Source organism: Gossypium raimondii, chromosome 5 (assembly GCF_025698545.1).
Source record: "Gossypium raimondii isolate GPD5lz chromosome 5, ASM2569854v1, whole genome shotgun sequence".
NCBI classification, from domain to species: domain Eukaryota; kingdom Viridiplantae; phylum Streptophyta; class Magnoliopsida; order Malvales; family Malvaceae; genus Gossypium; species Gossypium raimondii.
The window spans coordinates 36742553-36814641 of record NC_068569.1 but is presented as its reverse complement, the minus strand read 5'-3'; the positions used below and the strand labels follow the sequence as shown (position 1 = coordinate 36814641).

Here is a 72089-nt window from a genome sequence, read left to right as displayed (position 1 = left end):
GACCATACTTCTTGTGGAGTCTTTTTCTCAATGGTAATGGACTAAGATTAGTTAATTAAAAACACGTTGTAGAGGCGAACATTCGACAACATGCATCGAACCTTTTCCATGATTGTTATATTCATTCGTTCTGCAACATCGTTTTTTTCTGGAGTATGGCGAACTGTTAAGTGTCTCATGATCCCTTCTTATTTGCAGAATTCATTAAACTCATCAGAATAGAATTCCAAACCATAATTTATTCGGAGGTGATTTATCTATTTTCTTGTCTGCTTCTCGATCATAGTCTTTCAATTCTTAAACGTGGGCAACATATCACTTTTCTGCTTTAAGAAGAATACCTAAAATTTTCTAAAAAATTTGTCAATGATTGCCAGCATATAATTAGCTCCACCCCTCGAAGACACTCTAGATGGTCCCAAAGATTAGAATGAATATAATCCATCATTCCTTTCGTGTTATGGATTCCTCAGGTGAAAACTCTCTTTTGCTTCCCAAAAACGCAGTGTGCACAGAACTTCAGTTTACTTATGTCTTGTCCATCAAGAAGTCCTCTTTTGCTCAATTCTACCATGTCGTTCTCACTCATATGCGCTAGATGCCTATGTCAAAGTCTAGTAACATCATCATCTGACAAGGAAGAGAAAGCGACGACTGCATCACCAGTAACAGTTGAACCTTGCTACAGATATAACTTGGCAGTCTTTCTCTACCCTTTCATCACAACGAGGGAACCCTTGCTAATCTTTAGACTTTCAAAAGAATAGTGATATAAATGCTTAGCAAATACATTCAAATAGTCATTTGAAAAGCTAGTATTCAAGATTGAAAACATAGAATATGAGAAAGTATGTGATGTTTTCATGAGGGGAGTAAATACGCGTTGTACTCTTTTTCCCTTAATCGAGGTTTTTTTTGTAAGGTTTTTAATGAGGCAACATATTATGTATATTATAGATATGTGTACTCTTTTTACTTCACTAAGAACTTTTTTTCCATAGGGTTTTTATATTAGTAAGGTTTTAATGAGGCACATTATCTCCCAATGGACATCCAAGAATGAGTGTTATGAATATCTTATTAAGTGAATGCCCCTCAAGATCAAGATAAGTTTTGATGTACTTTAAATTCTAATAGTGATTAAAAGTAGATTGCTACTTTATTTATACTCCTTATGCCTATGAATAGAGACTTTGGAGAAGCTTTATAAATATCCCCATTGATCAATAGAAATATGCTCTCTCTTTTGCTTTCCTATTTTCTTTATTCTTTACTCTCTGTCTTTTATTTTATAACAGTTAATTAACTTTTCTCATATATTTGATATAATTATTGAATAAATTTATTAAGTCTAAACTAAATGAATTAAAGTAAATTCAAGAAATTAGAAAAAAAACTATGAGACCTCAAAACTTAGGGGTGTTGAAATCGCAAGACTAGAAGTGTAATTGAGCCGAGTCAAGCCCGAACACAGTCAAGCTCAAGCTCAACTCGAAATCCGAAGCGCGATACTCAGCTCAAGCTCGATCAAACATCTATTTTTAAGCTCGAGCTTGGCTCAATAATGAAGTTTAAGGTTAATAATATATATATATATATATTTAGAGCAAAAATATAATTTAATAGTATAAAAAATATGAAAAGCTTGATAAGGCTCATGAGCCACTCGAGTCTAAGTATTATCAAACTCAAATTTAACTCGATAATTACGTATTTAAATTTAATTTTTTTTCAAATCAAACTAAAATAACTTACTAGTATTAACATCTTATTTATCACTACCAAAAACTATGATACTTCATTAGTATTTGTCAGGATAATTGAAGGCATAAAATTTATGAGAAATTAAAAACCCACAAACCGTAGGTATGGACAACAAATATAAAAAGTTATAATCATTTAACAAGAAATTTCGCTTTCAACATTGAAGGTTCCCCAATAAATGGGTCTTGGGGATATGATCCAGATATCTAGTAAAAGGTTGAAGTATTTGAAATATGATAGCACTCGTAAGAAAGCAATTTGATTAGTTATCAATTTCTTTGGATACTTGCTTCAAAATATAATATCTCTTCTTCGTGGAAAAGCCAAATACCAATTGAAAGAAGTGCACAAATCTATAAACTATTAGCACTCCCACTTTCTTTTTTCTTTTTAAATAAATCAATCAAATCACATTGTTTAGTTTAGTCACCAACAGGGGTCTTTACTAGACCTGTCCATGGGTCAGGCCGGGCTCGAAATATGGGCATAAAATTTTGCCCAGGCCCAGCCCGAAAAAAATATCATAATCCTGAGCTCAGCCCGGCCCGGCCCATTTTTAAAATAAACATTAAAAATTATTTTAAAAATAAAAAAATAAAAAAAAGTTTATTTTAAAAGTATTTTAAAATTAAAAAATAAAAATAAAAAATATATATTTATTATATTCGGGCCGGGCCGGGCCAAAAAGTGGTGCCTGTGGCCCGGCCCGTTTTTTAAACAGGTCTCGTTTTTTTGCCCAAGCCCATATTTTGGGCCTATATTTTTACCCGAACCCTCCCATATTTCGGGCGGACCGTCGGGCCGGGCCGCCCGACCCATGGACAGGTCTAGTCTTTACCAACATACTATCATACTAATCACTTTTATTTTGAGTTTAAATTTTAAATATATATTTATATATAAGTAAATATATTTATATGGAAATAAGTGATTATATTTTATTTTAAATATAATAATAAATATATCAATACTAATATGTTTTGGTGTACCATTTTGAGTTTATTAATATTTTTAAATATTTTCATATATGTTATACATAGGTAATTATATCTCAATTACATACATTTAAATATATTTATATGAAAATATTAATTTTAAAAGTATTAATTATGTTTAATAAATTACTTAAATGGTTATATTTTATTTTTAAATATAATAATAAAATATTAAAATCTTGTACAAATTGATACGGGTCAATATGCACTAGTACAAGTTGAAATGGACTAAAATGCACCGATATTGATAGGAATTTATACCAAAATAGTAACTAGAATTTTTGTTCTGATTTACTATCAAAATGAGATATTTCAGCTGTCAACATCAAAATTTTGAAAAATCCATTTTAGTATAATTTAAATTGATTGTCTTAAAATAAATTTATTTTATGTATTAGAAATTGAAGAAACGTTAAAACTATACAGCCATTTCCCATTTTCATTTTACCCATCAATAATATTTATAACTTCTTCAAATTAATTAGTTGGTCGTAAATTTATTTCATTATCATGTAAAACTAAATAATCTTTTCAAAATATTAACTCCATCCTTTTCTTAACCACTTTAAAACTACAAAAAGAAAAACATTTCTAAATAATTATAACTAAAATCAAATAAATATAAATTGAAAGTCAAAATATATTTGGATATATTTACACGTAATAATATTTAAATTAAGAATAAAATCTAAACATATGTGATTAAACTCAAATATGAAATATCAAAAGTTTTAACTTTATCTACAACTTTAAATTAAATATAAACTACATATAATACTTGGGTTAGTGTGTTAGTGATTCATTATATCTGTGCCAAATTTAATAAAATGTGTAAATATTAAAAATTAAGTGGATTAAAATATGATTCTTTGTTAATGATTTATCGAAGGACAACCGAAACAGAAATGCATGATAATGTTAATATTGAAAATAAAAGTTTTTATAATTTACTAAAAATTGAGTGTCTTATTATGGAATTTAGCCTAAAATAAAATAGTAGAAGGGTCACCAGCTATGGCCTAGAGTTGAATGGACGGAATTAGTGGGAGTAGTTTTACCCGCTACTTCGTGCTAAAATAAGTCGTCTACCGTTCAACATTCTAGACTTTTGCAAACGTCCAATGTTAGCTTCGCCTTTTGTAGAATTTCTGCTATTTCCTCTAATATAAATTATACACCATGTTTAAGGCGTTGTTGAAATTAATTAATTTATTTTCCTCATGGAACAATTAATAATAATTATTATTAATTGAATGCATCTTGATAAAATTAAGACAAAGCTTCAAAATTCAAATGATGCTTAGGGTGTTGATTATTCTCAGCTTTTAATTTTATTGAAGTCATTTTAATTTTATTAATCATGTGTAAAATAATTTTTTTAATGTTTCCAACAAAATTTTGTCCAAATCCGATTCGGATAAAAATGTTAAAACTTAAACTTGATTTAGTCTGTCTGTCTTAATTTTTATACTATTTAAAAAAATTATAGTACATCAAAAATATTAAAAATATTAAAATAAATGTTTCCTAACAAATTGAAAATAAATTTAAAAATATATATATTTAAACAACATAAAGATATGTGCAACTTAACTAGCAAATACCTCTAAAATAGTAACAAAATTAACAATAAAATAAGAGTTATACAATATCCAAATAGTAACAATAAAATAGTAACAACATAATAATGAAATTGTAGCAAAATAGTGAGAAAACAACAAGAAAATAGCAACAAAATAGTAAAAAACAACAAAAGAAAACAACATTTTTTTTACAAATTCGGGCTCGACCAGGCAAGGCTTGGGCAAAAAAAGTCTTACCTGAGGCTCGACCTTTTCTCTAAATAGACCTTATTTTTTTATTCTAGCCCATTTTTTGGGCCTATATTTTTACCCAAACTCTCTTATTTTTCGTGCGAGCCTTCGAACCAGGCCATGAATAGTTCTACTAAAGTGAAAACATTACAGAATTTCAAACTTGACCAACTTATATTGAGGTATCCTTTTAATGCTTTAACCCATCTTCATCATATTCATCTTCTTGTATATATAATTTTATGCAATTTGGATTTTATATATTTTTCTAAATTTTTATATATTTAATTATTATATATATAAATTAGAGTTTATATAAACTTTTTTATACTTTCTTTCCATTTTAATTGTAGGGCCCAATTTTTGACTCGGGGCCCAATTACAAACCCAATACCCAAAACCCAGAACCCAATTACAACCCAAACCCAAGCCCAATCAGGCCCAATACCCAAATTCCCAATAGTCAAACTAGGGCTTCAGTTTTCTGAAACCCTAGCCTAGCGCCGCACGTCCACTTGCCCTGCCCTCTGACATTGTCGCCGCCTGTCACCGTCGCCCACCTGCTCCATCAACATCAGTTACCTGCAAACAATAAAAGAAAGCAAACCGCAGCACAAAGGGGGGGATAGGATTTTGTTTTTTTATTTTCGGTATAAAAACCGATTCAAAACCGATTGTAAAGGGGGAAATCGGTTTTAAAGAGACCGATCTTTGCATCTGTAAAGGGGAGATTTTGGAAAAAAGAAAAAATTAAAAAAAGAAATAAAAAGCAGAAGTTTTTAAGGTGGTTTTTTGGCTTTTATTTTCTTTTTTTTTTAATTTCAAAATAATAAGAAAAGGGAGGAGTTTACCTCTATTCGCCGTCACCGGAGTGTTCGGAGGCCCCAAGAAGTGCGTCGGAAGAAAAATGGAGGCTTTTTAGCTTTCCGGCCGCCGTGTATGGTGGCACCGATGACCGGCGGCCGACGACCGATTCCTTGGCCGGACCTTGGCCGATTTCTGGAGTGGGGGAGAGTGTTTTTTGAATTTTTTTTTTCTAAAAAGTGGGAAGAATGAAATTTTTGAAAAAATTATAGAATGAAATTTTTGAAAAAATTTTAGCTTAAATAGGCTTCCAAAACGATGTCGTTTTGGGTAGCCTTTTCAAGCACCAAAACGGCGCCGTTTTGACCTGACCCGTTGGCCGACCTAACCGGCTCCAGGGGGATTCGCGTGTTTTCAAGGGATGGGCTAATTGCACTTTTAGCCCTTCCGCTTTTTAATGGTTTTATAATCAAGTCTTTTAGTTTTTTTTTAATTTTTCCCTACGATTTTTTTCGTTTTTTAATTTAGTCCCTTCTGAAACCACGTCGTTTTAAAGGAGAAGGGCAAATTCCTTTTTAGACCCTCCATGTCTCGCGCGTGTTCAGAATAGTCCTTTCCCCTTATATATTTGTAGATTTAAACCCCGACTTTCATTTTAAAGTTTAATTTAGTCCTTTTGGTTATTTGTTTACTTTCTTAATAAATTTCATATTATTACTGTTATTATTAATTATTGTTATTGTTATTTGCTCATTTATATTTTTAAATTTGAAATTTTCATTATATATACATACATGTGTTTTATATAATATATATAATATGCATATTTTATAATCTATCTATTTATACATATACGTACCTATATATATTTTTATATTTCATAATTTTATACATATCTATATACATGTCTATATATGTATTTTATTTTCATAAATATATATATACTTATATATTCTTCATATTTTTAAATATGTATTTTATATATTTTTCTTTATATTTTATGATTCATATATATACACCTATATATATACTTTTTATATTTTATGATAGTTACATAGGTATATATGTATATGCTTACTTATATATATATTTTATATAATAATTTTAAAATATGTACATACATATATTTTCATATTTCCATAATTTTATGTATATACACATATATATATCTTTTATATTTTTATAGTTTTATACATTTTCTTTGTTTATTTCATTATTTACATTTTCATTATTTGTTTTGAAAGAATGTTTTAATTTTATTGCTTATATGCTTGCGATTGTGTACTATATTAGTTTGTCTTTGTCTTTATTTTATTTTGTAGCCCTTGCTTGTATTATTTTGCTTACATCATCATAATTGTCATTCCATTACGTCAATTTTACCTGATTCAAAAATAAAAAAGAAATTTTAAAAATATAAGTAATACTTGATATTTGGGATCTTTGAGATAATCGAGCCCTAACGTATTGGGTTCTGATTTTCTTCGTTAAATCTAAATAATCGAGATTACTCTTTTAAAAATATATATAATAAAAAACTCATTATTGGGAATTCAATACGCTGTGTCCTAACGCATTGGATATGACACGTTGTTTTCCCGAGATGAGGATTTTTTCTAAAAAAAAATAATAAAGGCAATATTTTACATTTAGATTTGAGAAAGTTGCGCCCTAACTTACTGAGTTTTGATTTTCACAATAAATCTAAATACGTGAATATTTTCAAACTCAAGTTTTAAACGATCTCGGGAATTAAAAAAATCGTGTCCTAACTTACTGGTCGTGATCCCATTTTTTCCGAGATAGCTAAATATCTTTGAAATAAGTAAATTTTGACATTCATTCGCGTATCGAGAATTCGAGACATTGTGTCCTAACTTACTGGATATGATGTTTTTTTCTCGATTAACGTGAAATATGCTTCTTTTCCCAAAAATTTTCAACATTTTAATATAAGGATCGTATTTTTAAAATTCTTCAAAGTTTTCAATTCTCGACATCAAGACATTAACTAATCAACTAGGTACCAATTTTTTGGGCGTTACGAGGGTGCTAATCCTTCCTCGTACTTAACCGACTCCCGAATCTGTTTTTTCTGAATTTCGTAAACCAAAATCGTAGTTTTAATAAGATCAAATCATTTATTGAAAACAACCACTTTTCGAGGTGATCCGATCACACCTCATCAAAAAGGATCAGTGGCGACTCCCATTTTAATTTTCGTTTTCAAAATCCAGGTCGACCTCGTTTTATCAAAAAAATGGTGTCAACAACTTGGCGACTCCGCTGGGGACCCAAAATAAGATAGTCAAGCCACGAGTTGATTATTTCTTGTCTTTTTGTCAAAAGTTGATAATATGGTTTAAATTTATGGTCCTCTCATTGCATTTCATTTGTTTTGAATTATAGTTTTCATCATGTTTTGTATTTTAATTTTTTGGTATCTTTCTAGACATTGCATTGCATGACCTTTGGTCACACCTTTTTAAGTGGGAGTGAGAAGCTACTCCTTCGTGAGGTTTTCACCTCCGTGTAGGATAGTGGATCGCTTTCGGGATACATCTGTACTTATGTCTTCGTGAGATTTTCATCTCCGTGAAGCAATAGGGAAATGTATTCCCCTGAACCGAACTCGGTCCATATGAGCCTATAATGGGTAAGAATCGAGGAATCTGTTGGTTCGGGTACCTTTGCTTTAGAACCAAACCACATGTAGAAGACCTTAAGAGCCCACCCTAGGTAGAACCACTTCAAACCCCTAGTAGTCACCCGAATAGGTGTTCTATTTATTCTTGCTTGCTTTTGCTTTGTATTAACTTGTTTTCTTTTTTGTTATGATTGCATTGCATTTTCATCATAAAAAAAGAGGTGTTGATTCACGTTCAGTTGTTAAATAGAGAGCTTGTCATAAGAAAATAGGGTTCTTGATAAAGTGAATGATAATACGGTTGTCCAAATATGGTCCAAGAAAACGTGATAGTTTAATGGATGACTACACGACTATTGCTCCATTGCCCGAGGATTCAAGATGACAAAGATTATTCGAGAGTCGCTGAACTTTCTTAAAGAGAAGCCAATAAGCATCACAAGGATGAGTGAGTAACGAGTCACGGCCCGGATCAAGCAAAAAGAAGATAGAAGAGACGTCCCTTTTGAAGAGTTCGTGAGATTTATCTTAACGCTCGAATGAAGAAGGGGATTGAATGTCTCCGCCTATGAGGGTAAAGCCATATATATATCCGCTTTATGTAAAGAGATTTGTTTTCTAAAGTTGTTCTAATAGAATTGAACCAAGAATCAACGTCTCTTTTTGCATTTATTTCATGCATTTGCATTACATGACAACATATGCATTAACGACCATTAAAAGACCCTAATTGAATAAAATTATTTCAGTTAACCTGGAAAACCAACACCCTTACGATACTTGGGCAAAATCGAAAAACATGGATCAAAGAATGGAAAGGCTCGAACAGCTCCAAAAAGAGATGCAAGACCAAATGCAAGAGCGGCTAGAAAAAATTTAGCAAGATATAACAGAAAAGATGCTAGAGTCCCAGAATAACATGATGGCTCGGTTAACGCAGCTGTTGGCCGGGGGAAACGACAAGGGAAAGGACCCTGTGGTTAATGCTAAAGAAGGAAATAATGATGGACCCCTCTACCCTCTAGGGTTTACCCCTCCGCATGTGCAAACTTAAGCTGAGATGTACCCACACAAATCCTCCGTTACAATCAGACCTCAGCAGTTTCAAACTGGCACCTCAATGCCAATAAACTTCCAAACCAGAATAGGTTCTAACCCAGGAGAGAACCCTACCAATCTCATCGTCCCCGATTTCGATGAAATGGCTGAAAAAGAGAAAACAAATGAATAATTGCCAAAACAACTGGAGGAATAATGTAAATGGCTCGAAGAAAAGTTCAGGGCTATAGAAAGTATGGAGAATTATCAGGGGATTGATACTAAAGATTTGAGTTTGGTCCCGGATTTGGTACTCCCCCACAAGTTCAAAATGCCGAAATTCGAGAAATACAACGGGACCAGTTGCCCTGAAGCTCATATCACCATGTTCTGTAGGCGTATGACTGGATATATTAATAATGATCAACTACTCATACACTGCTTTCAAGATAGCCTCACAGGGGCAGCGTCTAAGTGGTACAATCAATTGAGCCATGCTCAGATTAGTTCTTGGAGGGATTTAGCACAAATATTTATAAAGCAGTACTGTCATGTGGCAGATATGGTCCCTGATAGAATCACCCTACAAAATTTGGAAAAGAAACCGAATGAAAGTTTTAGGCAATACGCACAAAGGTTGAGGGAGATTGCCATCCAAGTTCAGCCACCACTCCTAGAAAGAGAAATGACAGTGCTCTTTATGAATACACTGAAAGCTCCGTTCGTCACACATATGTTAGGAAGTGCCACAAAAAGTTTTTCTGACATAGTCATGAATGGTGAGATGATCGAAAGTGCCATAAGGAGCGGAAAGATTGATGCTGAGGAGAATAACAAAAGGTCAACCTGGAAGAAAAAGAAAAATGAGGTGAACAACACGAGTACATATAACAAGGGTTATTCAAAATCGATTACGATGAATCAACCAAGAAAAATGGTCGCTAACCAACAAGTTTCATCAAGACAAGAATCCGGAACAAGACAAAATACTGAGAAGCTTCAGTTCACGCCAATTCCGATGTCGTATAATGAGCTATATCAAAGCTTATTCGATGCGCATGTTGTTGCCCCTTTCTACTCAAAACCCTCACAACCTTCGTACCCCAAATGGTACGACGCGAATGCACACTGTGATTATCATGTGGGAATTACGGGGCATTCCATAGAAAATTGCATTGCCTTTAAAAAAGTGGTTGAAAGGCTTATCAGTATGGGTGTTGTCAAATTTGATGATCCATCCAGTGTAGAAAATCCACTACCCAGTCATAATGGGGTGAATGCGATGTAGGAAGAAGTGTTGGGAAGCTTTCACATAAGTGTCGTACATGAAGACAATTGAAAGGGGACCTTGTTAGATATCCGCCTTTATAAACCCGGGAGTGTTCTAAATAGTTGGACTGCAGAAGAAATCCCTATAATATTTAGAGCCTACTTAGAGTAATATTCAAAACAAACTTGTTGTTTTTAGCCTAGAGACAATAAGAACTCTTTTGTGAAATAGACTTATATCTGAACGTCGTTATTTTAATGAAATGCATCTTTGCGATCATTTTTGAGTCAATATTCTTTTATTCTTTACGAATAATTATTGTTGATTCTTTCATTCTTTTAGATTCCTTCCAAATCATTATTGCATTCATTCATAATCATATTGTACATAATTTCATATATATATTTTTGTACCTACAATAGGTCCCTGAATATCAACGACATGAGTGACGCTGCTACAGACTCAGAATCTCCTTTTGAGCGAGACATGTGTTTAGAGGGATCTCATGATTTTAAAGATGACATATATTGTAGCCTATTTCCGGACTTGTTGTGGATGGTAAAACAGGAAGAGAAACAAATTTTACCTCATGAAGAGACAATGGAGATTGTGACCTTGGAGAAGGGAAAAATAGTAAAAATTAGAACATGCATAACCGAAGGAACGAAGAAAGACCTCATTGAGTTACTTTAAGAGTTCAAAGATATCTTTGTATGGTCATGCCTGGGTTAAGCACCGACATTGTAACCGAAACAACAGCACGGCATCAAAAGTTTACGGGCTATTCAAAATCAACACTATGTTGCCCCAAAGTGAACAGAGCATTGGAGGCAAAAAAAAACTCTTCCGGGGCAATGCTGTTCTCTTGGGCCTATCATAATTTTGCTTATTGAAGATGAGATTCTTTCTCTCTGAGTTTTTGGATCCAATCCTAATTGAAGAGGAATATTCAAAGTTATCAATCATGGTCAAATGCGCCAAAAGCAAATAATACGAGCTCATAAAAAAGTTCGCCCTAGAGAATTCCATGAAAAGGACTTGGTATTGAAGAAGATCCTTCCCATACAAAAAGAGCTTCATGCCAAGCTGGGAAGAACCTTATGTAAAAGGCCTTATCTGGAAAAGCGCCAATCTTGATCAGAAGGGATAACAAGGACATGCCTAATCCTATGAGTTCAAATTCAATAAAAAAATATAAAAAATAGAGAAAAAAGAAAAAAAGGAAAAATAAAGAAAAATAAAGAAAAAGAAGAAAAAAGAAAGAAAAAGAGAAAAGAAAAAAAGAAAAAAAGAAAAAGGAGAGGCCAAGGTAAAAACCCGCAAAGGGCGCTTCGAGACCAAAGGGGATTTGAGTTGAAAACCCTAAAAGGGCGGCTCAAATTTTGGATCAAATTGGGGCATGATGTGATCAGAGCAGCTCAAATTTTGATCAGATCGGGGCATATGATGATCTTGCTATACCTGAATCAACAGGAAAGGGTAGGCAACATCTTGGGGCATCGACAAAGTCCAGTAGATCTCCTAAACACATGTCAAACTCAGAAAGGTCTTCAGAAAGTTTGTACAAAGAAGTTCAAGCTGCGATATCTGGGGCACATAACCTTCATACTATTTATTGAATTTATTGTTTTTGGAACACTTCTTTCTCAAGATACATGTTCTCAGTCAATTCCTCTTTTATTCTTGATAATTTGTTCATTTCGAGCTGTGCTTCCAAATCAATTTTATTTTTATCCATGGTTATGATCCTTTTGCAAGCATGTTGCATTGGAATAATGATTAATGGACTAATAATACTTTCACAATGGAAGTTTTGCATATTTACTCTAGAAGTTTTTAAATGATATAGGAACCTGAAACATGACTATTGTTTAGAATACACCAAGTTCAAATGTTGAAATGTCTAAGAAGGAAAAGTCTAAATTCAGACTATCCTTTCGGATTTTGTTGTCCAAACATTGAGGAACAAAATGACAAGATATCGTGTCGGTGACAAAGCTTCAATAAACAAACAAGCAGTAATCACTGAGTGGGAGGAAGATTGTGTCCTAAAATTATAGTGGACTTAACCTTGAAGATTATAGCGGATAGAACTCTAGAGATTACAGTGGGGGTAATCCGATTAAGTAAGAAATGAGTGTTACCAGCCGAGCAAGATAGCATTCTGACGTGTTGGTAATGAAACCTTGATGACGAACGAGGAATAACAACTCAAACATTAAGGAATCATCTTCATGACATTCTGCATTCATTCAAATGTCATTTATATACATCTAGTTAGGAGCAGTTGATTCATTCTGATCATGTCATCCTAATCACTAGGCACAATTAGGTTCATAAAATAGAACATACAGGTCATGTTCCCCAGAGAACAAATCAATGAAGTTGCAGATCTTGCCTTCCTGTACTGGCAGCGAAGTGATCGAAGATACCAGCCTTGCCTTCCTGTACTGACAGCGGAGCAGACTGAAGATAACATATCTTGTTTTCCTGTATTGGCAGCGAAGTAGATCGAAGATAGCAGATCTTGTCTTCTTGTATTGGCAGCGAAGTAGATCGAAGATAGCAGATATTGCTTTCCTGTACTGACAGTGAAGCAGATCGAAGACACCATAGTTTGCAGTAAAGTAGACTGAAGATAGCAGATCTTGCCTTCCTGTACTGACAACGAAGCAGATTGAAGACATCAGCCTTGCCTTCCTGTACTGACAGCGGAGCAGACTGAAGATAGCAAATCTTGCCTTCCTGTACTGGCAGCGAAGCAGATCGAAGACACTAGCCTTGCCTTCCTATATTGACAGCGGAGCAGACTGAAGATAGCAGATCATGCCTTCATGTACCGGCAGCGAAACAGATCGAAGACACCAGCCTTGCCTTACTGTACTGACAGCGGAGCAGACTGAAGATAGCATATCTTGCCTTCCTGTATTGACAGTGAAGCAGATTAAAGACACCATAGTTTGCAGCAAAACAAACTGAAGATAGCAGATCTTGCCTTCCTGTACTGGCAGCGAAGTAGATCGAAAAACAACGAATCTTATCTCCCTAGCGTTAAGACTGAAAGCATCAGATCTTGTCTTCCTGTATTGGCAGCAAAGTAGATCGAATATGACAAATCTTATCTCCCTAAAGTTGCAGTGGAGAAGATTAAAGCCAACAAATCTTATCTCCCTGAAGTTGCAGTAGAGCAGATTGAAGTTACTAGTCCTATCTCCCTGAAGTTGCAGTGGAGTGGATTAAAACCACAGATCTTATCTCTCTGAAATTGCAGTAGAGCAGATCGCATCCAATCTTATCTCCCTGAAGTTGCAGTGGATTAGATTAAAGTTACTAGTCCTATCTCTCTGAAGTTGCAGTGGAGTGGATTAAAACCACAGATCTTATCTATCTGAAGTTACAGTAGAGCAGATCGCATCCAATCTTATCTCCCTAAAGTTGCAGTGAAGCGGATTAAAATGACAGATCTTATCTCTCTAAAGTTGCAGTAGAGTGGATCACACCATGACAAGTCTTATCTCCCTGAAGTTGTAGTGGAGCAGACTGAAGATAACAAACCTTATCTACCTGAATTTGCAATGGAGTAGATTTAAGCTATTAATCCTATCTCCCTGAAGTTGCAGTGGAGTGGATTAAAATGATAAATCCTATACCTCTGAAGTTGTAGTAGGTCAGATTAAATCTATCATAGCAAGTCTTATCTCCCTGATGTTGCAGTGGAATAGACTAAAACCACGAATCTCGTCCCCCAGAAGTTGCTGTGAAGAAGATTGAAGCTACAAGTCAGATCTCTCTGAAGTGCAGTGGAGTGGATTGAAGCAACACGACACAGTGGACTGGAGTAAAACTACTTGAGGAAGAGAAGCGCTAGAAGAAGTCAAGATTCAGCAACACCGGGCAAAAAATGGTTCCTTTTGATGTCTTTGCTCTATTCTCGTTACACGACAATGAGCAAAGAGGGGCAGATGTAGGGCCCAATTTTTGACCCAGGGCCAATAACAAACCCAATACCCAAAACCCAGAACCCAATTACAATACCCAAACCCAAGCCCAACCAGGCCCAATACCCAAATTCCCAATAGTCAAACTAGGGTTTCAATTTTCTGAAACCCTAGCCTAGCGCTGCACGTCCACTTGCCCTGCCCTCTGACATTGCCGCCGCCTGTCACCGTCACCCACCTGCTCCATCAACATCAATTACCTGCAAACAATAAAAGAAAGCAAACCGCAGCACAAAGGGTATAAAAACCGATTGAAAACCGATTGTAAAGGGGGGAAATCAGTTTTAAAGAGACCGATCTTTGCATCTGTAAAGGGGAGATTTTGGAAAAAAGAAAAAATTAAAAAAGAAATAAAAAGCCAAAGTTTTTAAGGTGATTTTTTAGCTTTTATTTTCTTTTTTTTTATTTCGAAATAATAAGAAAAGCGAGGAGTTTACCTCTATTCGCCGTCACTGGAGTGTTCGGAGGCCCCAAGGAGTGCGTCGAAAGAAAAATGGAGGCTTTTTAGCTTTCCGGCCGCCGTGTATGGCGGCGTCGGTGACCGACGACCGACTACCGACTACCGATTCCTTGGCCGGACCTTGGCCGATTTCTGGAGTGGGGGAGAGTTTTTTTTGAATTTTTTTTCTAAAAAGTGGGAAGAATGAAATTTTTGAAAAATTTTTAGCTTAAATAGGCTTCCAAAATAATGTCGTTTTGGGCAGCCTTCTCAGGCACCAAAACGGTGCCGTTTTGAGCTGACCCATTGGCCGACCCGACCCGCTTCAAGGGGATCCGCGTGTTTTCAAGGGATGAGCTAATTGCACTTTTAGCCCTTCCGCTTTTTAATGGTTTTATAATCAAGTCTTTTAGTTTTTTTTTTTAATTTTTCCCTACGATTTTTTTCATTTTTTAATTTAGTCCCTTTTGAAACCACGTCATTTTAAAGGAGAAGGACAAATTCTTTTTTAGTCCCTCCATGTCTCGCGCGTGTTCAGAATAGTCCTTTCCCCTTATTTATTTGTATATTAAACCCCGACTTTCGTTTTAAAGTTTAATTTAGTCCTTTTGGTTATTTGTTTACTTTCTTAATAAATTTCATATTATTACTATTATTATTAATTATTGTTATTGTTATTTGCTCATTTATATTTTTTAAATTTGAAATTTTCGTTATATATACATACATGTGTTTTTATATAATATATATATAATATGCATATTTTTATAATCTATCTATATATACATATACGTACCTATATATATTTTTATATTTCATAATTTTTATACATATCTATATACATGTCTATATATGTATTTTGTTTTCATAAATATATATATACTTACATATTCTTCATATTTTTAAATATGTATTTTATATATTTTCTTTATATTTGATGATTCATATATATACCTATATATATACTTTTTATATTTTATGATAGTTACATACGTATATATGTATATGCTTACTTATATATATATATGTTATATAATAATTTTAAAATATGTACATACATATATTTTTCATATTTCCATAATTTTATGTATATACACATATATATATCTTTTATATTTTTATAGTTTTATACATTTTCTTTGTTTATTTCATTATTTACATTTTCATTATTTGTTTTGAAAGAATGTTTTAATTTTATTGCTTATGATACGAGTCACAAAGGCCTTAGATGCGTACACGAAAGAAAGAGAAAATCAAGATTCACTTTCTTATTTTCAAGAAAATCAAGAAATCGAATCTTGGCCCAATTTTGCTGTTTGGAGCGATTTCAAGAATCAAGAAAATCAAGATTTCAAATCTTGGAAATCTCGGTCCAAGAAACTGAATCTTGCAGCCAAAGCGCATTGGATCTCTGTTATGAGCATCAACGAGCCAATTTCGGTAGGAGATGGACTACAAGCCCAAGTTCTTGAAGGCAAGGCCCAATAAGAGGATTCTAAGCCCAACTAAAAAGTCAAACCATACTTAGTTGAAAATTAGGTCAAATTGTTAAAGTGGCCCAATTTGTAAAAATTTTAATTGTTTAATTTAATTTTTAGACTTTAGGAGTATTATATATAAAAATTCGGCCCAAGCAGCCCATTAAAATGACTTGGCCGAATTTCCCTCTTAAATTGTTAATTACGTTTTTTTTTTAAGTTTTCCTAATGAGATTAGGAAATAGTTATAAGGCTTATTTATAGGCATGGCCGGCCAGCCTTGTTACACACAATACAATTACATTGAAAATTTCAGATTTGTTTTGAGCGAAAATTCTTTTTGAGTTCTTCAAGAATTTTCTCTTGAGTTTTCTTTAGAAGTAGTTTTAACAATATTTTTGATTGTGGGAGCCATCTTCAGCCTTCTTGCCATTGTTCTTCATTGGAGGGGAGATTAGAGCCGTTTGAAGGGAGTTGTGAAATCTTTATCGATTTCAAGGCTTCTTAGGACTTTTCTTTATTCTTTTGATGTTCATTCTTCTTTATTAAATTCTGCTTGTGCCGTTTTGTTGAATAATTTGGGATTAATTGTTCTTGTTTCGTTTTAGCCATTCAAAACTTTAAGATCTGATTCGGCACTTCCTTGGACATAAAGAAACGTTTTTTATTCACAAAAATCCCCCTTTTCTTGCCGTCCAATCCCTAGAACTAGTGTCCATTGATTTCGCAATCTGTTTTTAATTTAGTTGCTGTTTTGTGTTCTTTGATAGTTTCGGCTGATTGGAAGTTAATCTTGGGGCTTAATTTCATGTTCTTGGCTTCCAAGAACATCTATTCATAAGTGTTTTGATTCTTGGTTGTTCTTTATTGATTTGAGAATTTTTAGTTTCCAGATCTAATTGATTCTAATTAAGTTTTGTTGTTTCGTTTCAGATCCAAACGTTTAGAGTTTTTGTAGGAGTTTCCCGTGACTTGACAACTCGATCTTGGTCCGTGCGCAACCCTCTATCAGCTTATATGCTTGCGATTGTGTACTATATTAGTTTGTCTTTGTCTTTATTTTATTTTGTAGGCCTTGCTTGTATTATTTTGCTTACATCATCATAATTGTCATTCCATTACGTCAATTTTTGCCCAGATTCAAAATAAAAAATTTAAAAAATATAAGTAATACTCGATATTTGGGATCTTCGAGAGAATCGAACCCTAATGTATTGAGTTCCGATTTTCTTCGTTGAATCTAAATAATCGAGATTACTCTTTTAAAAATATATATAATAAAAAACTCATTATCGGGAATTCAATACGTTGTGTCCTAACGCATTGGATATGACACGTTGTTTTCCCTAGATGAGGTTTTTTTCTAAAAAAAATAATAAAGGCAGTATTTTGCATTTAGATTTGAGAAAGTCGTGCCCTAACTTACTGGGTTTCGATTTTCACAATAAATCTAAATACGTGAATATTTTCAAACTCAAGTTTTAAACGATCTCGGGAATTAAAAAAATCGTGTCCTAACTTACTGGTCGTGATCCCTTTTTTTTCCGAGATAGCTAAATATCTTTTAAATAATTAAAATTTGACATTCATTCGCGTATTGGGAATTCGAGACATTGTGTCCTAACTTACTCGATATGATGCTTTTTTCTCGATTAACGTGAAATATGCTTCTTTTCCCAAAAATTTTTAACATTTTAATACAAGGATCATATTTTTAAAATTCTTCAAAGTTTTCAATTCTTGACATCAAGACATTAACTAATCAACTAGGTACCAATTTTTTGGGCGTTACGAGGGTGCTAATCCTTCCTCGTACGTAACCGACTCCCGAACCCGTTTTTCTAAATTTCGTGGACCAAAATCGTTGTTTTAATAAGATCAAATTGTTTATTAAAAACAACTACTTTTCGAGGTGATCCGATCACACCTCATAAAAAAGGATCGGTGACAACTCCCATTTTAATTTTCATTTTCAAAATCCAGGTCGACCCCGTTTTATCAAAAAAAATGGTGTCAACATTAATAATTTATATGTATATGAGTAGATTTTATATATTTTTTGATTTTTTATATATATTTAATTATTTCACATATATTTTTCAGATTATTTATATATATTATTTCTTTCCATTTTTATAATTTTAATAATTGACATATATATTTTAGATTGTATATATTTTTTTCTAAATTTTTATATTTTATTTTCATTTTTTTTACAATTTTTTATAATTTATACATATTTTATCAAAGAAAAATGATATATTTTATAAAGGAATGCCGAGTGGTACTTTTTTATTGGCCACAACATGTTAAATGATGCTTTTTCATTCGCCAAATTTACCCAACGTTTTTTCAACATCTATTAAAAGAGGGCCCATGAACTTAACTTTGGCGCTTAGGCATCATCTATGAACCAAATGATAACACATCATTAAAAATGAAGTTAAAAGAATTTAGTTATAAAATTTTACGACGATGTGTTATAATTTGGTTAACATATGGTGCAAATTATATAGATAAGTACTGTTGAGGCAAGTTGTGCTGATTGAAGTTGAGTGGCTACTGCAGGCTGTCACTTAGGCAATTTAATTATTTACCTTATTTGAATTGGCAATTTAATGAAGAAAAATTTTGGACTAGTTAATGTGCTGTTACACTGAAGGTACTATGGTCCATCTATGGAAATAATCCTTGACTTTTGAAGTTTAGATTGGATTCGAGTGAATTAATTCAACCCTTGGAATGTGAAGATTCAATCAAAATTGAGTTGCTTATTTTGGAGATCATACTTTAAAATTTTTACATAATTTGGTTCGTATCCATTTATAATGTCATTAGTTGGTCTAAAGAGTTGATATCGTAAACGATTTCTTCATTTTTTTTCTTAAGGACAACATTCCAACATAAAAATATTTTATCATGATGAATTCGAATAAGTGTTTTTTATTTTAAGAAAAATCCACATCCATATTTTTAATGTTATTATTATTATATTGTTTGGCCCAAAAATACCAATTGGGTGAATTAGTATTTTAAAAATTTCTAAAAAATATTCCAAAATAAAAGAGAAAGGGAGAATAGCTGGGAGAAATTGATTTATAGTGGGTCGGCCCTAATTGCCTATCTCCACTACTTTTGGTATACCTCAAACAATGATTTTCCAATGTACTGTAAGAATTGAAACCTTTCAGGGAGAAGGTATAACCTTTACAATACTATATTTTTCTTAAGACTTAGATAGAATCTTTTCTCCTAGATTTTATGTTTAAACTAAAACCTTTCCTAGTTTATGTGGCTCAACTAAAATCCTCCTAATTACAATTGATGATATGAAAGAAAGTACAAAAAAAAAAAAAACCATCTACAAGGTATGAGTTTGCAAAAATTAAGCTCAAATCGAAATGAAGTGAGAGTGATAAAAGATATTACAATAAGCTACTAAGATATTTGTACAAGAGAAAAGAAAGAATGAAGAACTTGAAGATTTTCTCTTGACTTTGATTGTTGGATGTTCAACTCTTGAATATTGACTTGTTCTTAATGAGTAATTATATTAGGAAAGTGATTTGTAGTCATTTATAATTATTAGGGATGTTTTAGAGTCGTTCAAAGCATTAATTTGAAGCTCAAGTATGTATCGATACATTTCATAAAAAAATGGCTATAAGAAAATTGTTGTACAAGGAAAACCTATGTTCCAAAACATGATGTATAGGAACATATATACGTTTCAATACCCTTTTAAAGTCAATGGCTTATTAACTCTTTATATCCCGATAAATTAAAATATGTATCGAAATCTAGTTCTAGACTTATATAAAATTAATTTAAACTTTTTAAAACACTTTGACATTGATTTTAAAAATATTAAGATAAGTTAAAACATATTTGAAATATGTTTTTGAGTGTTTTGCAAGTCTTTGAAAACATTTTTAAAATGTTTGAATTTTCGCTATCTTTTTACTAAATAATTTAGGGAATATAATATAAATAAAATTTATTTTAAATATTGTTATATCAAAATTTTGGGACATTAAAGCAAACATATATGATTATCAAGTGATTTTTTTATTTCAAAATGTCACACTCATGAATTTAATATAAGAATTTTAACTATGATTGTTAAAAATAAAAGTAGAAGGACTAAATTCCAAATCTAAAAGTATATAAAACTTACAACATATTTAACCTTGAAATTTTTATTTAAAATTTGACAAAAACAAATAATAAACTTAATGGAAAGCATAGATTCGACCCTTTGTGTGCCTAAATCCATTGGTACTGTTTTTGGGTGTTGAAAAGAAATCAATAAATTGATAAAATAATTATTTAAAAAAACAAGCGATTAATGAAACAAATCTTTTTACTAGGATTGTCTAATATGGTTAAGCAAAAAGTAGAAATTTTTATTTATTTATAAGTTAAAAATCATAGTTACTTCTATCGAATTAAATTTTATTTTTATTTAAGTTATAATTAATTTTACTTTTATGATGTAAAATATTTTATATTTAAAACAATAAAACAATTTAAAATATCATATACACACTACACCAAAATAGGCTTTTAGCGGTGTTTGGACAAAAAACGCCACTAAAAATCAAGCATTAGCGGCGCTTTTACAAAAACGCCGCTAAAGATCGAGCATTAGCGGCGCATTTTGGAAAAAGCCGCTAAAAAAAAGCATTAGCGGCGTTTTTCAGAAAGCGCCACAAAAAACCTAAGCCCAACGATGCCGTTTTCAGCATTTTTGGGTCTATAGTGGCGTTTTTGAAAAAGCGCCGCTAATGCTCGTACCTTTAGCGGCGTTTTTGAAGAAGCGCCGCTAATAATAAAGTCTAAAACTATTTCAATTATCTCATTCTTTGATATATTCTCAAGTAATGTTTCAATTATATTTTTTTATTATAAGTTGAAAAAATTAATATTTCATTGTATTTATTATATATTGGTCAAATTTACATTTAAATGATAACAAATAATATTGTTTAATACAAAATGTTTTTATTAAAGAGAAGTCCTAACTCCTAACTATTTATTATGATTTTTCAATCACAGTTTATTTAAACTACTTTACTAGAAAAATATATTAAATTATGAGTAAAATAAAATATCATAAAACTTAAATTGTTGTTACTTGGTCTAATACCCACTAGAAATTAATACTAGGTTTTTTAGGCTGAGAAAGGGTTATAGGAAAATATTATAAATATTGAAATTCGAATAAAATTTATTAAATATTGAATTTTAGAAAATAATTAAGTGAAGTTGTGATTCAATTTATCTAGTAGAGTCGGTGGGGTTAGTTGGACGATTTGCTCCCGAAAAGAAAAAGCTATTTGTTTTTTTTTATAACAAAAAGTGTTAGCTGGGTCTCGAGTCTAGAGCCGAATGCTGCTTCAGGCAGTATAGTGGTAGTGGTGGACAAGTAGGTCTAATTTATCTGAATAGCCCAATTGCAAAAGAAATTGCAAATATCTTATATTTGCAATCATTAATCGAATTACGTTGGGTACTTCGTTAGGGTGGGTGAGTGGCGAGTGCTGAGGTCCAGGGTTGGGAAAACAAAATGAGCAGAGTAGGGTAGGGTAGGGTTTGCATTTGGATTTGGGTTGGGTTAGTGGATAATGATGAATAAATATCACCATAATGTTTATTATTTTCGGATTATAGTTTTGAGTTCAGGGTTTAGGGTTTAGGTTTAGGGCTTGGTGATTGGAGTTTAAGGTTTAGAGTTTACATTTTAGTGTTAATATGAGGTTAGTGTTTACGGCTTATAAGATAATGATCAAATTTACTGTTTTAGGGCTTGATGTTTATGGTTTACGGTTTAGCGTTAATGATTTGACTGTTACAATGCATGGTTTAGAGTTTAAGGTTTAAGTATTACCATTTTAAGGTTTATGGATTAGGTGTTACGAATGCCCAATTTTAAAAACTTTTCCAACTTCAAGCTCGTTTTACTCGAATCACCCATTTCATTGTTTAAAAACAATAAAAAAAATATAAATCTAAGCCTAACCATATTTTGGACTAGGTGGGTTGTATGGGTAGTGAACATTTCTAATTATCATTTAAAGAGTAAATAACATATTTTTTTTAAAATTTTGAAAGGTTTTATATTTTTCGTGATTTAAAATTTTAAAATGAATTTTAAAAGATTTTAAATTTTTTAAAAATTTTAAAAGATTTTAAACTTTTATTTTATAATATTTATATACTTTTAAAGAAAAGACCAAATTAATAAAAATTACAAACATTAAAGACTATAAAATTATTTTATCATTTTCTAATTGCTACATTGATAATTTTAACCGTAAAATTAGATGTTTAAATTAAAAAAAGAATTTAACTGATTTAAAATGAAATAATTTTTTGGGGCATTTTTATGAAAAATGCCGCAAAAGGTAAGTAATAGCGGCGTTTTTATAAAAAACGCCACAAAAAATAATTTTACTTTAAAATAATTTTTTGCAGAAAAAATATAAGATTTTTAGCATAGAAAAACGGCGTCGTTTTGTACAAAATGAAATAATTTTTTTGCGGCGATTTTATAAAAAATACCGTAAAAGGTAAGCAATAGCGTCGTTTTTATAAAAAACGCCGCAAAAAATATTCAAAATCCCGCTCACTCCCAACAAAAAAAATTTTGGTTACCCGCTCGTTACTCCCTCTTCTTCTCATCTCCATCGCGCGCCCTAAATACCCCAAATAAAGGTTTGTACTTAATTCTTTTTCCCTTTTAATCTCAAAATTCCATGAGTTCCTTTGCCCTAACATCTCGTAATACCGTTCAAATCCCTAAACCTTTTCTTTTTCTCTCCATGAGGTTTACAATTTAGTTTTTAAGCTTTGTGGGGTTCTGTTTGTTGTTGTTCTTTATTCCATTTTTGTGTGTGTTTTTGCAGGGAATGGAAGAAAATTACAGGAGGTTGAAGGAGATAAACAAGAAGTTGAGAAGGGAGATTTAATGGAAATTATTTCCCTTTCCCAACTATGAATTTGTTATTATTTTGTTTCATTTTATTGGTTGATTAGAATGGGGGAGATAAAGGACAACGACGCCTACGAGGAAGAGCTTCTCGACTACGAAGAAGAAGATGAAAAAGCCCTTGACTCTGCCTCCATTAAGGCTGCTGATTCTGCTAAGAAGTTAGTCATTTTAACTTATACATATTTTTAAGGAAAACAATGTTCTAATATAATCTGCTAGTTTTTGTGTAAAGCAATTTGATTTTAATTTGTTTCATTTCTTTTTATGTGGTGTAGGGGGTATGTTGGAATTCATAGTTCGGGATTCAGGGGCTTTCTGCTGAAACCAGAGCTGCTTCGATCTATTGTGGATTCTAGTTTTGAACATCCTTCCGAAGGAAAAGTTTTAAACTCATGTCTGATGTTAACATTCGTGAATTCCGTGAATTAAGTCATTTTTGTTTTTCTTGCTTTTAGTGACTTATAATGGTGGGCAGTATACAAGTTTGGTGCTTTATTATTTTGATTTACTGTTTTAGATGAAGCATTTGTTGTTACAGGATATGCTTTGTAGTAATCTTTGAAATACTTTGCCTTGAAATTATATTTTTTCAACTTAATTTATCTAGGCATGAAAGTCTTCAAAATTATCATAGCTTTTCTTTTCTGTTGATTCAAACTGTTCATTTAAACTCTTTTTTTTGTTTATATATATATATATATATATATACTGTTTTCAATAAAATTTTTAATAATTCATTCATTCTAAGTTAATTGGACTTGCCTACGGCTGAACATACAGTTTATATATGAATATGCTTCATCTGCATTGCTTGATTCACTTGATCTGGTTTGGTTGTTCTTTGATTCTGACTTGTTCAAGCTTGTATTATTCAGGTAATCACGATTCAGGTAATCACTATAATGGACAATTTTGATGACTCTGATATCGAATTGCAGTCACAGTTATAAGAGTTCTCATTCATAGTCCTAAAAGCAAAGCAAATGTTGATACTATTATTGAAAGGTATGTCTCATTTCCTTTTTTCTCTTTCCCCCCTTTATTTAGATATTAAAGAATCAGAATGAAGTTTATCTTCTCACTCTTTTACTGTACCAGCAATATGTATAATCAAATTCGTGATTCAGGTGGTCCAGAGAGCAAAATGATGGATTACTGTACTGAGTTTATTTCTTTATTTTCTTTTCTTTCTGGACTCAGTTGAACGTGCCGACCTTTTGCTTCTTTAATTTTTTTCATTTCAAGGCTTTTATTTTGTTTCATATTTTAGGCAACCAGTTTTTTATCCTTGCCCTTTGCCATTTAACATTCCAGTTATTGGCTTTTTAACCCTTAAATGGTGCTGAGTTTGTTCTGTTTCTTTGTGAAGGTGTGCTGGTGCAGGGCATTTACGAGATGATATCCTATATTATAGTAAGGAACCAGCTGAATACTTGCTTAGTGACCTGCCAAGCTCTTATGGCGAAGGTGCAACCAACAGCTCAATGGGGTATGATAGCATTAATAATAAAATCATATTTGAACTTGAAGGTGCACACTGATTATATAATTAGACTTTTGCAGGAGAATAATTGTGTTAAGTTTCAGCAGCAGATGAAGTGTAATCTGTATGCGTGGTTTATGACAAAAGCGCCGCTAAAGGCCATGGTCTATAGCGGCGTTTGTGGGAAAAGCGCCGCTAAAGTCCATGGTCTATAGCGGCGTTTGTGACAAAAGCGCCGCTAAAGGTCATGGTCTATAGTGGCGTTTGTGAGGACAGCGCCGCTAAAGGTCCTGGTCTTTAGTGGCATTTGTGGGAAAAGTGCCGCTAAAGGTCATGACCTTTAGCGGCGTTTATTTCTAAAAACGCCGCAAAAGTTAGCGACGTGTGCCGCAAATACTTTTAGTGGTGCTAAAAAGTGCTGCTAAAGGCCTAAAAAAGCGCCGCTAAAAGCCTGTTTTGGTGTAGTGACAATTTATTTTTTTCGAAAAGATTATATAAAAGTTATTGATTATTTTTATTTACTTAAATGAAAAAAACTTTCCTACCTTATCAAATAATATTAAAAATTTATAAAATAAAATTGAAAAACACATAATTAGTCAAAGGAAACTAAGTATGAAAATTGAAGGTGCAACCAGACGGAATCGAACTCAGCGCAATTGTCTAACAATCTGTTGTTCGGCTTTAATTCAGATAATATTTGAATGCTTAATTATTTTTAAAATCATATTTTATGCTCAAATTTATGTTAAACACGAATATCAAATATGGATATTTCATGAATAATAAAGATTCCAGTAATATAAATCAACAATATTTTTCATTGTAAGTTACAGAACAGTGTTGTCTCGCTTAGCCATTCTCATCTGAAATGGAATTAGCTTGCTTAGGTAATTTTAATATCATATTGCATTTATAATAATTTATTCTACCTAGTGGGATCATTTTGAAGGTTTAATTTCCCCCAATATACTCTTTCACTTGCGTCTGATCTGACTTTAAAAATCATCTAGGGTAAAAAGAACTATGGGTGATAGTGGCAATCGAATCAGTACCGGCTGCATTAATGGGATGCCATTCGTTCTCACTGCGGTCGTTGAATTCCATGGTATTTTCATCCATAAAAGGAGGAGGAGTTGGTGCAGGGAGTTCTTCATCTTTCCTTTTTAGCATCTCTAGTACCTTCCACATTGATGGTCTTAGTGATCGACTCTCTTGTGTGCAAAGTAGTCCTATATGCACTACTCTCGAAACCTCATTCTTCACACTCTTGTTGCTTCGGTTATCGTCACTTAACATTAAATTTGGGTCATAAATCTCCTCCATTGTCCCTAATTGAAAGTGTTTCCATGCCTGTTTCCACACATGAAAACACGAAAATATCAAGGAACCTTTAGTTTTTTTTCTCACAAAGTGGTGCTTTGTGTAGGAAAAAAGTTTATGTTTGAAGCTTACTATGGCAACCACGCTGTATGAGTAATCTGTGTATTGACCCTTGTTGTTTTGCGTCCCGGTAACAATCTCTAGTAAAAGAACTCCAAAACTATAAATATCCGCCTTCTCCGTTAACCGCCCATTGGCTAAGTATTCAGGAGCCATATATCCCCTGTAGATGGTCGAACAAAAGTTATTTTTTGTGCTAAATAATAAATCATTCCTAGAACAAATAGAAAGAAAAAAAAAACAATGGTGATGCTTTTGCTTACAATGTTCCAGCAATGGCAGTGCTAATGTGACTCTGATCTTCCTCAAAACTCCTCGCCAAGCCGAAGTCAGCGATTTTGGCTCGGAACTTTAAATCCAATAGAATATTGCTGGCTTTTATATCTCTATGAATGATTTTGTTCGTGGGGTTGCCATGAAGATGAACTAAACCTTCTACGGTCCCCATGATGATTTTGAATCTCTTTTCCCAGTTAAGTTCTTTACCTCTGCTGTGATCTATTTATGTTTTGAAAGGGAGAAATAACTTACAGTGACTTGGATGATGACACGTTATCAAAAGTATCCGACATGAATAAAATTTACCGAAGATGAAGTGATCGAGACTCTTGTTAGGGAGGAACTCATAAACGAGAAGACTTTCAGGTCCGCAACAACTACATCCCAACAATCTCACTAGGTTTTTATGCTCCACACTGCTTATGATGTTGACTTCATTGTAGAAATCTGCTGCTCGGTGTCGATTGTTAATGAAAAGTCTCTTGACAGCAATCTCTCTTCCATCAGACAGAGCTCCCTACAGGTGATAGATAAATGATTAACCATAAAATACCCGTTAAATGTAGAAGCAAAGCACATCAACTACCTTATAAACGGTCCCGAATCCTCCTTGCCCAAGCTTGTTTGCCTCGTCAAATGAACCGGTAGCCTTCTCGAGGGTAGAGTACTTGAAATTCAAGTTACTATCACGAAGGACTTTCACCCACTTTTCTGCATCATTTGAACCTGGAATTCAGAAATAGTTTAGCAACAAAGACGAGGCTCACCACTATTCCAGATAGCAATATTGTAATAATTCAATGGAGTTGAATAATTTAGATAACATTGGCTAACATTCCTTTATTCTTTTGAGGTGACTGCATGATCAAACTGAGCTAAACATTTGATTCAGTAAATAAGCCTTTTACCTCTTTTCTTTTGTATGTATCTGCGTTTCCTGATATAAACTCCAATAGCTACACCAACAGCTAAAACAACAAGCGAACTGACAGTAGAAATTACTATAGTTATAACGGTTCCTGCAAATTCATGAATACATATCAAGTTAGCTTATGAATTTTGTCACATATAGTTCCAGCAAAATAACTCAAACCTATCAGACTTCTGATTCGATTATATATTCTTTTACCTTCTGAAATTCCATCTGCAAGTTCTTTATTGAGGAAATCTATGTTCGAGTATCTCATGAAGCAACCAGTATAGAGTGCCCGTCCCTCAGACCATGGCAAGCACCTTAACATCTCCGCCGATGCATTCTCGAAACATGCTTTACAAGAACTTCGGTTCAACGTCCGCCAGCAATCGACCAGAACATTGACTGTCTCATTTGTTCCCGAAACCGGAACCTGTGCTTTACCATAGCCTTTGTTTTTCAGTGCAGTAGCCACCGCATGTGACACTGCTTCTTTTACCGATGTCTGGAAACTCAATCCCTTGCGGCTTGCATTCCCACAGACTACCATGTCGTTAGGTCCCAGGTACTCATCATAGTAGCTATAATTCCCGGATCTCATAAAGCACCCATCAAGGAAAACTCGGGCACCATTGAACGGAAAGCATTGAGGAAGAATCGAACGACCCGCAGCATAGCACAATGTACAGTCGACCAATGATAGATCCCCATAACATTGAGCTAGGCCATGGGTAGTGTCAAACCCTGAACCAGAAACTGCTATTCCAAAACCTGATTCACGCATCTGTTCACTGAGTTTCTGCATCACAGCAATGAAACTTGAAACCAACGAAGTTTTGTTATACTCCACTACGTTGGTACATGTCATATTCACTATTTCGGCTCTCGATAATCCTCCAACTCTTTTATGTAATGAGAGAGATTCCATCACAAGAAGAACCACAAAAATGTGTTGAATTATTTTATTATCCATTTTCTTCAACTTCTATTAAGGCTCAAGAAATTGGTGCCATCAATTGTGAATTTTTTCAATGAACCTGGAAAACATCCGTATTTATGCCACACATAAATAGAGGAGAGAAACAAAAATCTTATGTTAATTGGACTTGAATATAAGTATTAGATATCAATCTGTAATTAAATAAGCCCAATGTTATTTCGAGTGCCATTTCGATTATTTTCTCTTTACATGTTGTGGTCATCAAAAACTTGGTTCTCATTTTGTATAATATATAATTTATAAGGGTTAAAGTTGCTTCCAACAGCCTAAAACATATTCCCAAGTCTCGAGACATACATTGCATTGATAATTTTTAAGCCTAAAATTTGCTTCCAACAATTAGGATTCATCCCCAATAACTATAAAATCTACAAACTTGTTCCTTAATATAAATACATTTCAAGAACACTTCAAGACTCAAGAAAGAGATATCCAAGCATCAAGATCAAGAGAAAAGTCTTCAAATCTTTATTCTTTCATTTCTCTTGTGAATATTCTCTAGGAGTTTATTGTTAGATCTTTTATCACTCTCATTTCATTTCTATGGGAGCTTAATTTTTGTAAACACATGCTTTGTAGAGGTCACTTTGTTTACTCTCTTTCACATCACCAATTGTTCTATTTTGGCCATAAAAATTAGGGGAAAAGGTTCTATCTAAGCCTTGTGAAAAAAATAGAGATTGTAAAGGTTATACATTTTCCTTGAAAGGTAACAGTTCAAGTATAGTGAATTGGAAAATCTTTAATTGAGATATATCAAGGTAGTGAGTGGAGGCAGGCAATTGAGGTCGAACCACTATAAATCAAATTGTTTAAGCTTTTTATTCTTTTCCTTATCATTCAGAAAAGTATACAAAAAATTTTAAAATACCAATTTACACCCTTAGTATTTTTGGGCCTAACAAAATGACTATGCTATTGGTGTAGCACTTACTACACCATATGTTCAAAATTACTTTAAGAGGACATTCGGTGTAAGAAATGTAAGATTACCTCTTATAATGCCTCAAAAATTTTAGTGTTGAAATACATGATGTTTCGGAATTTAAACAAAGAGGTTTCCAATAATTAATATCGTATTATTCCATGAAAGTGAACTTTCACCGAGACTTATTATTAAATTGGTTGGAGGTAAAAAATTTTTGAAAGAAAAGTCAAATTGTCTAGTAACAAATCTAAGGTTTAGATTTTATTAAGGAAAGAAGATTGAGGGGTTTATGTGGGAATTATACCTAAGGGCTATTTTAGTTATATTTTTTCGAAGGAAAATAGAAGTGAAAGTTTGTTTTCATGTTCTCTTTCACGCCGAACCAAGAAAAGAACAAGGGAAGAAAATTTTTCTCAACATTTCTTCAATCTTTGAGCCAAAATCTATCAATTAAAGAAGATAAAGGAGAATATTCATGTTTTGTCGACGATTACAAGAGAACTTTTACATGGTTGAGTGAAATCTTTGTCATTTTCTTCCTATTCCCGGGAAGAAAATGATTTTTGGTGTTTCTTGATGAATTTTGGAGAGGAATTAGGTGTTTAATGAGAATTAAATCAGAATTAAATCTTTAAAAATAAATTTTAGTGAAGATTAGGTTGAGTCTTGATGGGGTTTTGGAAAGCGAGAGGTTTCATTGTATCCAATTTAATTGATTACATTTTTCGATATAATCTTATTAATTTGATATGAAGAAACGGCAAAAGTTGTGGAGTGATTGTTTCTAGGCATTGAACCTTTGGAATAACGGCTTGTATTTTTCGCTAATTTACGTGCTTAAAGGAGTGAAACGAATAAGCTAATAGTTGATTTACGATTTGATTATAGGTTGATAATAAAATTTTTAATATGTTGATTGGAATAAAAGTTGTTTAAATGATAATGACTAAAAGGATTTATTTATTAAATTATAATCCTTGAAAACTTTGTTTGGAAAGTTAGTTGGATACTCGAGTTTAGAATTTAGTATTTGCACTACACCAAAACAGGATTTTAGCGGCGTTTTTAGCGGCGTTTGAATAACAAATGCCGCTCCAGATCAATCATTAGCAGCGCTTAACGTAAAACGCCGCTGAAGAAAAAGCATTAGCGGCGATTTATATAAAGCGCCGCAAAACCTCGGCACAACGACGTCGTTTTCCGGGCATTCGGGGATGTAGCGGCGTTTTTGATAAATCGCCGCAAAAAAACCTAAGACCAACGACGCCGTTTTCTGAACATTCGGTAACCTAGCGGCGTTTTTGAGGTAGCGCCGCTAATGTTCAGTACTTTAGCGGCGTTTCTACTAAAGCGCCGCAAATAAATATAAGCCGAACGACATCGTTCTCTGAGTATTCGGGGTTTTAGCAGCGTTTTGTGTAAGCGCCGCCAATAACATAAGCCCAACGCGGTCGTTTTCCTTAGTATTTGGGTGATTTAGCGGCGTTTATTGATAAGCGCCGCAGAATAATTATTTTTCTATTTGTTATTTAATTGATTTATTTATATTAATTATAATTAGAAGTTTTCATTTAAGTTACCATTAAGCTGTTAAAATCGATGCCGGCCATATTGCTTTCTCAAAACCCTGAACTCTAAAAACATAATCTTTAAAACCCTAAACCCCTAAAAAATTCATGTGGATATTGATGTACATGTATATACACATATAGATATATATATATATATTAATGTAAAAGGTCATATATGTTTATAAAGAATTATGGAAGCAGTAATTAATATTGATTAAAAATTTTTGGGGTTTAGGGTTTAAGAGGGTTTAAGGGCTATAGTTTAAGGGGTTTAGGGTTTAAGGTTTAATGTTTAGTACTATATTAATATATTGTAGGTTAAGGTTTAGGCCGGCATGTTATATTGGGTTTGGGATATTTAGTGTTTTAAAGTTTATTGTTTGGAGTTTAGTTTTTATAGTCAGAGTCTTAGAGTGTAATTATGGTTTTAGGGTTAGGTTATTGGTATTAGGGTTTAAGTAGGGTTAAGGATTTTGATAAAAAATATAAAGAAAAGTTATTTTTAAGGTTTAAACAAGCAATATCGATTCTTTTTAATTACTTTTAATTGTAACTTATAATATATATTTATGGTTTAAATTAAGTTTAGGGTGTTATAGGGTATATTACAGTTTAGGGTTTAGTGTTGCCCCGTCAATGGTTAATGTTTTTTATTTAGATTTCGGGTTTACGGTTTAGGGTTTAGTTTTTTATAGTTAATGTCTTACTGTTTATGGTTCTAAGGGTTTAAGGTTAATAAAAAAGGATAGAAATTAAATTTATTTTAGTGTTTATGCATTAGTGGCGTTTTAGTAAAAAATGCCACAAATATGGATTAGTATGAAAAATGATGCCGTTTTACTCCGTTTTCATGGTGGCGTTTATATAAAAACGCCGCAACTTTGTTTCAGAAATGGCAAAACGTTGCGTTTTGATCAGTGTCCTCAGTGGCGTTTTCAACCGCACGCCGCAAAATGTTAGAAATTAGTGGCGTTTTCTAAAACGCGCCGCAAAATTTGTGCCTGATACTGCAAAACGTTACGTTTTATATGTTTTATTTTAGTGGCGTTTGTTTGGAAACGCCACAAGTTTGCGTTAAATGTTGGGGAAACGACATCGTTTTATCTTATATTTAGTGGCGCTTTACATTAAACGCCGCAAAATTGTATTTATGTTTATCGAAATGTTGTCGTTTTATCAATGGTATTAGTGGCGTTTGTTTGGAAACGCCACAAGCTTGAGTTAAATTTTGGGGAAACGACATCGTTTGATCTTATATTTAGTGGCGCTTTACATGAAACGCCGCAAAATTGTATTTATGTTTACCGAAGTGTTGTCGTTTTGTCAATGGTATTAGTGGCGTTTGTTTGGAAACGCCACAAGATTGAGTTAAATGTTGGGGAAACGACATCGTTTGATCTTATATTTAGTGGCGCTTTACTTAAAACGCCGCAACATTATTCTAACATTTATAAAAACGCTGCCGTTTTTTAAATGTTATTAGTGGCGATTTTTTTTAACGCCACGAGTTTGAGGTAAGTATTGATGAAGTGACTGCATTTTGATTTATATTTAGTGGCGCTTTATTTAAAACGCCGCAAAAATGTTTTAACATTTATCGATACGAGGCCGTTTCGCTGTATTATTAGTGGCGTTTATTCAAAAACGCCACAGGTGTGCGCTATTTGTTGATGAAACAACTGCGTTTCGACTTATAGTTAGTGGCGCTTAATATAAACGCCGCAAATGGTTAATTTTTTAGATGAAAACGGCGTCGTTTTTTTCCATCATTCTGACCAAAATTGGAACCCGATCGTTTTTTTTCATCTGTTATCCCAAAATTCTTTCTCCCCCAGATTTCCCCCAAAATTCTTTCTCCCCCCAAATCCCTAAAATCTCCCCTAATCCCTAACAGCTCCCCAAACTCGACCACCTGCTACTCTGCCGTCTCCTATGCTGCATCACATTCTCCGTCCGTCTTCGGTGCTGCAACCATCGGTAAGTTCGTCCTTTTAAGCAACTAACTGTTTTTATTTTTATTTTTCCCTTTCCTCTAGTCCCGCTTCCAGTGAAGGCTAAAGCGGCTCCTTTCTTTCAGCTACCGACGATTTGAAGCTTCAACTTTCCCAGAAGCTTTTCGGACTCCATCTTCAGTTTTGGCCGATACACTTTCCAAGGTATAAAGCTACTGTTTTGAATCCACTTATTTGGTCCGGTGACTGTCAGTGATTTAATACTTGTTTGGTTGAGTTGAAGCCAATCCATTGTTTATCTGAGACATGAAAATGGTGATTGCCAATCCATTGTTTGGTTCAGTTCTCGTCCCGCATGTTAAATTGCAAAATAAATTTTTAATATCTTTTTAATATTTTTTAATTTAACGTTGAGGAAATAGTTTTTAAACATTCTTTTATAGTACTATATAATGTATTTCAAGTAATAACAATAATAACAAGTTTATTTAAATATTAAATTTTATTAATAAATATCAATATCTAATCCAATAACCATTACGCTCAATTTCAATTTATCATCTACCTAAATATTATAATACAAATTTAGATATGTTTACGTAATAATTTTTTAAATTTGTAGATGGTAAAATATGAAAATGTAAGAATGTTTGCAATAATAAGTTTTAGTTATAAAGCAATATCTCTACCAATAGGAATGGTAAAATATGAAAATGTAAGAATGCTGTAGATATCGGTAAAATATGAAAATGTAAGAATGCTGCAGTGGATGGAACCCAATATTTTCTAAGTATTTGAATTTTTTTAAAATTGGTAAAGTTTTAAGCTGCCATTTAATGTTTCCAAGTAATATTTGGTTGTGATATCGATAAACTTTTACATATTTGATAGCTAAAATGAAAAAATATTTGCTGCTAACTGATCATGGTTCATCTATTGTAGGCAAAATTAATATTTGGTGCAACTTAATACATATCTGACCATTGACATCTGGTTTGCTGCCTGTGTTTTGGCTGAACTATTGTTTGGGCAGGTACATGTTAAAATTTGACAGTTTTTCCCTTATTTATATGCATTCTCCCAAATCAGTTAACAAAATAAATAATTCTCACTGCAGTCTCTATTTGCTGGTGAGAGTGAAGTAGACAAAGTTGAGTGAAATATTAAGGTATGTTTTAGTTCATAACTTAAATCAGTAATAGTTTTATCATGATGTTTAGGGAAAAATGTTTGTTTTGGCTGAACTATTGTTTTGTATATATGTATTTGGTTTTGGATGTTTTCCTTTAGCTTATGTTTCATTTTACTCATTTTACTTATTTTACTTTTGCCATGTACTTTTTCGACTTATGTTTTCTGTTATCATCCATCAACGATTGCTATATATGTTGAGCAATTAAGGAACAATTTAATAAATTGTCTTTGGGAATTGGATTAAATTTGTTTATTTTAAAATTATTGAAATTTCTTAACTATCGTTACATTAAAAACAAATTAATCCACTTTCTTTTCACATTTAAGTTTCATTGATATCAAATATGCTTATTTGTTGTATCTGATTATTCCATATCGCAACTAAATTATTTGAAAATGAAGGTTATTTATGTCTAAATAATATAAACATTTGGTTAAAAGCTTGTATATAGTTTGCAAATATTTATATGTTTTCCTCCAAAATTTTGGTTTTTCCTTTAGTTGCTATTTTAATCACGGAAATTTACTTTGTTTTGTTTTCTTTTATTTAATTTGAATCATGGAAAAATTTTCAAACTTTCAATTTTTTTTAAGTTTAATTTTAGATAACTTACAAAATTTAGTTAAAACTAACATAACATATATAAGTTACTTCAAAGTTATTTTTATTTGTTTTGAAGTTAAAATTCACATAACATACATAAATTAAAGTTAAAATTCAAATTTATTATATTTTTAATATATTTTTACAATTTCATTTAACTTATTACTAATATATATATATATATTAAATTTATTACTCAAATATGTTACTTAAATACATTACTTACATAACTTACATAAGTAAGTTTACTTATATGTAAAATTTAAGTATGTTACTTAAATACATTACTTACTAAAAATTAAGTAAGTTTACTTATATGTAAAATTTAAGTAAGTTTACTTATATGTAAAATTTAAGTATGTTACTTAAAATTATTACTTACTAAATTTTAAGTAAGTTTACTTATATGTAAAATTTAAGTAAGTTTACTTATATGTAAAATTTAAGTATGTTACTTAAAATTATTACTTACTAAATTTTAAGTAAGTTTACTTATATGTAAAATTTAAGTAAGTTTACTTATATGTAAAATTTAAGTATGTTACTTAAAATTATTACTTACTAAAATTTAAGCAAGTTTACATATATGTAAACTTACATAATACATTACTTTTATGATGAAGATAATACATAACTTATAAAAATTTTTAATATAAACTTACATAATACATATAAATTTTTTTATATAAACTTACATAACTTACATAACTTACATAATACATAACCTTCCTAACTTACATTATTGTTTAATACATAACTTAGTACATAACTTACATAACTCATTTATAGTTATAACTGGCGTTTTGACTAACCCATGCAAATTTACGTCAACGTCAGACTTCAAGAATTAAGAAATGGACTGGTCTTGGATGAATTTGTCAAGGGTTAGCAACGGTTATCGAAATGGGGTGCAGAGTTTTCTAAATTTTGCATTTCAATATGCAAGCCAAGAGAACATGATTCTTTGCCCATGTAAGAAGTGTGGCAACATAAACTGGCATTATCGTGAGGTTGTATACGAGCATCTAATTGTTGATGGGTTTGTTAAGGGTTATAAGCAATGGCTTTTTCATGGAGAATGCCCTAGAAGTACTTCCTCTTCAACGATGGAGGTATCTTATCCTGGTACTGCTTACCATCAGTCTGATAGAGGAGATGACATGGAAGGTATGTTGCGGGATGCATTTAATATGCACAATCATGGTGTGCAATCGTTCCCAGGGGATTTTATGGTATCTGATGATTGTAATATTGGTGGAACTGCTTCTACCGAACCGGGAAGTAGTGTACCTCATGAAGAGCCAAATGGAGAAGCGGCAAAGTTCTACGCTCTACTTAATGACATGAACGAAGAACTGTATGAGGGATCAAAATTTTCAAAAATGGCCTTCTGTGTTCGTCTTTTTCAGTTAAAATGTTTGGGAGGGTGGACCGGAAACTCGTTGACAATGCTATTAGAGTTTTTGAGAGAGATGTTCCCGTTTGCAAAAATCCCTCAGTCATGCAAGGATATGAAGAAAATGATAAAAGATTTAGGCATTAGGTACAACAAAATCCATAGTTGCCCAAATGGCTGCATGTTGTATTGGGGCGATCGGAAAAACCAACAGTGCTGTCATGTATGCGGCCAATCCCGTTGGATAAATAGAAACACAGAAGACGGGAACGACGATGAAAATGATGCACAGTCGAGGAAGAAGCCAGTTAAGATTTTGCGGTATTTTCCGTTGATACCAAGGCTTCAAAGGCTTTTCATGTCATCGAAGACAGCAGAGTCAATGACGTGGCACCATGATGGACGAACCGATGATGGATTACTAAGGCATCCGGCAGATTCTTTAGCTTGGAAAGCATTTGACAATAAATTTCCAAACTTTGCAAGCGATCCTAGGAGTGTGAGGCTTGGGCTAGCATCTGATGGATTTAATCCTTTCAAGATCATGAGCACCGCCTACGATGATTTGGCGATGAGTGCTTGTTCCTTACAATCGCCTCCGTGGATTTGCATGAAGCAATCTTCCTTATCTTATCTATGATTATCCACGAGAGAAATGGCCCGGAATGATATCGACATTTATTTACTGACCACTTATTGAAGAGTTAAAACAATTATGGGTGGTGTCGAGACATACGATGTCTTGAGAAAGGAGAACTTTAATTTACGTGCGGCGTTGATGTGGACCATAAATGACTTTCCGCTTATGCCAATTTATCCGGTTGGAGTACTAAGGGTCGTTATCGTGTCCTTGTTGTCTTTGCACAAACATGCTCGCAATGGTTGTACAATGGGAAGAAGTTACATTACATGGGGCATCGTCGGTGGTTACCGAAAAATCATAGATTTAGATTTGAGTTACAGATTTGACAAGACTTTGAAGAGTTCGAGAAGCTCCTTTCCGGACGGTGGCTCACGAAATCTTGTTCATGTTGGAAGATATGAATTTCATTTATGGGAAGATGAACCAACCGCCAAACACGCAGAGAAACAGAAGATCAAATGATGAAGCCGATGAAAGCTCCGACGAAGAGGACGATCCTAATGAGGCGGACTTGTGGAAAAAAAGAATTATATTTTTTGAGTTGCCTTATTGGGAGCATCACCTTCTACGACACAATCTTGATGTTATGCAAATTGAGAAAAATGTCTGTGAGAACATTGTGAGTACAATTTTGAACGTCGATGGAAAATCAAAAGACAATCTTCAGAGTCGACTTGATTTAGTCCAAATGGGAATTCGGCCTGATCTTCATCCCAATCCACTTCCGAATGGGAAATATCGGTTGCCGCCTTTTATTTTCTCAATGTCCAAGACGGAGAAAGAACTGTTTTGCATGGTGTTGAAGGATATAAAGGTTCCGGATGCGTATGCATCAAATATATCTCGATGTGTTAGTGTTAAAGATCGAAGATTATATTCGCTAAAATCACATGACTATCACATCTTGATGCAAGATTTAATGCTAGTTGCTCTACGATGTTGTATGTCCAAGAAGGTGACGTCTTGTATCATTGAACTATCCAACATAATGAAAGCCATTTGTGGCAAAGTTTTGGATGTTCAAGAACTTCAGAAGGTACAGGATCGAGCCGCTTTGACTTTATGCAACATGGAGAAAATCTTCCCACCTTCCTTCTTCACCATTATGGTTCACTTGATAATTCATCTCCCGTACGAAGCAATTCTTGGCGGACCCATTTCCTATCGATGGATGTATCCCATAGAAAGGTCTTAAAGAATTATTTTAAAAATTTTCCTTCATTCACCTCAATGCCTTTAGTTACAACTTTTGATAATGTTGTATATTGTGTTTAGGTTCCTATCCAAATTAAAGTCTTATTGCCGCAACAAGCGATATCCAGAAGGATCGATTGCTGAAGGCTACTTGGCAGAGGAATGTATGACCTTCTGCTCGAGATATTTGGAAGATGTCGAAACAAGGTTGAACAGACCAAATAGGAATGCTGGACTCACGGACTATGACTTAGCCGATACTTATTTGTTCCAAAGTTTTGGACAACCAATCGGCAAAGTTGAAATTGCAGAATTAGATAATTTATCTTGGGTACAAGCACATCGATATGTTCTGTTTCACCATGAATCATTGGAACCTTTACGGAAGTAAGTTCTACAAATTTTAGAAATATTTATCAAACTAAAAATTGTTTATCTTCTAACAAAGATCACATTTTTTTAACATAGTGAGTACAAACAAATATTGAGATCTCGTGCGGCGCCCAGAAGAACACAACATCGAGATATCAATAAGTTGTTCTGAGAATCTTTATGAATGGTTAAGCCAAGCGGTATGTGGTTGGAGCTTTAAACACAAATTATAATGCTTTCTCATAACATTTTAATTATTTAGTTTACTTTCCATTCAATAGGTTTGGAATGGGAAGAGCGTAAACGACGAAGTTAAATGGCTCTCCCAAGGTCCAAATCGAGTGGTTAAAAGATATAGTGCGTTCCTCATCAACGGATTCAGATTTCATACAAAATATCGCGAGAGGTTGAGGAGAACGCAAAATTATGGAATAGTTGTTAATTACGCAATTACAAGTTATGCTAGCGCTAGGGACAATAATCTGTCGAGGAAATGTGGAATATTTGGACGACTTCTCGACATAATTGAGTTGGATTACTACGGCAAATGGAAAGTTGTCTTATTTCGAGTGATTGGGCGATGTTAATACATTTCGTGGAATCAAGCAAGATCAATTTGGTTTTACAATGGTGAACTTTGACCGATTGATTCACAGGACAACAAGCGATAGATGAGTAGTATGTATTCTCAAGTCAAGTCAAACAAGTTTTTACTCAAAAGATCCAACTAATGAGGGTTGGTACATTGTACTCGTAACATCCCTAGAGACTTGTTTGACATGGGCGGTGGAAGTAGAGATAACATCGACGACGGATCGAAACTTTGCCATTTCGAACAAAACTTAAATGATAATATCCCTAGTACTAGTGCACAATTTCAATGGGTTCGTCGGGATACGGATGAAGATATACTGAATAATGATGTAGTAAGATTTTACGATTGTTTAATTATATGTAACTTACATTAGTATTAAATCTTGGTCTTATTATATAACTCAACTATTTTATATGTCTTTGTTATTGTTGTAATTAGTTATTAAGTTTAATTACATTTTATGTGTATTGAGATAAAATGCCTAGAAGAAAAATTATAAGGAAAGCATTGTTCAAAATGATCCAAAATCGATGAAACAAATAATCTTGAACAATGATGACAATTGGATCTTGAATGTTCGATTACACGAGGATCCTACGGAAGTTCAAAGTAACTTAATTAATTCCATGCGTGTTGACTTATAATTGATTTATTTTTCAAATTCTTATATTATAATATACCATTTGTAGCTGAAAATGGTGGGACGCGTAGAGGTCGAGGACGTACGATACTTAGAGAGTTATACGAGTTAGATCCAGTCGAGCGTGTCAAGGTATGCAGAAATAGTTTTGGTCAGCCTGTTGGATCAGAAGCTCGACTTTTAGCAGGATACATGGGCATTTTAGCACGAAATCCGAATATGTTGCCTATCAACTACGAGTCATGGCGTCAAATGCCCGATAGCAACAAAAACCAAGCCCTCGATAATATTAAGGTAACAAAATGTTAATGTCATAAACAATTATGAGAAATAGTTTCATTTATATTTAGTTTATTAACTTGTGTTTTTTGTAGGCGAGGTTTGCTTTAGAAGTCTCCGATGCTTATGTAAAGAAGGCATTGGGAAAAAGATGGAGAGACAATAAAAGTACTTTGAAGAAAAATTATTATAAGACAAAAACCACCCTCGATGAGAAATTGCAAAATGTCCCGCTGGGTATGTTGAGGTACCAATGGGAAGATGCAGTTAGATTTTGGCATTCTCAGAAAGGCGAGGTACGACGTACTTCCAAACTATTGTAATTATTTTGGTTTATAGTATTTACTATTTACGTACTAAAAATTTTATAACGTAGGATATTGAGCGAGTTGGAAAAAAGTGGCGATAACAAAAATTCACTCACACAGTAAGGTCGAGAAGTTTTGCATGTGTAATGAGGCGGAGGTATTTTACTTTTTAATATTCTCAAATATGTATAACTTTCTATTAAATAATATTTTTACTACTATATTATAGGAGCGGTCGTCCGGTCAAAAGTTGGACGCCTACAACTTTTTGAAATTACACATAAGAAGAAAGATGGATCTGCTATGACTCCTGAAGCTGGTGAAATTATGGTACGTTTACTTAATACGATTTCACTTGTTTTAGTTATTTATAGTGTTTTTATCTAATGGTTTAATTCATTGCATGTAATGCGACTATTGTTATATTGCATTTGTTTTTTACTATATATTGCGTTCCTAACTATGTGATTTATTTATTAGGAAAAACTAAAGGAAAAAAATCGAGTCTGAAGCGATTGCTTCTAGTGATAGTTCTGTTCATCTTGAAGACATTGATAACCGGATTATTCTTGAAGTTTTGGGTCTGAAAAGTATGGTGGGTTCGATTTCAAGGATTTTTATCATTAACCCAATATTTTGGATCCACTCACACCAATACATGGCTTGAGTCAATCTCAAAGTGAAGTTCGAGGTTAAAAGACCGGATGGCTCGGATGCAAGCGACCACATTTGAGGTTCAAAGGAAATATGAAGAACTTCAAAGAAGAACTTAAAGCAGAGGCGGCGTGAGAGAAGCGAGGCTACAATGAGAGAAGTAGATGCTGCAATGAGAGAAGCAATGAGAGAAGCAGAGGCATGCGAGAGAAGCAGAGGTTCAAAAGAAATATGAAGAACTACAGCTACAACTTCAAAAGATGCGGCATCGAGAGAAGCGAAAGAGAGCAAAAAGTCTGACGAACTTCAACAAAGACTTGATTATGATGAAGATGTTTCATGATCATAACTTCCGCCATCATAGTGTATGTTGCATAAATACTTTTAACGCTTTTGTAAAGAAAAGTATGAATTCACTTTTATTTATCAATTAATATTATTTTAGTCATTTAATTTGAAATATTATATAAATTTATTGTTTTTGGTTAGTTTAGATTTGGTTGCTTTTGATTTGCTATTGCAGGAGGGCTGAAAAAAATAAAAAAAATTAATTTTAAAAAAATCCCAAAATTAGTGGCGTTTTTTAAAAAAGCGCCGCTAAAAGTCATATCAAAACAGTGGCGTTTGTGAAATAAGCGCCGCTAAAGAACACCACTTTTAGCGGCGTTTTTGAAGAAGTGCCGCTATAGAACATTACTTTTAGAGGCGTTTTCTTCCAAAGCGCCACAAAAGAACATGAGTTTTAGTGGCGTTTTTTTTAAGCGCCGCTGAAGAACATGATCTTTAGCGGCGTTTGTCTTCTAAGCGCCGCTAAAGAACATGATCTTTAGGGGCGTTTTTCTTAAGCGCCGCTAAAGAACATGATCTTTAGGGGCGTTTTTTTCTAAGCGCCGCTAAAGAACATGATCTTTAGCGGCGTTTTTTTCTAAGCGCTGCTAAAGAACATGATCTTTAGCGGCGTTTCTTTATGTAAGCGCCGCAAAAGTTAGCGACGTTGTCGTTAGCGGCATTTTTTATGGCGCTTGTAGAAGCGTCGGAGATGGAGTTAGTGGCGTTAAAAAGCGCCGCTAAAGACCTAAAAAAACGCCGCTAAAGACTTGTTCTACTGTAGTGTTGTAAGCTTTTGCATTCGAGAGTTTGCACATTAACGAGTTTGATTAACTAAGTCCTGTATTATAAAAATTTAACGTCTTATCATATAATAGCTCATGTATTCGATGCTACTAGCATAAGTGATTACTTGGGTTAAAAGTATAAAAGAGTTCATGAATATGGTGATGTTTAAATATCGATTGATTCCTATGACTATGTTTAATTGAGTAACTTCACATTTTAAATAAATGTGGTTGAGATATTGACATAGTAATTGTACTAAGTATGGTATGGGTTGTTTGATTTCGTTAAATTTTACTATTAACCCTTGTATTTTGTTAAAGTTATAGATTTAGTCATTATACTTTAAATTAATTAAATTTTGTCATGTATTTTTGAATTGATCAATTTTAATCCCTGTACTTTTTAAAATTTGAAATTCTAGTCCTAACCTAAATAGTAGCTATTAACTCTATTCAGTTAAATTCAATTACTAGTCTCGTACTAACATACAGTTGCAAATTTAGTCCATATTCTCCAATTGGATTATTTTAAGTTCCTAACAATTTCGAAATTTGAAACTTTAGTCTTGATGCACATGACATCCATTGATCTATTAACTGGATTTTTAGTAAGTAATATATGGACACTATAGCAAAATAGGTTTTTAGTGGCGTTTATAGCGGTGTTTGAATAAAAAACGCCGCAAAAGATCAAGTATTAGCGGTGCTTTTCGACAAGCATCGCAATAGATCAAGAATTAGCGGCGCTTTATGTAAAACACCGCAAAAAAGTTGAGCAAAATGACTTCATTTTTTGTTGAGCTTTATTGGCTTTAGTGGCGCTTTTTAAAAAACGCCGCAATAGATCGAGCTTTAGCGGCTCTTTCTGAGAAACGCCGCTATAGATCAAGAATTAGCGGCGCTTTATGTAAAACGCCGCAAAAAAGTTGAGCAAAACGACTTTGTTTTTTGTTAAGCTTTATTGGCTTTAGTGGCGCCTTTTAAAGAACGCCATAATAGATTGAGCATTAGCGGCGCTAATTAAGAAACGCCGCAATAGATCGAGTTTTAGCGGTGCTTTCTGAGAAGCGCCGCTATAGATCAAGAATTAGCGGCGTTTTTTGTAAAATGCCGCAAAAAATTTGAGCAAAACGACTTCGTTTTTTGTTGAGCTTTAGTGGCATTAGCGGCACTTTTTCAACAAACTCCGCAATAGATCAAGCATTAGCGGCACGTTTTTAGAAACATCGCAAAAAATTTGAGAAAATGATGTCGTTTGTTGTTGAGCTTTAGTGGCATTAACGGCGTTTTTGATAAAAATGCCGTAAAAATAAATTTATTTTAAGGTTTAGGGATTAGTATTTAAGGTTTATTGTATATGGTTTAGGGTTTTAGGGTTCATGATATAATGTTTATTATTTTGGTATTAAAGTTTTGAGTTTAGGGTTTAGGGTATAAGTTTAGGGTTTAGGGTTTAAAGTTTAGGGTTTATGATTTAGTGTTAAGAGGTTAGTGTTTACGACTCATAAGACCTAGAAGTTTAGGGTTTTAGGGTTTGGTGTTTATGGTTTAAGGTATAGTGTTTATGGTTTAGGGTTTATGGGTTTAGGATTTAGGGTTTAGGGTTTTATGGTTTTAGGATTTAATTACTTTTGTGATACCAAATTCAAAAAAATAATAATTTTTGTCTTTTACTTCTTTTTATGTTATAATATATATATATATATATATACACAAGATTTTAGGTTCTAAGTGACATGAATGCTTAATTTATTGAATCGTAGCATATATATTATGATGACATTTGATAATTGTGTTATTTACTTTTGTTTTTCACTTAAAAATAGAATATAATTTTAAAATTATAATACATTATTTGAATAATATTAGTAATTTATAAATTTGAATATTTAAAATACTTAAATTATACACTCTCTAAGATTTATAAAATTTATAAAATTTTAACAATTAAAAATAATGTCATATTAATGTATCAAATTTTAATTTTATAAAACTATTAAAATTTGAAAATTTTAAATAATATTATTTTAGACATATATATATATATTTAAAAAGTCAATCATTAGCAGCGTTTCTCTGAAAAACATCGCAAAATGTAAGCAATAGCGGCGTTTGGACTAAAAACGCTGTGAATATGTATTAAAAATTAAACAAAACGATGCCGTTTCGGTGCAGGAATTTAATTTATTAATGGCGTTTTTGCTGAAACGCCGCAAAAGTTATAAAATTAGTGGCGTTTTTTTAAGCGCCGCAAATGTTGCAATACTAAACGGCCTCGTTTTCTTCCACAAATCAGTTTTCTTCCACATTCCCGCTCTCAACCCCTAATTCCCCTTCCAAATCCCTAATCAGTCATTCACAGAGATGACTTGTTTCGGTTCTTCGATTTTTGTTTCTTCGATTCTTCATTTAGTTTATTTACTTAAAAAGAAAAGATTTGTTTCGGTTTCTTGTCAACATTCATACGAAGAAAGAGAAGACGAAGAAAGAAAAGAACATTCCCATTCTGTTTTTTGGTCAAGCTTCAATCAGGTTCTTTTTTTTTTTTGCATGTTTCAACTTTGGGTTTTTCATGTTTTTGTGATTTTTTTGTTTATATTTTGTTGTTGACCTTGAAATGTAGTCAAATCGTCTTTGGTTTTAGGGTTTTTGATCCCTAAAAACATTATCATTTGACCCTTTTACTCGTGGAATCCATTCCGAAGTGCTTTCATTTCTCTTCATCTTCCTCAAGTTACTGTTTTCTTTTCCCTTAATTCAAGTTTTGGTGTTGGATTAGGGTTTTAGTTTGAATCCCTTTTTGATTCACACTGTACTGTTAGTTTAAAAAAATGGCTTGTTACGTTGGCTTATTAGGAATTGCTGTTGTAATTTAGCAATTTGGTTGTCTTGTTATGTTGTCTGCTACTGTACTGAGATGAATTTGATGCTAAAATTTTATCTTAATTTTGGGTCTATAAGGGTGCTTGTTGTATTTGTTTTTATTAGTTTTGTTTTGACAACACTACTTTATTAATAAACTTATTTTTCTTTTCTAAAGCATGATACGTTTGTTTTTCAATCAGGTAAGCAGAATTTTAATTGCTCATATGTATGCGTATCAGTGAATTATGAAGTTTGGTATTTTTTGTTATGCTAAGTTCTTCTTTTTTTGGGTCAGATTTAATTTTGGTATGGTAAACTAGTTCTTAGTAAATGGGTTAGATTATGAGTTGATTGATGTAAGATTGTGTGCTGCTCCCAGGAAAGAAATTATTCTGTGCTTGGTAGATATTTGGCTGTTTAGATACTACTTGAAATTTTTATTGATCAATTTAGTATTCAATACTGAAACTTGGCTTAACAAATTGAATTCAATCCTGTGTAAGTATAATGTGGGTAAACTTTGAAGCATGCTATTGAAACATATGACTAGTGACCTTAGGTTTTCGGAAACATCAAAGTATGTATGTATGTATTATGTATGTATACCTTGGTATCTGACTTTCATGTATTATAGGACTCTGTTTTGTTTAAATAAGTAATGCTTTTTTACATTTTGCTTGGCTTTTCATAAATTTTTTTGTTTATCTAACAAACAAATTTCTACTTAAACTGGCTGAAGCGCGTGAAAAATCCTATTTTCACACTCTTGTAAATATTAGACCCTTATATGATCAATTTCAAAGGTTTGACCCTCACATAAACAATCCCTAAAAAGTTGGATTTAATTTCAGCATTTAACCCTAAATTTACTTGAAAACTATTTATGAACTTTATGTGTACAATTTAAGACTACATTTTAATCTTTTAACCACAAGGATTGCATTAAATCTAAAGTCGAATTAGATCAGATACTGTTCAAGAGGCAAGCTGTTCATGCATTGTTTTTTCGTTTATAATGATAAACTCAAATCTAAAACCTTAGTTAGGAGATATCAAATTTTTTACCATTTCACTCCATGGGTTGCAAAATATTTACAGACTAGGAAAGTTGTAACTAGAAAAGTTGGATCTAAAGCGTATGAGTAATTTGAGAATTATTTGAACAAGTGGAATACCAGGAAATAGATAGATTCTGGTTTTAACTATTCCTATGCAATTTTAAAAATAATTACATATATTATATTTTAAATATTAAAACCTATATTTTAATATATAACCTATATTAAGTATGGATATATAACCTATATTTCAAATTCATTACTAATAACTTTTAAATTTTAAAATAATAAAAATATTATATTTTAAATATTAAAACCTATATTTTAATATATAACCTATATTAGTATGGATATATAACTTATATTTCAAATTCATTACTAATAACTTTTAAATTTTAAACATAATTATTTATTTTATATTTTAAATATTAAAACCTATATTTTTAATATATAACCTATATTAGTATGGATATATAACTTATATTTCAAATTCATTACTAATAACTTTTAAATTTTAAACATAATTATTTATTTTATATTTTAAATATTAAAACCTATATTTTAATATATAACCTATATTAGTATGGATATATTACCTATATTTTAAATTCATTACTAATAAATTTTTCAATTTTATACATAATTATAAATATTATATTTTAAATATTAAAACCTATATTTTAATATATAACCTATATTAGTATGGATATGTAACCTATATTTCAAATTCATTACTCACATAACTTACATAACTTACATAACTATATATCATATCATAACTTTCATAACTCACATAACTTACATAACTCAATAACTTATATATATCATATCATAACTTACATAACTCACATAACTCACATAACTTACATAACTTACATAATACATAAATATATATCATATCATAACTTACATAACTTATTTATACTTATAAATAAACAACTTACCCATGTAATTTATTGTCAACTTTAGGCTTCAAGAATTAAGAAATGGACCGGTCTTGGATGAATTTATCAAGGGTAAGCAACAACTATCGAAATAGAGTACAAAGTTTTCTAAATTTTGCATTTCAAAATGCAAGCCAAGAGAATATGATTCTTTGCTCGTGTAAGAAGTGTGGCAACATCAATTGGCATTTTCGTGAAGTTGTTTACGAACATCTAATTGTTGTTTGGTTTATTCGATGGTATAAAAAATGGATTTCCATGAAGAATGCACACCTAGTAGAACCTCTTCAACGATTAATCCGACTTATCCTCATAGTGCTTACCATCGGTTTGCTAGAGAAGATGACATGGAAGGTACGTTGCGAGATGCATTTAATATGCGCAATCATGGTTTCCAATCGTTTCCACCCGACTTTGTTGCATCCGATGATTGTAATCTTGGTGGAAATACTTTTACTAGAACGGGAAGAAGTGTACCTGATGAAGAGCCAAATGGAGAAGCGGCGAAGTTCTACATGTTACTTAATGAAATGAATGAAGAACTTTACGAGGGATCAAAATTTTCAAAAATGTCCTTCTGTATCTGTCTTTTTCAGTTAAAATGTTTGGGAGGGTGGACTGGAAACTCTTTGACAATGCTATTAGAGTTTTTGAGATATATGTTTTCGTTTACAAAAATCCCTCATTCATGCAAATATATGAAGAAACTGATAAAATATTTAGGCCTTGGGTACAACAAAATTCATAGTTTCCCAAATGACTGCATGTTGTATTAAGGTGATCAGAAAAACCAACAGTGTTGTCATGCATGCGGTAAATCTCGTTGGATGAATAGAAATACAGAATATGTGAATGATGATGAAAATCATGCACAGTCAAGGAAGAAGCCAATTAAGATTTTGTGATATTTTCCGCTAATACCAATGCTTCAAAGGCTTTTCATGTCGTCGAAGACAGCCAAGTCTATGATGTGGCACCATGATGGACGAATCGATGATGGTTTATTAAGGCATCTTGCGAATTCTTTAGCTTGGAAATCATTTGACAGTAAATTTCCAAGCTTTGCAAGCGATCCTCGGAGTGTGAGGCTTGGACTAGCATCTGATGGATTTAATCCTTATAAAATCATGAGCACTTCGTACAGTACTTGGCCTGTAGTCCTTGTTCCTTACAATTTGCCTCCATGGATTTGCATGAATCAATCTTCCTTTATCTTATCTATGATTATCCCTGGAGAGAATGGTCCCAGAAATGATATTGACATTTATTTGCAGCCACTTATTGAAGAGTTAAAACAGTTATGGGCAGGTGTTGAGACATATGATGTATTGAGAAAGGAGAACTTTAATTTATGTGCAGCTTTATTGTGGTCTATTAATGACTTCCTGGCTTATGCCAATTTATCTGGTTGGAGTACCAAGGGACGTTATGCTTGTCCTTGTTGTGCTGCGCAAACATGTTCGAAATGGTTATATAATGGGAAGAAGTTCTCTTATATGGGGCATCTTCGATGGTTACCGGGAAATCATAGATATAGATTTTAGAGTACTCTATTTGACGGTACTGAAGAGTTCAGAGAAGCTCCTTCGTAGACAATTGGATCTGAAATCTTATTCATATTGAAATATATGAATTTCAGTTATGGGAAGATAAATCAACCGCCCAACACGCAAATAAAGAGAAGATCGATGGATGAATCTGATGATGAATCTGATGAAGAGGATGATCCTAAAGAGGCATACTTGTGGAAAAAAAGAAGTATTTTTTTTAGTTGCATTATTGAGAGCATCACATTTTACGACACAATCTTGATATCATGCATATTGAGAAAATTGTTTGCGAGAACATCATTGGGACAATTTTGAACATTGATGAAAAATCGAAAGACAATCTTCAGAGTCGACTTGATTTAGTTCACATGGGAATTCAGTGTGATCTTCATCCTTAAGTACTTATGAAAGGGAAATATCGGTTGTCGCCTTCTATTTTTTCAATGTCGAAGAAAGAGAAAGAAATGTTTTGTATGATGTTGAAGGATATAAAGGTTCCAGATGCGTATGGATCAAATATATCTCGATGTGTGAGTCTTAAAGATCAAAGACTATATTCCTTAAAATTACATGATTATCACATCTTGATGCAAGATTTACTGCCAGTTGCTTTACGGTGTTCTATGTCAAAAAAGGTGACATCTTGTATAATTGAACTATCCAATATAATGAAAGCCATTTGTGGCAAAGTTTTGAATGTTGAAGAACTTGACAAAGTACCAAATCGAGCCGCTTTGACTTTATGCAATTTGGAGAAGATCTTCCTACCTCCCTTATTCACTATTATGGTGTACTTGCTAATCCATCTCCCTCATGAAGCAATACTTGGTAGACCCGTTTTCTATCGATGGATGTATCCTTTAGAAATGTGCTAATTTATTTGTAAATTATTAATTCATTCACCTCTATGTCTTTAGTTACAACTTTTGATAAAGTTGTATATCGTGTTTAGGTTCCTACCCAAATTGAAGTCTTATTGCCGTAATAAGCGTTATCCAGAAGGATCAATTGCAGAAGGTTACTTGGCAGAGGAGTGTATGACTTTCTGTTCTAGATATTTAGAAGATGTTGAAACAAGGCTGAACAGACCAAGTAAAAATGTTGGGCTCACTGATCATAACTTGATCGAAACTTATTTATTTCAAAGTTATGGAGAACCAATTGGCAAAGTTGAAATTGTAGAATTAGATGATAGCTCGTGGGTACAAGCACATCGATATGTTCTTTTTCACCACGATTCAATGGAACCATTATGCAATTAATTTTTAGAATTTGATAAATAGTCATCTTTTTAATTTGTTTATCTTCTAACAAAGTAAACCTCTTTTTAACATAGTGAGTAAAAACAAATCTTGAGATCTCATTCACGCTCCCGAAGATTACAACATTGAGAGATTAATAAGTTATTCAGAGAATCTTTTCATGGATGGTTAAGCTAAACGGTATGCAATTGAAGCTTTCACTAACAAATAATAATATTTTCTCATAACATTTATAATTACTCAATTTACTTTCGATTCAATAGGTTTGGAGTCGAAAGGACACTAATGATGAAGTTAAATGGCTTTCCCAATGTCCGAATAAAGTAGTAAAAAGATATAGTGCCTTCCTCATCAATGGATTCAAATTTCATACGAAATATCGCGAGAGATTGAGGAGAACTAAAAATTGTGGACTAGTTGTTAATTTTTCAATTACAAGTTATGCTAGTGCTAGGGATAGTAATCCTATTAAGGGAAATGTGGAGTATTACGGGCTTCTTACTGACATTATTGAGTTGGATTAGTATGACAAATGGAAAGTTGTCTTATTTCGAGGTGATTGGGCTGATGTTAATACTGCTCATGAAATTAAACAAGATTAATTTGGTTTTAAAATGGGGAACTTCACTCGATTGATTCACACTGGACAACAATTGATAGATGAGCTGTATGTATTTTCTTCTCAAGTGAAACAAGTTTTTTACTCGAAAGATCCAACTGATGAGGGTTGGTACGTTGTACTCCATAACATCCCTAGAGACTTGTTTGACATGGGCAACGGAAGTAGAGATGACATCGACGAAAGATCAGAAACTTTGTCTTTTCTAGAACAAAACTTAAATGAAAATATCCCTAGTACTAGTACATAATTTCAATGGGTTCGCCAGGATGTTGATGAAGATATTTACGAATTATGATGTAGTAAGATTTTACGATTTTTTAATTATGTGTAATATCATGGTTTAAATCTTGGTATTATTAAATATTTCAACTATTTTATATGTACTATTGTTGTTGTAATTAGTTACTAAAATTTTAACTATTTTATGTGTATTGCAGATAAAATGCCTAGAAGAAGATTGCGAGCTCTAAGTATTGTTCAAAATACTCCAAATTCGGAAGAAACAATAGACTGCTATTGGATCTTCGAATGCTCTGAATACACCTGACGAACCTAAAGAAATTCAAAAATAATGTTAAAATTAATTTACATGCATGTTGACTTTTATTATTGATTTCTTTTTCAAAATATTATATTATAATATACCATTTTTCAACTGAAAGTGATGGGACGCGTAGAGGTCGAGGACGTACGCTACTTAAAGATTTATACGAGTTAAATCCTGTTGAGCATGTCAAAGTATCTAGAAACAATCTTGGTCAGCCTGTTGGATCAGAAGCTCGACTTTTAGTAGGATATTTGGGCATTATAGCACGAAATGCCAATATGTTGCCTATCAACTACGAGTCATGGCATCAAATGCCTGATAGTAACAGAAATCAAGCTCTTTAAAATATTAATGTAACAAAACGTGAATGTAATTTATAATACTTTGGTTTAAGTTTCATTTATATTTACTTTTCTAAACTTGTGTTTTTTGTAGGAGAGGTTTGCTTTAGAGGTCTGGATAATTATGTCAAGAAGGCATTGGGAAAAAGATGGAGAGACCATAAAAGTACTTTAAAGAAAGAATATTTTAAGACAAAAATAACCCTCGAAGAGAAATGCGAAATGTCCCGTCGGGAATGCTGAGGTACCAATGGAAAGATGCGATTAGATTTTGGAATTCAAAGAAAGGAAGGGTATTACATACTTCCAAACTCTTATAATTATTTCGGTTTAAAGTATTTACGATATACGTAATAATAATTTCATAATGTAGGATTGTGAACAAGTTAGAACAAGCAGCAGGCAAAAACAGAAATTCACTCACACAGCTGGGTCGAAAAGCTTTGCTTATGTAGCTGAGGCTGAGGTATTTTGAATTTATTAATAGTGTCAAATATTTATTACTTTCTATTAAATAATATTTTTACTACTATATTGTAGGAACGTAAATCGGTCAAAAGTTGGACGCCTTCAGCTTTTCGACATTACACATAGGAAGAAAGATGAATCTCCTATGACTTCTGAAGCTACAGAAATTATGATATGTTTACTTAATAAAATTTGAATTATTTTAAATATTTATAGTGTTTAATTATAATGGTTTAGTTATTTGTTTGTAATGTAAATAATGTTAAGTTATGTTGCATTTGTTTTTATAATATATATTACGTTTCTAACTCTTTGATTGATTTATTAGGAGAAACTAAAGGATAAAAAGGCGGAGTATGAAGCGATTGCTTCGAGTGATAGATCTGTTCATCTTGACGACATAGATAATTGGATTATTACTGAAGTTTTGGGTCCTAAAAGGTATGACCAGGTTCGATTTCAAGGATCTTTTGTTAACCCAACCCAATATTTTGGATCCAACTCACAGCAATACATGCCTTCGGGGAGTCAGGCTTAAGTTGAAGTTCAAAAATTAAGAGACTAGATGGCACAAATGCAAGCGAGCACAGATGAGCGAATTGCTCAACTTAAAGCAGAAGCTGAAAGAAAATATTAAGAACTCCAGCTACAACTTAAAGCGAAGGCAACAGCGAGAGAAGTAGAGCAAAAAGTACGACGCACTCCAGCTACAGCTTCAGAATATGATGAAGATGTTTTAGCAGTCGCAACATCCGCCATCTTAGACTATTGTATGAATATTTTTAACATTTTAAAATTTAACATTATTGTAAGAATAATTTGAATTATACTTCATTTATCAATTTATATCATATATCTTTCGTTGAATTTGAAGTATCATTTAGATCTGTTGTTTTTGGTTGGATTCCATGCTATAGGAAGGGTTACATATGGATGAAAATTGGATGCTACAAATCTGCCAAAGTTAGTGGCTTTTTTGTAAAACGCCGCTAAAGAACGGTACTTTTAGCGGTGTTTGTGAAAAAAACGTCGCTAAAGGTCATGTTCTTTAGCGGCGTTTGTGAAAAAGGCGCTGCTAAAGGTCATGATCTTTAGCGGCGTTTGTGATAAAAGCATCGCTAATGGTCATGTTCTTTAGCGGCGTGTATGTGAAAAAAACGCTGCCAAAATTAACGACTTAGCGACTTTTTTGCGGCTCTTGTGAAAGCGCCGCAAATACTTTTAGCAATGCTTAAAAGCGCCGTTATAGGCCTAAAAAGACGCCACTAAAAGCCTGTTTTGCTGTAGTGGAAAATAACAAGTTAACATGACATTACATAAATGATAATATATTTGTTGCATCAGACTTTGGAAATACTGGAACTTAATAAAATTAATAGTTATTGTTTGGTGAGAACTAAAATTTAAAAATTTGAATAGTAGAGGGACTAAAACTGACCAAATTAAAGTCTAGGAATTAAATTCATAATTTTCGTATACTACACTCATATTAGAATTTAACCTTTGATTTTTGTTTAGGTATAATTTTTTAGTTGTTGTGAAATTAATAGTTTGCATTTGTTTTTAGCTTTGGTTACATGATATTTTAGAACTTAGTTGAGCACCACTGAGCTTTAAGGAAAGCTCAATGTTCAAATGTTCATTCCATGTGCAGATCATATGTAGAGATTTGAAGAGATCATTGGTCAAGCAACATTATCTCGAGTCTTCACAAATTTATTTTTTATTTCCATAAAGACTTATGCTTTGGTTTTAGCATGGCATGTACTTAAAATTATCTTATTTGTTAATACCATTTTCATTTCAGTTTGAGTTTTACTATTGTTGTTGGTTATATTAGATCATCTTGAGTTACAAGTTTTGTTTGCTAAAGAAGTTTTAAATAAAATTTTGTTGAAGTTTTTAGCAAGCAAAAGTTGATAGTTTTGGTTTCTATTTTCCCAAGGCTACCAATTTTCATTTTTATGATGTATGCCGCCTAATAAGCATGTTTTGAATGAGACATTGGATACCAAATATGTTGGTTATGGTTTAGGTTTATGTTTGCTACATTTTGTTTTTTTTTAGTATTTTTAATTGCACTATTTTAGCCTAAATTTTGCATTTCTAGGCTTGAGTATCAATACTTCTAAGTCCCGATTCAATACCTTTTGGTTGAGTATCGGTAATTAGACCCTTTATTCCAATACTTTCACAAACAACAGCCAAAGTTTTGATATATCATTGAGTTAGACAAATGCAAACTATAAAAAAAAAAGATACATGTAAAACTATTTAGTTTTAACAAATATTTATTTTAATAACAATGAAATGTTATTTTCATAGAGACATATCCATTCCTTCAAACAAAAAGATGTTGGAATAATATATTATATAAAAGAAGGAATTGCAGGAGGGAATTATAACTAATGAAGATTCTCAAGTACATGGTATAATAGCAAAGATATGGGAGGCTTTGGGAGAGATGGGATGAGCCCAATAATGTGAGTTAAAGGGAATGGGGTGTAAACCTAATTACTGCAACATATGAAAAAGTTTGTTATGCATGGATTAACAACACATTGGCTAACCCTATTGACGTTAATAATGGAAGTCAACAAAATATGGTTACTGAGCAGTAGGTTTCTTTAAATAGGGAGTCAAACAAAGTAGCTAGAATTGTAGAGGGACCGAATGGAAGTTTAAGGAATGAAGGATACGACTTGGGTAACAATGAGATTATTGAGCGTTTAAGTGAGAAAATTGATAAAGTTTTAGCCTTAATGAAAAATGCGTCAAGGAAAGGTTTCAAGGTTTGAAAATAACCAAAACTCAAAACACCGATTAACTTGCAAGTCCTTAAATTGGTGGACAATATGTTGAGGGAACTTGGTACACTTAGTGGTGAGATAGAGTTAACTAAGGCCAATGATGAGGATTTTGATAGTGCCATGGCTGACCCGAATGAACTTAGACTGTCTAATTGAAGCTCATACCAGTGTTAGCATAACTATGTAAGTTTGATTTTATCTAATTTATTATTCATGATGAAGTGCATGTTTTAGAATTTCCAATGTGTTACTAGTCTCACGGGCCACAGGTTAAAGTCCATGACCATTGTGCACAGAACACCCCATAGAGGTCAACTTATGAAATAGGGCTCATTTGAGCTACTTGAACTGGCTCGACTCATGGAACCCATGGAGAAATCTATCTACTTGAAGCATTGGTGGCCCATTGAAACACTCTAGTAAAATTAGAGTTATCAAGATAAATAATGTAAAACCTAAAGGGATAAAATTGTATAGAGTTTAAATCCATTAGGACTCTCAATTGTAGATAGGCTCTAATCTCAACCATTGATGTAACTCAATATGTATCGTTGGTTTTGGGGAGCTAAACTATAAATAAAAGTCTTCCCTCTCATTTTTATTCACTCAGTTGTAAACCTTCAAGGTAATTGAATATTATTTAGAGCACTTACTCAAACACTTGGTGTGCGTTATTTTCTGTGGCTTTTTATTCTTCCATAGCTTCTTTTGTTTTAAGAGTTTGCTTCTGTTTTGCTCTAGTGCTTTAGAGAATTTTTTCTAGAATTCTCATTTTTTGAGAGTAGGTTAACTTAGGCAAGATTTGAACATAAGAAATTGTCTAAGGTCGTATAGTTTTTCAAACTAAAGATCTAGCCCCATGATAGTTAGTATCAGAGCCAGTGTTCGAAGGCATCAATTGCAAAAAGAGGAAATGAGCAGAATGTCTCGATGGAGACCCGTGGGAGGTCTAGGAAAAATAACAGATCGAGGGATATGTTATTGGCTCTAAAAGGTAAGGTGACCAATCTCGAAGAATCATGAGTAATGTGAAGGAAACACCCAAGGTAGTTGAGGGACGCACCGATGGTTAGACTCGATGAGAGTGCAACTTAGAGACTATGTGGCAGAGGCCCTTAGTGCCAATCGAGATGTGCTAAAAGAGGCCTTCAATGCCTCCATGGGTGAATAGACCAAGAATTTGACTAAGAGTAATGATGTTCTTGAAGCTTCGATTGTGACTTTGAAGGAGGAAACTAAGGTCGTGATAGAAAAAATTGAGGAGCTCGAAGGAGAGCTTGCTTTGTACAGAGCTGCTGTAGGAAAAGGAAAGTTGACTTTAGTTCTTAAGCAGCATAAGATGGATATACTTAAATCGAAAGAGTTCAATGGGACAAGGTTTGCGAGAGATGTGGAGAATTTTCTTTGGGGGTGGAAAAGTACTTCCGTATGGTAGGCATAGAGGATGATGCCACTAAGGTAAACATTGATGCAGTTTATTTTGCTAATATCACTCTTTTATGGTGACGTTGTAGGTCCATAGATGAGAGATGAGCTAGGACCACGATTAAGACTGAGGAGGAGTTCCAAAAGGAACTAAAAATGTAGTTTTACCTGAAGTATTTCGATGAGGCTCAAGTTAAGTTGTGCTGGCTTATGCAATAAGGTACTATTCGGGAGTATGTTCGAGAGTTCAATGAGTTGATGCTCTAAATCTCTGACTTGAGTGAGAAAGAAGCTTTCTACTAGTTTGAAGATGGGTTGAAGCTTTGGGCGAAGCAAAAGTTGTGTCGAGAAGGTATCACTAAGCTTACTATAGCCATGGCTGAGGTAGAATCTTTTATCGAGCTTGATCCGAGGAAAGACAAATTCGAGTCTTCTAAGCCTAAAGAAACATGCAATGGTGGGAGAGACCATGAGGAAGATGGAAATGGCAATGGTGGCAATGGTAAGAATAGTGGCAACGAAAAATCACATAATGGGAAGTGGAAGTCCAACAATAAACCGAAGGGACTAGTGAAATGCTTCATTTGTGATGGTTCGTATATGGTGAGGGATTGTCCAAAAAAAATCTATGATTTTTGTCGAAAGGGACAAGCCAGATAGAGCATCAATGAGGCTTGGTTTAATTGTGTGTTTTGTCAAAAGCCAAGAGGGTCAGAAAGAATGAGAAGAAGCCAATGAAGTGCTTTTTATGTTGTGATTCACATAGGATGCGAGACTATTTAGAGCGATAGAAGATGTCTGGGATGAGTAAAGAGAATGAAGCTGAGCCTGTTGAATTTGAGACTTTAAAGCTTGGGTCCGTGATACTCAAATCTGCTAAGGTAAATAGGGATCGAAAGTAGAAAGGGTTAATGTATGTGGACATCAACATAACTGGTCAAAGAAAAAGTGTTCTTATTAATACAGAGCTATCAGATCTATTCATATCCGAAAAAGTCATGGGTAAACTTCATCTCTCAATAAGAAAATCTACTAAAAAGATCAAGATTGTTAATTCCAAGGAGGTCCCAATTGTGAGAGTAGAACAAAAACTTAAGCTACATATCGTCAATGGAAAGACAAGGAAGACTTTGAGGTAGTACACTTAGATGATTACAACTTCGTGTTTGGCTTGAATTACCTTCACAATATTGATGCTTTGCTGATTTCTTTTGCTGACTACATTTGCATCTTGGATACTCGATAACAACAATACATTGTACTAGTAAGTCGAGACACAAGGGGTGGAACCAAGGTATTGTTGGCAATCCAACTAGCCAAGGATGTTCCCTGTGGTGGGGATATTGACTTGGTATATGATAGTGCTACAAAGACCCCATTGGAAATGCTATAAGGGTAGAATATTGATATGAAACCTATTGAGTTATCAATGGGGCTACCACTTAGGGGAAAAAGTGGGTTGTGCATTAGACTTTGAGGGAAAAATGGTGATACAAACTGGACAGTGGGATAGAGTAAATGCTACGAGCGAGGTACATCTCAAACACATATCTAGTGTTTTACATTATGACTTACCATTGGCTTGGCAAAGAAACAATGAGCCTTTCAAAGTTCTGAAGTGGGTAAGCTGAGGGGCTTACATTCCAAAGTTAGTGGCAAGACTCAAGGTAAACCTGGTGTTCAATGTAGGCATGCCTAAGCCTATTTGTGTGGATCAAGAAGATCTTGATTGAGGCAAGTCACAATAGGGGCAAGTAAGAGTGGTGGCCTCTTATGATCAATATGTACATGAGAGAAATGCAATTCGAGTTAGGCGAAGACGGAGACATAAACCAAGGCAAATGTTTCGAAGAGCAGAACTACCCGATAGAGAGACTAGTTGATAATCAGTCGAAGCATCGAGACTGTTCCAAGACGAGTCTAACCAATTCCATTCTGAGGATGTGACGAGGGTGTCGCGAGAATGGATAGGGGAGAATGTCATGCGCCATGGATCAAAGCTTGTGACCATTGTGCACAAAGCACTTCATAGAGATCAACTTATGAAATGGGGCACATTTGATCTGCTTGAACTAGTCTAACTTGTGGAACCAATGGAGAAGCCCATCTACTTGAAGCGTTGGTGGCCTAATGAAACACTCTAGTAAAACTAAAGTTACTAGGGTAAATAGTGTAAATCCTAAAGGGATAAGATTTTATAAAGCTTAAACCCTTAAGACTCTCAATTATGGATAGGCTTTAATCTCAACCGTTGAAGTAGCTCAATCTGTACCATTGGTTTTGGGGGAGCTCAACTATAAATAGAGGTCTTTCGCCTCAGCTATAAATAGAGCTCAACTATTGAGAGCATTTACTCAAACACTTGGTGTGCACTATTTTTCTGTGACTTTTTGTTCATTCATAGCTTCTTTCTTTTTTCGAGTTTGCTTTTGCTTTGCTTCGGTGCCTTAGAGAATTTCTATTAGAATTCTCAGTTTTCAAGAGTAGGCTAACTTAAGCAGGATTTGAACCCAAGAAATCACCTAAGACGGTGCGACTTTTAGACTAAAGATCTAGGCCCGTGACACTAGTGTCAAGTTTATAAGAATATTAAAGACTTTGTTGTTGATTTACTAGCCCCATGTTCTTGTTCTTATGGAAACAACTGTTAGCGGGAGGAAATCAGATGAGGTTATTAAGAACATAAGGTCTGATTATTCATTTAGAGTGGAAGCTTAGGGCTTTTCTGGCAGTATTTGAATTACATGGTTGAGCCACTTTAATATTGATGTAATTGAGTTGATAATCAGTTTTTCACACTAGATTCTTATGTACCAAGGAGAAAAAAGCTTACTTTCTTGCAGCAGTGTATGCAAGCCGAAACACTAGAAAGCAAAATAGGTTATGGGATCGAATGCTACATTTGAGGCCTTTGAACATGTCTTGAGTTTTCGAAGGTATTTTTAATGTGATTAGTTTTTTGGAGGAAAATAATCTTGAAAGTGTGGCAATTGACCAAGCGAGTTCTCTGTTCAGAGATTGCATGTTTGATATTGGGTTGGAAGACTTAGGTTATACCGAACTTGGTTTTACTTGGTCAAGAGCCAATCTCCTAAAGCTTCTGGATAGGTTTATTGGTAATAGGGCATGGTTAATGAATTTTTTGCGCTCGGCCATACATCATTTAAAGCGGGTGGGTAGTGATCATCAGCCCTTTCTTCTTATTTCAGGCCACTAACGACCATTTAAATTTGTGACAGTGTGGCTCTCTCACCTGAATTTCAAAGATTTCCTAAAGCAAACTTGGAACCCAGAGGTAAACATCCAACACCAACAGTGAAAGTTTTACTAATGAAGTTAATATTTGATCAAAAGACATGTTTGGTTATATCGACTGGCAGAAAAAAAAGTTGATGTCTCGGATTGCAAGTATTCAACATGCTTTGGAAAGACATCCCTTGCACTTCTTAAAAGATCTTGAACAAAATTTGAAATTTGAACTTGAGTTGGTCCTTGAACAGAAGGAAAGCTTATGGTTTAAAAAATCTCGAGCTCAGTAGATTCAAAATGGTGATAGGAATACTCAATTCTTTTACATGTCAACTAGTTGTGTCGACGGGGCACTCACATTAGTATATTAAAGGATAATTGCAATGAATGATACGTTGATCCCACTGTTCTTTAAGAAATGACTTTCAACTATTGTCGTATTTGTTTACTCGGGATGCTACTTTGAGGAATTATGAGATATGAGGTTACTTCCAACCAATTAGTTGAGATGCGAAGGTCCTATTGGATAGTGTGGTAGGTGATTTGCTGTAATACGGTGTAGTAGATTAAACTAGTTTTCATACTTGAGGAGCTTGAATATAAGAATTTTTATTATGTTTTAGTTAAGTTTTTCATATTAGCTTTAAATTCAATAAAATGTGTATTTTGAATATTTTTATAACCTTAGGGGCCGAATAAGGCGTAAGAGTGAGCTAACGTACTTAGTGAGTGTGCAGGATACCATTCAAAGGCATAAGAACTCAAGGTTGGTTGTTGTATTACAACATGAGAAGTTTAATGTCGCAACATAGGGAGCATAATACAAGAATTTCAAGTCTGCCACTGGTGTTGAGACACAGCAATAGGATGTCGCGACATACCCTTGAAGCCAAACTTGAACTAGGCATGCTGCCTCCAGTGTCACGACATAGGCACTAGGGTGTCGTGACACCAGCCCTGTATGGGAACAATTACAAGTGAGGGGCATTTTGGTCTGTACAATTGAAATTAACATGAAAACTTCAGCTAACCTAGGTTTGAGGATGACGATCAACCCTATCTCCATAAATAGGCTCTTCAAACACTTGTTTAGGGATAGTTGTCCCTATTATTAGTTTTCACTTGTAATTTAGTTTTCAGTTTTCTTTTCTTTTAGGCTTTAGATTTCTTTTTAGTTCTTTTCCTTTGTGTTCTTCAAAGAATTGGTTTGTAAACACAATTAAACGTTTGAGGATTTCTACATTTCATCAATTGAATGCCATTAGGATTATCTAAACCTTATTCTTAATCTATTTTTCATGCATATATTTGTCATCAAGTTTAATATGTTTATGGATTCCATGAGGAACTAATCCTTTTATGGAGGATTAGCAAGTGAATGTGTGATTGACTAATTACTATGTAGGGTTTTCTTAGCAAATCAGTTGTTTGGGAGAGGAAAAACTTAAACCCTAGGCTTGAAGACCTTAGAAAGTCATTTAGGTGGGAATTAACCCAAAATTTGTATGGTCTATTTGTGAACACCTTAGCCCCGAATTGATCTTGATTGTGAGGTCGAAAGATAAGTAGTTATTGCTGACTCATTAGTTTAGTGGAAGATTGAGAGATCTTGCTAAGGTAACGACTAGTTGATTGAATAGAAACTGGAAATAGGAATTAGTTATGACCACCGAAGCGAGTTAATCACCCATATTTAGATTTGATTGAGTTTAGATTTTAGTTATTTGAAGTTCACTTTATTTATGCATTTTTTTATTATTTATTTATAAAAGTAAAAAACCTCTTCTCTATGTTCAGTTGTAATATAATTTATTTAATTACTAATTAATTCTATTTGCGTTTAGGTTAAATTTAATTTAGTACTCGCCTCCTTTGGCTATGATCCTCGGAGTACTCATCTACTTCGTTGTAAAAACTATATTACAACTTGACCAGTATACTTGCGGACACCACCTCAATTCCATATCTTTAGTTGCAACATTCACACTCTGGATATTAGTATGTTTAGAGACGGTCAATAGGGGACGAGAAGGTTAAGAACATGGTAATGGATATGCAACCCTTTAAGGTGTCGGGAATTGATGGTATTAACGCCATATTTTTTTCAAAGGATTTGGGGTGGTTGACAAGAGTGTGTATGATTTTGTTAGAGGAGTCTTTGTTGGCAATGTCATGCCTTGTTGGTTTAATAGGACTTTACTGATTTTGATTCTTAAAACTCAATGCCTGGAAATGGTAAGTCAATTTTGGCACATTAGCCTTTGCATTATTTTATATAAAATTGTTATGAAGGTGGTGGTGAATAGGTCAAAACCTCTCTTTCCTTAATGGGCCTTTTTGAATCAAGTGAGTTTTTTTATTGGTCATAATATTGTAGATAATATCATTATAGCATAGGAAATAATTCACCCATTAAGGTTGAAATATGAGAAAAATGGTATGATGGCCATCAAGATTGACCTTGAGAAACTGTATGAAAAATTATTAATTGCACTTTGGGTGACATTAGTTTTTCAGATGGATGTCACAAACTTATTATATGGTGTGTTGCATCCATTTTGTTTCAACTATTGTGAAACGAAGGCCTGTCAAGAGAATTTACTCCCACGAGGGGTATTTGACAAGGAGATCATTTTTCTCCCTACCATTTTGTATTATGCATAGAAAGACTTGCCCAAGTTATTACTACAGAAGTTGAGTTGGGTTCTTGGTGGCCGATGAAGTTAGTAAGGAATGGTTTAGTGCTTTTTGTTGAGGCATCTTTAGAGAAACTAAATGTAATTAATATAATTCTTAAGGAATTTTGTCTAGCCTTGGGGTATCACATCAATATTCAAAAAATCCAAATCTTTTTTTCTAAGAATGTTACAAGTCGTATTCGTGCCAATATAAGCTCAAGTTTCAGGTTTCAAGTGGTGGAGGATCTTGGCAATTATCTTGGAGTACCTATCCTTCACACTAGAGTTACCAAAACTACCTTTGACTACTTAATTGAGAAGATGAAATAAAGATTATCTGGTTGGAAGGTGAAAACTTTATCATTGGTTAGTCGTATCACTCTGGCCAAGTCTGTCCTAGCAACAATCTTGAGTTACGTTATGCAATATAATTTTATTCATAAAGGAGTTTGTCTTGAAATAGAAAAGATGATACGAAGCTTTATTTGGGGTGGTACAATAGAGAAGAAAGGGTTGAGCTTGGTTCGATGGAATGAAGTTTGTAAGACCGTTAATGATAATGGCCTTGGCTTAAGGACTTTGGAGCTACATAGCCATGCATTTTTTTTTATGAAAATTACTTTCAATTTGGTTTTTTAAAAAGACCATCTTTGGGTTCAAGTTATTCGTTCCAAGTATAAATAGGGGGTTTTACCAATCACCCTTAGAAATTCTCGATACACTCGACTTTGGAAGGAGGTTTGAATGGTGTGGGATATTATTAGATCATGAATTTTGTGGAATTTGGGTAATGGTAATTGTATTGATTTTTGGAAGGACAATGGGTTCTTGGTTTTGGTCCTTTGAAAATTTTATGGCAAGGCCCTTCACTTTCCAAAGGTGTGCATGTTCTAGTTAGTCGCATGGTAATGTATGATGGAGAATGTGCATGGGGAAAATTTGCTCATTTAATCCTTGTTGAAATTAGGTATTGGATTGCGACAATTAAACCCCCAAAATTTTTGGATCCTGATGATATTTTGAGTTAGGTATCGAATCAAAACAAAAGATTTACGATAAAGAGTGTTTATGAAGTTGTACCAGGAACTATTTCTAATGTATCAGACAAGGCTTGTGAAATAGTTTGGAAAGTTTGAGCTCCCTAAAGAGTGTGAGCCTTCTTAAGGCTCATTTTCCAGGATAGCTTGATGACTAATGCTAAGTGGTGACAAAGGCATCTTACAAGGGACCTTAAATGCAACCTATGTGGGGCTGAGCTAGAGGATATCGATCATATCCTTTAGTGATGTTTTTAGATGATTGCTATATGGTCAAAACTAGTTATAAATGTCACGGGGCTAGAACTTCAATTTCGCAATCTATGCAGCCTTAGGCGATTTCTTGGTTCCAAATTCACCTAAGTTAGCCTAACTCTCACAAAGTAAGAATTCTTGATAAAAATTCTCCAAAGCACCGAAAATAAAGTGGAAGCAACTCGAAGACAAAAGAGCAACGTAAGAACAAAAAATGCCATAAGAAAGCAACACACAAGGTGTTTGAGTAAATGTTCTCTAAGTATCTTTATTACTTTAAAGGATTACAATTGAGTCCTTACAAATGAGGGGAAAAGGTATCCATTTATAGTTAAACTTCTCTAGATCCAACAATTCAAATCGAATTACTTCAACGGTTGAGATTTGTGCCTATCTACAAAATGAGAGTCCTAATGGATTTAAATTCTATACATCTTTATCTCTTAGAATTTACATTAATTATCCTGGTAACTCTATTTGTTGTTATGAAATGAGCTCATTTTGTTATAACTATAGACTCTTTTTAATGTATTTTCAAAATTATGGTTATGTCCAATGATATTGAAATCAAATCAGACAAATCAATTGGATCGGAAACTAGTCAATATACTAATTCAAAGAAGGTTAAAACCCCATTTGAACCGTGAACTAGCAAAAATTGCGGTTGAACCATAAACCTCAATCGAAAAAATTAATTGAACTAGTTTTTCATATACTAGTCTAGATTGGACTAAGCTAAACCAAAAAAAGTCCATGATTACCGGCCCAAAAGCTAAAAAAAATAGCATTATGTATCCAACACAAAAAGAAAAAGAAAGAAAGAATAATAATAAAAGTCCCCCCAATGGGTACCCTATCTACACTACTTCTAAGAAAAAAAAAAACAATTTGCTTTATTAGTTTCTTAGCTTTGTGCCGCCCTGAAGCTCGCTGCCACTGCCGCTATCAGCGTTGAGTTATTTCAGGTGAAGAAACTTTGCAAAGCTTTATTTTCTATTTCATTTTGTTATTTCAAAAGACTAAAGAACTTAAGAACATAAATGCTTTCTTTATTTATTTTGACCAAATGAGTTGTAATGTGATTAATGATTTTGACTCTTTTTTTTTGTGGTATTCATAATGATTAATTCCTTGGCTATGAGTATTCTCCAAAATGAAGAATAGCTAGTTATGAATAGTGACCGAATATTTTTATTATTTCTTGATTTGTATTTGTGTTTTATTTCAAGGTAAAATTTGTAATTCTTGAAGGAAAGAGAGTTAATGTATAATCATTAGCCACTAATTTTTATTAATAAAATAATAAAATTGGAATAACTGGTTCATTTTGTTGACTTTTGTAATTATTCAAATGAATGTCATTTTTTTCTTTCCTGTTTTGTCTGCCTTAATATAATATTGATTATCTAGCATTTGAATAGGTTAGATCGATAGTTGAATGGGTGTGGTATGATCAATTCAATTACTAGTCTAATTTTTAAAATATTGATTACGTTTTTACTTTCAAAATAATTACTGCATATTTGACTATAAAATAAATATTTTATTATTTTTGAATTTTAAATGAATTATAAATTTTGGTTTAATTTATTTATTACCTATTTTCATAATGTTTAATGTGGATTTCAATTATTTGGATTAAAGTTTTAGGTTATTAATGTTTTGTTTAAAATATATTGTTCCTTAAATCTCGTGTGTTGGCATGATAGTTAGGGTATTCACATTTTAAGTATAGTTTAGTTTTGAGTCGCATTCTTTGTTAAGGTTTTGTCATCCTCTTATAATTCACCAAATATATATTACTCCTTTGACATAAATTTAATGATTATTATTGCTTAATTATATTACAAATATCTAAATTTTGAATTATTTTATTTTTAAAACAAAATTTACGTAAAGTTTTATATTTTAATTTATTAAAATATATTTTAAATAAACAACTAAAAACATATTTTACATACGAAATTATAATAATATATTTTAATTATTACAGGCGAACCTGGGAATCATACGACAAAGAAACTAGTTGAAGGATAATAATGGGTTGGGCAGATTTCAAAATTTACAGATATATGTTTTAATTTGGCTAATATATATAAAAAAACCCTCAAAGAATTATGCTATCTTTAAACAAACTCTTATACTTATTTTCTAATTAAATAAACCCTAATCTATTATCTTTACCTATTAAAGCTTTTAATTTTCATTTAGTTAAAATTTTATCTTTTACTTTTATTTTTACACATGTCATGAGTTTATGAGTTACAAAGGTTTCATTACTAAAGACTCAAATGTATGATATTAAAACTCTTTTAATATAGTTGATTTTTTTATTTTAATACATTAAAAGATATTTAATCCCATATATGAGTGTTTAATAAAAAAATATTTGTAACTAATAAAAGTATGACAAGTAAAATTAAAATTAAGGGTTTTAATGGATAAAATAACATATTAGGGGCTTATTTAAATACAAAATAAGTATAAGGGTTTTTAAACATAATATGGTCGTTTGAGGGTTTTTTTAAATGTATTAGGCTTTTTTTTTAGATTCAGATATTGATGAATCAAATAATATTAAATTTTAAATATTATGAATAGAATTCGTAATGGATTCAGAGAAAATGTAATTATAAACACCTCCAACCTCAATTATCCAATTTATTTTATACTTTCAAATAATTTTGGATATTTGTAAATAATGAATTCCAATTCAAATATTTGAATATATTGGTCATTTCAGCATATTTTTCCATGTTATTGACATATTATTTTGGTGTTTTTTTAACCTGAATCCTAAACTCTCGACCCTGAACCTTGGACCCTAGACCCTGAATCTTGAACCGTGGATCCTAAACCCTAAACTTGAACCCTAGACCCTAGTTCAAGGTCGAGGGTCCATGGTCTAAGGTTTCAGGATCCAGAGTCCATGGTCTAGGGTTTCAAGATCTAGGGCCAAGGTCCATGGTCTAAGGTTCAAGGTTTAACGTTTAGGGTCTAGGGTTCAGGTTAAAAAAATACCAAAATAATGTGTCAATGACATGAAAAAAGATGTTGAAATGGCATTAAATAATTGGTAAATGATACAAAATGATGTGACATATTTGTCACTTGTTCAGGGTCTGTGGTCTAATATTTAGGGTCCAAGGTTTAAGGTCAAGGGTTTAGGGTTCAGATTCCAGGGTCTATGGTCTATGGTTTTAGGATCCCGAGTCCATGGTCCAAGGTCTAGGGTCTGAGGTTTAAAAATGAAGGTTTAGGGTCTACGATTTAAGCTTTAAAAAAAACCAAAATGATGTGTCAATGACATGGAAAAATATGTTGAAATGATATTAAATAATTGGTAAGGGATAGAGGATGATGTGGCGTCTATATTTTATACAATCCTTTCTCGTATTTAACATATTCAAATATCTCATTAATAAATGTTATTTAAATAAAATCAAATAAAATAATGGAATCTATTATTAATAGTAAATAGATTCAAATTTTAAAACATCTGCACAAATTCATATTTGAATATTCAATGTGGTAGAGTATATAAAAGAGATCTATTTAGGCTCAAGTTCAACCCTTTTATTTTTAGTTGTTTTATTAAATCATTTCATATAAAATAGTATGCATTAATATTCATTATTCTATAAAAAAAGATTTTTAAATATTTTATTTAGAGTTAAGTTAGCTCGTGACATTAATTCAATCAAGCAAACATTGTATGCATTAAATTATGGCACATTAATGATGTAAATGAAAAATTATCGATATATTAAAAATTACAGTGTTTTGAGTTCATAAGCAAAATTTTTTAAAGATTTTATATGAGAAGAGAAAATTACCTTCACAATAATAGATTTATTTTATGAAATAAAGAAATTTTGATAATTTTATAATTAAGTTGAAATCTGGTAGGAATAATAGTATAGATTTAATTGGGTGTCATCTCTAATGAGAACAAAGTTAGAAGTGTGAGTTTATTAATTTCCCTTGAAGAACTGAGGAGGAGCTTGCAACACCTTCCATTAAAGTAAAATAAAAATAAATTTCAAGATATCATGTAATGCCTACAACACTACAAACAATTCTTTCTTTGTTTTTTAAAAGGAAAAAAGAAGAGTAAAGCTCATAAATAGGAATCAATTAAGAGGCAGAGGCAGAAGCTGAAGCTGAAAGGGAAACAAAAATCGAAAACCCAGCAAAAGGAAAGGATGGTATTCATACCTTAGAATATCAACCATGACGAGACTCGATGAGTTGCAGGAAAGAGGAGCAAACGTATTCGAAAGGAAGCAGACAGCAGTTTATAGAAATGTAATACTAAGAGAATGAGTAATTCATTAGAGAAGATGGAGAGAAGTAGAGCACAAGTCCATGTAAGGATTTGAAATCTGAGTCCCTTTGCTCTTTTTTACTAGAAAAGAATTCCAAAGTCATTCAGGCAAACAAAGAAAAAGAAAAGGGAAATGGAAAATCGCGGCCCAGGTTTCATTTTTCTTTGCCCAAGGTTGACTCGTAAATCTGTTTTCTGATTCAAATTATTAACGACCTGACCTCTAGCTTTACCTACCATCACCCTTACACGATGACTCACTACCTAAATCCTTTTACGGTGAGAAATTTTAAAATTTTATGATCTTCATTGATTCAAAATTAGTGGTATATCTTGGTCTAACTAAACATTTAAAAATTTTGAGAGTTTTAATAAGAATTTTCAACACTTAGAGGTTTTATAAAAATTAAAAAAAATTCTATTTAAAAATTTTAGATTTAAAAGTTTAATAATAAATTAAAATTTTCAAAAAAATCTAAAGTAAAATTAAAATTTTCAAAAGCTTTGGAGAGGCCAACACACCCTAGGCCCTAATGAGGATTCGCTTTTACTCAAAATACTAGTAATTGCAATTGCTTTTTGGATAAATAATTGTTTTAGAAAAAATTTTAAATTTTGATATTACAAACAAACAATATAAAAGTATTCATTGACACCATTAGATTTTTAATAAGTTATAAATATTTAAAAATAAAAATTTTAAAAATATATTAAAATTAAATATATATTTTAAATGTTAAGTTTTTATTTTATTATGGATCATATGTATTAAATTAAATAAATTTATAATTTTTTGAAAAACCAAATTTGTTAGTGGCTTAAATGGAAAAATCATGGTATATGTCAATATCAGAAAAAAGAAAGAAAGATATAAGCCATTTTTTAGTATTTAGGGAAATAGAATTTGTATGTGGCTAAAAAACGCACAATAAAAGACACACTTTGTAACACCCCAAACCCGACCTAAACATTATGATCAGATTATGGAGGTTACATCACTAAACAAAAGAAAACCATAGTTTATTTTGAAGAAATCCAATTTCTCGCGGGTTGAAAATTTCTATCGTCTCTTTCTTTTACAAAACATTCCAATCATTTCAATAAACCAAGCTAAAATCCCTATTTCTGAAACACACCAAAATCATCTTTAGTGAAATCCTTAAATTTTAGTTTGCAGTGGCGATTACTTGAAAGCTTATCATTTGAAATATCGGAGTTCATTTTAATTACCTTATGTCGAATTATTAACCATTTAAGCTTAGGCGAGATAAACCGTTCAAGTCCTAACAATCTAAACGAATTATAAAATATCCAAAAATTAATAAACCTTAATAAAGTCTGAAATGTCCCAAAACAAATGAGTCAGAACCATAAAATGTTGTATCAAATGTGAAACCCGAGTCTCCAGTGACACCGTCCAATGCTAAGCTGGAGGATTACCTGAAACAAATCATACAAGAACGTGAGCTAATAGCCCAATGTGAATTGGGCCAAATTCCAAAATCACACTTTTCTTACACGTCAATTATATATCAGAACATCACTTAACTCATTTACTTCAAATAATTCATACCATATCAGATTATAACTTATCACAATGTAGCATAACATGCTCGAACATATCAGACATATAATATCATACCATAATGTACATATCAAATCCTACCCCTATCTGCTACACATCATCTCCAATCAGTCAATCACACCATATTGGACTTCATGAGTCCCTCCATCCAATCACACCGGTATGTGGCGATATGCCACCTATAAAATTGCAACAAAGCTGCCATACATTTAGTGTTGCAATCTAGCCGCCATATTTGCAGTATGTACTGCCATATACACTCCCTCCATCATACATAACCCACCCCATACATATAAATATCATACACATATATTAATCACAACAGATGGCATATATACATATAGCATATGTTACATGACATGCTTACATTCATAATTTGTTTAACAAATATTAGAACTTATGATTCAATTTTAGCTTAACATATTTGACATGCTTTTAGAGTTACTCATACAAACCTAAGTATTAAACTTGCAGTTTTTCGACCCTTACGATGTCTTCAGACCCAAATATCAAGTCCTCTAGACGACCCTTAATTAAAATTGGCCCAAAAGGCCCACACGGGCCAAAAGCCTCACGGACCACTAACATGGTTTGTAATGACTCACACAGCCCAATCACGGGGGCTACACAATCCCACACAACCGTGTGCTACACACGACCACAACGCACGGTCTATAATGACTCACACCGCCGAGTGTCTCACATAGCCTAGCCACATAGGCTACACAATCCCACACGATCGTGTGCTACATACGACCACAACACACGGTCTGCTTAAATCCCACACGGCCGTGTGTCTCACATGGCCCGGCCACACGACCTTGTGGAAGCTAGGAAATTTCGTACAACCTCTATTTTGTAATTTTAGTCGAGTTTCTAAGGGATTTTTGGGTTATTTTCACCCACTTGATTACGTATTTGACCCATTCCACTATCGGGAACCTACGAACCTAGAATTTCAAACAAAACACACCAATCAATTCATCAAAACCCAACCAATTAACAATCTTAACATCTTAAAATCTCAGCCTCCAAAATAATTTTGGCACACTTACCACTCGGAAAACAGCGACCAACTAGAAGCCTACTCTGATGGAGGAGTTGGATTCTCACCCCTTTTGTCTAATTGAACACCACAAAGAATTACTAATCAAATACTTCGAAAACAATTCAACCACCTTGATTCAAAACCGAAAGAAACTTACAACAAACAATTCAACCATCTTGATTCAAAACTGAAAGAAACTTACAACAAAAAAAGGAAATAACAAAATAACACTTACGTTGCAGCCAAAATTTAATCCATGTGAAGAAAAAATTAATATTTTTCTAATACTCAAGAGAACAGAGATGAACAAAAAAGGAATCAAAAGAAAGATTTTGGAATGGTAGTATAGCAGCAAAAGAAAAAGAATGTGAAGCCAAGAAGATGGGTTTAGGGTGGTTACAAAAGGAATAAAAGTAGGAGAGTTTTGATTTAATTAAAATCTAATAAAATCTGATTATAATCTTAACCCCATCCAAATCCCCACATGCTAAATACTTTTAAAAGACTTTCAAACTTTTCAAAATGCGTAAAAAATACCCTTAAACTTTTCAAAAAAAAAAAAAGAAGCAATTAAGCCCCTGTTTTCTTTTTGCACTTAATTGGGTACTTTAACAGTTGATCATTAAAGTTAATTGCTCTTAATTTTTTCAGTTAAAGCCACTTCGTGTCACAACAGCGACATGACATGGTGAAAAAAATAAATAAAAAATAAATAAAAGTTATAAAAATTATTAAATTTTAATACAAATATAAAAATATTTAAATTTTCTTAAAAATTAGAAAAAAATTATAAAAATCGTAACAAAATATAAAAAATTGTAAAATTTTATAAAAATCATAAAAAACTATAAAATACATAAAAAACATTTCCCTTTAACCATTAACTTTAACTGTTAACCGTTAAAGTTAACAACTCCCAGTTTTTTCAATTAAAGTCATCACGTGTCGCAACACAGCATGACATGTGGTGGAAAATGATAAAAGATAAAGATCAATAAAAGTTATAGAAAAATTATAAAATGATTCTTTTGGTACGATAATTTTTATAATTTTTTTACAAATTTTATATATTTTTTACATTTTATAATTTTCTTACGACTTTATAAAATTTTATAATTTTTTTTCTATATTTCTATATATTTTATAATTTATTACTATTTATATAAAATTTTACACTCTTTTATATTTTTTTACGATTTTTATATTTTTTTCTAATTTTTAATATTTTTATTAAAATTTAATAACTTTTATAACTTTTATTGATTTTTTTTTTATAACTTTTTTTGCCACATGTCACGCTGTGGTCGTGACATGTGATGGCTTTAACTGAAAAAATTAGGAGCATTTAACTTTAACAGTCAATTGTTGTGACACGTGTGGCTTTAACTGAAAAAAATTAGGGCAATTAACTTTAACAATCAACTGTTAAAGTACCCAATTGAGTGCAAAAGAAAGCAGGGACTTAATTACTTTTTGAAAAAGTTTGAGGGTCTTTTTGATGCATTTTGGCAGTTCAAGTACCCAATTGAGTGCCAAAAATAAAAAGCAGGGGCTTAATTGCTTTTTTTGAAAAAGTTTGAGGGCCTTTTTGATACATTTTGAAAGTTTAAGTACCTAATTGAGTACAAAAAAAAGAGTAGAGCCTTAATTATTTTTCTTTTTAAAGTTTGAGGTTTTTTACACCCTTAAACCTTTTTTTTATATTTCTCCTACTACTTAGGATTTGTCTAATGATAGCAACAATCAAAATGGTTTTCACAAATATTATATAAAACATTTCACCTAATACTAATTTTAATTAAAGAAATTTATAATTTTACATTAAAATAATCCTATATAATTATAATTTTAAAATTTATGTTTTATCATTTTTAAAAATAAATTATTATTTTCATAATTTTAGAATTCTACGTGTGTTTTTTTTAATTCTAAAATACCAAATTGATATTTTAATTATAATTCAAGGGCCAAATTAGTTATCAATCATTTGAGTTAATGTGTCACATCATCATTTTCATAAACAAGTGATCAAAATGTAACAACCTAATAACGCTGGTGACTATTATATAATTTTAAAAAGTTCAGTGACAAAAATAGTTTTAACCTTAATTTAGTGGCCATTTTATAATTTATCTGTTAAATCATATCACAAAATAATGTAGGGATCTTTTTTTTCTTTTTAAAGGAAGTAGGGATCTATTATTTATCTATAGT

General features: G+C 32.7%; 1 protein-coding gene and 1 non-coding gene across 6 annotated transcripts; one reads left to right on the top strand and one right to left on the bottom strand.

Moving 5' to 3' along the window:
- The first annotated feature begins 22878 nt into the window (after positions 1 to 22878).
- Positions 22879 to 27369, top strand: LOC105765998 (uncharacterized). Of its 4 annotated transcripts, none has more exons than XR_008196305.1 (6): positions 22879 to 22964; positions 23156 to 23399; positions 23517 to 24246; positions 24611 to 24730; positions 25738 to 26812; positions 26890 to 27369. It is a non-coding gene; the product is annotated as an uncharacterized LOC105765998 (transcript). The 4 variants fall into 4 exon arrangements; XR_008196304.1 differs by lacking the exon at positions 22879 to 22964 and adding an exon at positions 22971 to 23030; XR_008196303.1 differs by lacking the exon at positions 22879 to 22964 and adding an exon at positions 22971 to 23076.
- LOC105765996 (cysteine-rich receptor-like protein kinase 2) lies at positions 25532 to 67423 on the bottom strand. Of its 2 annotated transcripts, XM_012585288.2 has the most exons (8): positions 67134 to 67423; positions 27576 to 28396; positions 27355 to 27465; positions 27033 to 27172; positions 26753 to 26963; positions 26431 to 26665; positions 26180 to 26330; positions 25532 to 26077 (listed from the first exon to the last, which is right to left on the bottom strand). In XM_012585288.2, exons 2-8 carry the CDS (start codon positions 28330 to 28332, stop codon positions 25730 to 25732), a joined length of 1953 nt encoding a protein of 650 aa, XP_012440742.1. In that variant the 5' UTR covers positions 28333 to 28396; positions 67134 to 67423; the 3' UTR covers positions 25532 to 25729. The 2 variants fall into 2 exon arrangements, with proteins under 2 accessions (XP_012440742.1, XP_052487594.1); XM_052631634.1 differs by having other exon boundaries at positions 25532 to 26330; positions 67134 to 67422.
- Positions 67424 to 72089: the final 4666 nt, after the last annotated feature.

Excerpts from the sequence above, each read along its gene's own strand:
- LOC105765996 (XM_052631634.1), bottom strand. The coding sequence starts at position 28,332 with ATGGATAATAAAATAATTCAACACATTTTTGTGGTTCTTCTTGTGATG. Across the intron at positions 27,173-27,354 it reads ATACATACAAAAGAAAAGAG|GTTCAAATGATGCAGAAAAG; the intron begins GTAAAAGGCTTA and ends TCTGAATTCCAG. Across the intron at positions 26,331-26,430 it reads ACTGCCATTGCTGGAACATT|GGGATATATGGCTCCTGAAT; the intron begins GTAAGCAAAAGC and ends GACCATCTACAG.